Below are 72,089 nucleotides of genomic sequence, written 5' to 3'. Positions count from 1 at the left end.
GTGGCAATTATTCAAGTTTTCTGAGATAATGACTTTTGAGTTTTCATTGGCTGTAAGCCATAATCATCAACATTAACAGAAATAAACACGTGAAATAGATCACTCTGTTTGTAATGATTTTTATAATATATGTGATTCCATTTTTGTATTGAATTACTGAAATAAATTAAGTTTTTGATGACATTCTAATTTATTGAGATGCACTTGTAGATATGTACCTATGAGAAAGAGCACTAATGTCCGAAAATTGTCCTGGACCTCTTGAGTTTTTTCTTCCATGTATTTTTAAGAGTTTTTAAAAAGTTGGAATTTTACTAATTTTGATGCTGGATCACACAAACGTCTTTTATTCCTGTTTTTTTCATAGTATTGTTGTGAACTGAAGTTTTTTCCCCTAAGCATCAATCTAGTCAACCCTATGAATAATATAGCAGCACTGTCTCTATATGCATCACTCGAAGGAAACAGTATGGCACTACATGACGGGCACAAACAGGGAAACTATTACTGCTTGTCTACTAAACCGGAGGCTCCATGCATATGTCTCCTCCCGCGTGTGTGAGGCCTACAACTGCTTGTTCTGCTTCATTAGTACAAATTGATGAAACAATAAATTTTCATTATTTTTTAGCATGTTAAATAAAAGTGTTGACATTGCGTCCAACCTTATTATACAGATCTTTCATCAGTAATAAAAACAGCACAAATATGGTCATCTGTGAAGATTCTGGAATTTGTATAAAGCATTTTTCTTAAAAGCATTTTTTAGGTGGATTTTTATTGTGTATTATTTTTCTTGACTTTCAGCAAAATCACTGACAAGTTTATTTAGTCTTAAAAAAATGAGGCACATGATAATTTGTACATAAATTGCCATACAAAATATGTGAAGAAATTATTCCATGTAAAATCTCAAAAGAGAACAGAGCAATCCTCCCAGAGAAAAAAAAAGTCTTATTTATCAGAGATGACAAGGTAGAAGCTGTGAATACATGGAATCTATGGAATAAGAGTTGGTCCCATTGGGAATAGTTCTTACCTTCAGAAAGATTTACTAGAAAACGCCCATGGAAATGTATACAATTCTTCTGAATGTTGATCCAGTCTGATCGACACATGGGATCTTTAAGGTAATCAAAAAGAATAATGTAATCATAGCTCACCTAGACCTATATGTATCCCAAATGGTGGATGGTGCCATGCACATCAGTTTGGATCCTCGTGTACTAGCGATGAACAAGAGAAGTGGAAAAAGCCAGCAACCATCTTGGAAAAACTCTGAAGCTTTATAGCTTTATTGTGAAAAATCTATAAAAAACATTCAGTGGATAAAAAGCTCAGCATGTAGACAAGGGTCTACGCGTTTCAGGCCTAACATAGAACTGGCCCTTAATCATGATTGTCATGATTAAGGGCCAGTTCTATGTTAGGCCTGAAACGCGTAGACTCTTGTCTATACGCTGAGCTTTTTATCCACTGTATGTTTTTTATGGATTTTTCACAATAAAGCTTCAGAGTTTTTCCAAGATGGTTGCTGGATTTTTCCACTTCTCTTGTTCATCTTTAAGGTAATGTCTCCTTTTTAGGTCAGACAGGTACACTCATTTTTTTCCACCTTATATGCTTCAATATGGAAGGATTCAGGAAAATGGTCTGTACATGTGTGGAGGGGACAGGGAAGGCAGTCGTAGTCGTGAGTGCAGCGGTTGCCAGGCCGCAGCAGAGCCGCTCGGTAACCCTTTGCCTCCCGGTCACCTTCTCCATTGCAGGGATGCTTTCGCCACAGTCCATTCGTTCTCTGAGTCAATGAAGCAGACACCGCTATATTTCTTTCAAACAACTGATCTTTACTGAACTTCAACATAGGGACGTTTTCCATTCGCATAACACGGGCACCACTTTTGGTCCCAAAGGGGTTCCCTCCAAACTCCACTCCAACAAATAATTTGACTGCCGTCTGCTTACCTGGCACCTGGGCTCCATAGGACACCACTAGGTCTCTCATTCTCCCGTCACGCTGCACAAACCAATTGAAATAATCCTAAAGCCTATCTGCCCAACCCACAGGGATAAGCTTGTGCTTTGGAAAGGCTACGTGTGATGGCAGTCCTCCGTTCGTGCTTTTGGCCAGGACCTACTGTTAAGGGCCCACTAACCTTCAGTCCTGCAGAGGATTTCTTTGGGCTTTTCTTATCCAGGAAAGAACGGACGCCACCCCGACCGACTGGACTAAAACCCCTCTTCTTGGGGCGCAGTTCCACAGTCCTCTTAAGAGCAGGACGCCGCATGTCTAGGATCAGAGAGCTGACCCTTAGGATCTTCAGTTGATAATCTATTATGGCCTCTTGTCTCTATCTCCTCCTGGTGACTCTCCTACTCTCCTTCTATAGCCTGTCCCATATATATATATATTATATATATATATATATATATATATATATATATATATATATATATATACTGTATATATATATATATATATATATATACCCTATCCTCCTCCTCCTTTCTCTTAACCCTTTATCTGCCTATCCAGATGCCAGGATAGCCGTCACTACCACACTGCCACCTGGTGGCCATTTTACAAGATACACTATACATTAGATTATGTTACAACAATCCTTCTATATGCCGGATACTTCTGAAGAGGGGTGGTGTAGCCTTAACCCCCCCTACACGTGGACTGTGAAGCCTAAAGGGGGCTTTACACGCAACAACATCGTTAACGGGATGTTGTTGGGGTCACGGAATTCGTGATGCACATCCGGCCTCGTTAGGGACGTCGTTGTGTTTGAAATGTACGAACGACCGCTAACGATCAAAATTACTCACCTAATCGTTGATCGTTGACACGTCATTCTTATCCCAAATATCGTTGCTGTTGCAGGACGCAGGTTGTTCGTCGTTCCTAAGGCAGCACACATCGCTACGTGTGACACCCCGGGAACGAGAAACAACACCTTACCTGCGTCCTCCGGCAACGAGGTGGGCGTCACTTTCTTTCGGCTGCTCTCCGCCCCTCCACTTCTATTGGACGGCTGCTGTTTGATGTCGCTGTGACGCCGCACGAACTGCCCCCTTAGAAATGAGGCGGTTCGCCGGCCACAGCGACGTCCCTAGACAGGTAAGTCTGTGTGACGGGTCCCAGCGATGTTGTGCACCACGGGCAGTGATTTGCCCGTAACGCACAACCGAAGGGGGCGGGTGCTTTCACCAGTGACATCGCTAGAGATGTTGCTGCGTGTAAAGCAGCTTTTAATCTATGAGGCCAGCTTAAGGTGCTTCAAATAGTTTCAGCTAAGTCTTACCTATCAAATAAAACATTTTCTTTGATAGGTAAAGTGTATTGTATGCCACTGTTCAATTATTTTTTGTTCACCTTCCCTAATAGTATAACATTTTGTGACACACCTGTAGTGTCAATATGCTCACTGCACCCCTGGATGAATTCATTGAAGGGTGAAGTTTGTAAAATGGGGTCACTTGTTGGGAGTTTATACTGTTCTAGCACCTCAGGGGCTCTGCCAATGTGACATGGCATGCTCACACCATTCATCTAAATCTGCACTCTAAGATGGCCCTTCTTCATTTTGTACTGTAAAACATTTTTTAAAAACAGGCAGAGGAATGTTTTATCTCACAAAAATAATTAGTTTTGATCCTGTGCTGTAATGTTTGTATACCTCTTACTTTCTCCCTGGCCCAGGAGATGTGGTATGATCAGACCATGTTCCTGTACGGTCAGACACGGGCCATTACACAGTACATAGCAAGGACACATTTATAAAATGATCTCAGCACAGAAACATTTCTTTTATACAGTTCCAATTGTGGGACTTATTATTATTCCAAGATCTATTGATTAAAATAAATTGTAAAATTAACTTTGTAAGTGGGGGAAAACCCCTTTAATTATGGTACACAGCACTTGCTATTTTGATTTGTACCCTTTGAGTATCCATCCTCAATTCTGTGATTGCACCTACTATAACCCTGTATTGATTTGTATTCACAAGGGTGTTTTGATATCACTTACCTAACTTTAGTATTTTATATGTCTGACTTTTGTATGTCTATTTTTATATTTTTAATTATGTTATTTAATAAAGAATAGATTTTTTTATTGACTCAGAGGCTTGCTTATCTCTGAAAAGGTATTCTTATAGTCCAATACATTTGCATACTTTGGCCCAAAAAAACTTTACAATACAGTGCAATATTCAGGTGTCCAATTTTATTGAAAATCACACCCAACTGCCTTTTCAAACTGCCTTATTCTAAAATGACACTTGTTTGGTAATAGTTCGATTAAATTAAAGTCTGTGGTCAATTGGGCATATACTGTATGTCGGGGACAATTACTGCCCACACTTCCAAGTTGTTGTTTTTTTTTTTTAACCCTAGAACGCGCAAGCAATTCAATCTACCATAGAAAACAAATGACCTAGCAGGCCTGCGAGGCCCCAGGTATGCGTTCTAGGGTTAATTTTATGACATTTTCATTATGCATTTTTTACAAAAAGATATAATCAATACAAAATGATAGAATATACATATATTTAGCCTTTTTCTTACGTTGTATCCATTATCAATTAGATTAATTCCCTTTTAATGACATGTTTATCTTTTATTACTAAAAAAAATGAGACAGTCCTGTGGGAATCTAAACATTTGGGGACTCAATATAAACTACATGATGTTTTTTTGTTTGCTTTTTTAAAGTTTCTTATATCTAACATTACATTTTGTCCTAATAGTTTAAATAATTCAAAATGCGAAATATTTAATAATTGGCTCTGAAGGGGGTAAGTTCTATACAGAGCACGCTGTAGATTTGGTAAATAGATTTTATTTTATGTCATTTTATTATATTTGTAATTTGACTTTTATTTTTTTACTGAAGCAATACCATAAGGTATTTTCATTGCAAACTTAGTATACGAGAATAAAAACTTGAAAATGATGCATTAAGGAAGTTAAATGTGACTGATGAAGTCTGCCCAGGGCAAGGCTTGTTCTTTATGCAGAAGCTGGATTCAGCCATAGGAGTTGTTTATTTAATTGCTAGCACAAAAGCTGTAATTGCCATTATTCCTGTCATGATATAGGTATGTGTCTCCACCACAAGAGCTCAGACTACACTTGACTGCAAGTGCCCAAGGCTATAAAGTAAATTAACCCTTCTGACACTATGGACTTGCCTGGGTTGCATAGTGGGACATACAGTAGTAGTCAGAAAAAAAAATGTACAATTTTAATTTACAGCTAGCAGAAGCCTTATACAAACATCCAAATAATATCTAACGTAAAAGTTGAGTGTATGTATGTATGTGTGTGTGTATGTATGTCCGCTAAAGGAATCTGCACCGTCGCATTTACAATCACGAAATTTTACACAGACGAGTCTTGTGACTCAAGGAACATCATAGCCTATGTTTTGAAGGGGAAATTTAACCCTGCGTTTTACAGTTATTTGCCAAAAAACCTGCTTACATTAAAGTCAATGGAGCTGGGAGCTACAGGTCATTAATTGGAGCTGTGATTGGTTGCTATAGACAACGAAGGACATTCTTAGTATCAGAATCATGGAATGGTAGAGTTGGAATGGACCTCCTGGGTCATCTAGTCCAACCCCCTGCTCAAAGCAGGATTCACTAAATCATCCCAGACAGATGTCCGTCCAACCTCTTTTTAAAGACTTCCATTGAAGGCATTGAAGGAGAACTCACCGCCTCTTGTGGTAACCTGTTCAACTCGTTGATCACCCTCACTGTCAAAAAGTTTTCTCTAATATCTAATCTGTGTCTCCTCCCCATCAGTTTCATCCCATTGCTTGTAGTCTTTCTTTGTGAAAATGAGAATAAAACTGATCCCTCTACAGCAGACCTGGGCAAGGGGCGGCCCGCGGACCACATCCGGCCCGCCTGCTCTCTGTGACCGGCCCGCCCGTCTTCAGCCGGTGCAGTGGAGCCGGGCTGCAGCGTGCCGAGCAGGGAGAGATCCTGTGCAGGTCCGCACAGTCAGTGCAGGCAGCGGAACGCAGGAGTCTTTCCTCTGTTCCCTGCCGGCACTAATTGTCAGTGACACACGCGCGCACTCTGACGTTGTCAGTAATGCGCTGCGTGTGTCATTTCAAAAGTTCCCGCCCGCCCTGCAGGAGAAGGAGCAGCACAGCAGACGGAATAATTCATCTTGCAGGACCTGCGATGATGTCACGCCCATGTGACTGTGTGAGAGGAGACACATGATGCCGGGCAGAAGCAAAGATACTGAATCCTGAAGGAGATGTGGACACATGATGACTGGTAATGAGAAAAGAGGGGACATGAGGGGGAGGGGGGCTGCAGGGTGAGTGCATATGAGGGAAGATGGAGTTGCAGGGTGAGTGGCATATGTGGGAAGATGGAGTTGCAGGGTGAGTGGCATATGTGGAAAGATGGAGTTGCAGGGTGAGTGGCATATGTGGAAAGATGGAGTTGCAGGGTGAGTGGCATATGAGGGCTGCAGACTGACAGAAGGATGTGAAGGGGTGCAGAGTGTTTGAGAGGGGTAAGTTGGGGTACAGGCAGGGTGAGATATGTGGGCATGGTGTGTGACATATGGGGGTGTAGTGTGTGTGATATGGGGGTGCAGGCTGTATGGGGTGTAGTGTGTGTGATATGGGGGTGCAGGCTGTATGGGGAGCAGGGTGTGTGACATATGGGGGTGTAGTATATTACAGGTGTGCTATATGGAGGTGTATATAGTGGTGTAGTATATGGGGGTATAGTGATGTAGTATATTACAGGTGTGCTATATGGAGGTGTAGTATATTACAGGTGTGCTATATGGAGGTGTAGTATATTACAGGTGTACTATATGGAGTTGTAGTATATTACAGGTGTGCTATATGGGGGTGTACTATATTACAGGTGTAGTATATGGGGTGTAGTGATGTAGTATATTACAGGTGTACTATATGGAGGTGTAGTATATTACAGGTGTGCTATATGGAGGTGTAGTATATGGAGGTGTAGTATATTACAGGTGTACTATATGGAGGTGTAGTATATTACAGGTGTACGATATGGAGGCGTAGTATATTACAGGTGTGCTATATGGAGGTGTATATTACAGGTGTGCTCTATGGAGGTGTAGTATATTACAGGTGTGCTATATAGGGGTGTAGTGATGTAGTATATTACAGGTGTGCTATATGGAGGTGTAGTATATTACAGGTGTAGTATATGGGGTGTAGTGATGTTGTATATTACAGGTGTATATAGGGGTGTAGTGATGTAGTATATTACAGGTGTGCTATATGGAGGTGTAGTATATTACAGGTGTGCTATATAAGGGTGTAGTGATGTAGTATATTACAGGTGTGCTATATGGAGGTGTAGTATATTACAGGTGTGCTATATAGTGGTGTAGTGATGTAGTATATTACAGGTGTGCTATATGGAGGTGTAGTATATTACAGGTGTAGTATATGGGGTGTAGTGATGTTGTATATTACAGGTGTATATAGGGGTGTAGTGATGTAGTATATTACAGGTGTGCTATATGGAGGTGTAGTATATTACAGGTGTGCTATATAGGGGTGTAGTGATGTAGTATATTAAAGGTGTGCTATATGGAGGTGTAGTATATTACAGGTGTGCTATATAGTGGTGTAGTGATGTAGTATATTACAGGTGTGCTATATGGAGGTGTAGTATATTACAGGTGTAGTATATGGGGTGTAGTGATGTATATTACAGGTATATATAGGGGTGTAGTGATGTAGTATATTACAGGTGTACTATATGGAGTTGTAGTATATTACAGGTATGCTATATGGAGGTGTACTATATTACAGGTGTAGTATATGGGGTGTAGTGATGTAGTATTTTACAGGTGTAGTATATAGGGGTGTAATGATGTAGTATATCGGAGGTGTATTATATAGTGGTGTAGTATAATACAGGTGTATATGGGGGTGTAGTATATTACAGGTATATGGAGGGAGTGTAGTATAATACAGGTGTAGTATATAGGGGTGTAGTGGTGTAGTTTATTACAGGTGTAGTATATGGAGGGGGTGTAGTGATGTAGTATATTGGGTAGAACTGAGGTAATTATATTAGTCCGGCCCTCTAAACCAATCCCAATTTCTCATGCGGCCCCATGGGAAAATTAATTGCCCACCCCTGCTCTAAACCAATCCCAATTTCTCATGCGGCCCCATGGGAAAATTAATTGCCCACCCCTGCTCTACAGTGTGACAGCCTTTAAGATATTTATAGAAAGCTATTATGTCTCATCTCAGTCTTCTCTTTTACAAGCTAAATAATCCTACATTCTGTAACCGTCCCTCATAGGACATGGTTTTCAGACCAGTCACCATTCTGGTCACTCTTCTCTGAACTTGCTCCAGTTTGTTGATATCTTTTTTAAAATGTGGTGCCCAGAACTGGACACAATATTCCAGATGAGGTCTGACCAAAGAGGAGTAAAGGGGGATAATGACTTCACGTGATCTAGAATGTATGCTTCTGTTAATACATCCTAGAATGGTGTTTGCCTTTTTTGCTGCTGCATCACACTGTTGACTCATATTCAGTCTGTGGTCTATTAGTATACCTAAGTCTTTTTCACACATGCTGTTGGCTAGCTCTATTCCTCCCATGCTGTATTTGCTCTTTTCATTATTCATTATTTTTATTATTATTATTATTTATTATTATAGCGCCATTTATTCCATGGCGCTTTACAAGTGAAAGGGGGTATACGTACAACAATCATTAACAGTACAAAACAGACTGGTATAGGAGGAGAGAGGACCCTGCCCGCGAGGGCTCACAGTCTACAGGGAATGGGTGATAGTACAATAGGTGAGGAGAAAGCTGGTTGCGCAGTGGTCTACTGGACTAAGGGCTATTGTAGGTTGTAGGCTTGGTGGAAGAGGTAGGTCTTGACGTTCCTTATTTATGTGTGCCGTAATATTATTTCAGACAGACAGAGAGAAAAACGCAGACAAAGAGAGAAACCGAGAGTCAGACAGACCGACAGAGAGAGACAATCAGACATAGACAGACAGAGAAAAGACAGACAGAGAGACAAACGCAGACAGAGACAGACATACAGAGAAGAGACAGACAGACATAGACAGACAGAGAAAAGACAGACAGAGAGACAAAGACAGACAAAGACAGAGAGAGACAGACAGAGAGAGACAAATAGAGAGACAGAGAGAGACACACACAGATAGAGACAGACAGACATAGACAGACAGACAGAGAGATAGACAAACACAGACAGACAGACACAGAGAGAGAGACAGACATAGAGAGACAAACACAGACAGAAAGAGAGAGACAGAGATAGACAGAGAGACAGACAGACATAGAAAGAGAGAGAAACAGATAGACAGAGAGAGAGACAGACAGAGAGAGACAGGCAGACAGACAGACAGAGAGCGAGACAGACAGAGAGAGACAAATAGACAGAGACAGAGACAGACAGAGAAACAGACAAATGCAGACAGAGACAGACAGACAGACAGTCAGAGAGAGAAAGACATCAACAGAGAGAGACAGACAGACAGAGAAAGACAGAGAGAGATAGACAGAGAGAGACAGACCTACATTGACAGATAGAGACAGAGAGACAGACAAATGCAGACAGACAGATAGACAGGCAGTCAGAGAGAGACAGACAGAGAGAGAGAGAGACAGACAGAGACAGACAGACAGAGACAGACAAACACAGACAGACAGTAAAGGCCCCGTCACACTAAGCAACATCGCTAGCAACATCGCTGCTAACGAACAACTTTTGTGACGTTGCTAGCGATGTTGCTTAGTGTGACATCCAGCAACAACCTGGCCCCTGCTGTGAGGTCGTTGGTTGTTGCTGAATGTCCTGGGCCATTTTTTAGTTGTTGCTGTCCCGCTGTGAAGCACAGATCGCTGTGTGTGACAGCGAGACAGCAACAACTAAATGTGCAGGCAGCAGGAGCCGGCTTCTGCGGAGGCTGGTAACCAATGTAAACATCGGGTAACCAAGAAGCCCTGTCCTTGGTTACCCGATATTTACCTTTGTTACCAGCCTCCTCCGCTCTCACTGTCAGTGCCGGCTCCTGCTCTGTGCACATGTAGCTGCAGCACACATCGGGTTAATTAACCCGATGTGTGCTGTAACTAGGAGAGCAGGGAGCCAGCGCTAAGCATTGTGCGCTGCTCCCTGCTCTGTGCACATTTAGCTGCAGCACACATCGGGTTAATTAACCCAATGTGTGCTGTAACTAGGAGAGCAAGGAGCCAGCGCTAAGCATTGTGCCCTGCTCCCTGCTCTCTGCACATTTAGCTGCAGCACACATCGGGTTAATTAACCCAATGTGTGCTGTAACTAGGAGAGCAAGGAGCCAGCGCTAAGCATTGTGCGCTGCTCCCTGCTCTGTGCACATTTAGCTGCAGCACACATCGGGTTAATTAACCCGATGTGTGCTGTAACTAGGAGAGCAGGGAGCCAGCTCTCAGTGTGCGCTGCTCCCTGTTCTCTGCACGTGTAGCTTCGTGCAGTGGTAACCAAGGTAAATATCGGGTTGGTTACCCGATATTTACCTTAGTTACCAAGCGCAGCATCTTCCACGCGGTGCTGGGGGCTGGTCACTGGTTGCTGGTGAGCTCACCAGCAACTTGTGTAGCGACGCTCCAGCGATCCCTGCCAGGTCAGGTTGCTGGTGGGATCGCTGGAGCGTCGCAGTGTGACATCTCACCAGCAACCTCCTAGCAACTTACCAGCGATCCCTATCGTTGTTGGGATCGCTGGTAAGTTGCTTAGTGTGACTGGACCTTAAGAGATAGGCAGAATCTGACAGAGGCAGACAGAGAGGGAGACAGACAGTGAGAGTGAGAAAGTGGGAGAGAAATAGAAAGACACTTTGTTACTATCCCAGGCAATGCCGGGTAACACAGCAGTTAGTACTTAAATAAATAACAAATGATAATAGTATAGACTTGTCCACATAGAAGATAAATCATTAGAAGTAAAAACTGGACAAAAATGTATAATCTATTAACAAAATCAGTGTATATTTGACAAACTAAGTGGAAAAATTCAGGATTATGAAAAGCAGCAATTTCAATTTCAACTTTTATGTCCTAAGCCAACTTTGCTCCAAGGATGTGTCATATTTTTTAAATTTTATTTTTTATTTAAAAATCACAATTAGAATTTGTTAGCAACATGGTTATGTTCACAAGTGACAGCCATGCTGTAGCTTCATGTCAACTAAAAACAGTGACAGCATTGAACCACTGAGGTCCTTTAACAGCTCCTTAAACAATCACACAAAAGGGATGACCCACAAAGTATATTTTAAGCAATTGATCTTGAAATAATAATAAGATCCACACTTTGATGTATTTAAAAAGAATGTTCCTGTGGGAGATAATCTTATATATGTGCCGCTGCTATGTACTGTGTAATGGCCGTGTCTGACCGTACAGGGACATGGTCTGATTATACAACAGCACCAGGGTCGGGGAGGAAGCAAAAGAGAGTAAAAAAAACTGGACAGCGCGACATTGCAGCTGCTGTGAGGTAAAACATTGTTGAGATTATCTCAGCACAGGAACATTTTTTTAAAACATTCAATTGTGGAACTTATTATTATTCCAAGATCTGTTGATTAAAATGCACTTTGTTCATGGACAACCGCTCCGCTCACACAAGCATATAAAAAAATTGGTCCTATTTTCATCCAAAAAATTAGAACTATTTTATTCTCACTTGTCATCTCCGTGTTGTCCATATGAAAGCCGTTTTTTCACAGCAGCAATTATTAATATACGATAATTTACAGTGTCCAATTAGAATTCATATAAAAAATGTGCAAAAAACATATTGTAAATAAAGATAATGACTTTATATTAACATGATTAAAACTGGGTGAACATGATATTAGCAATAGAAAAAGTAAAGACAAAAAGACACACTTATATGCAGGCAAAGTTGGTAACAATTAGAATTATCTATTAAGAATAACTAAGAATCACAATGGAATCCTTACAAATTGAATAATGTCAATAATATAACAGAAAAAAAAACAAAATATAAAAAATAGATCACCAAGTGGGAATAACAATTGGGGAATACTGCAAAAAGACATATATTCATATACCCGCCTGAGCTGTACACGTGAAAACAATACTGAGAAAGATTAGTACTATTACCCAGCAAAGTAACATATGACAATAGTAGCTGAGAGCAAACAATTAATATGTCTCAAAATAAAGACAGCCACTAAATGCCCTTTTAAACAAAGTGTACAGCTACCATGGCAGCGTGGTTAATCACAAAGGGGAGCAGACATCAGCTTAGTAATTAAACACATTAAACATTTCCAGGTCAAACATGTGCTCAATACAAGGACCCATAAAGACAGCCACTCAGTGCCCATTTAACCAATATGTGCCACTGCCATGACTGTCTGGTCAGTCACAAGGGGGAACAGACGCCAAATTAGTAAAGAATAGTAAACATTACCTGGGAAACGTGTGCTCAGTCCAAGAACCCTACGCGCGTTTCGACGTGTAGTCTTTTTCCAAGTGAGAGAGTGAGAAAGGACCTTGTATTTGCCACTCTTAAGGGGGCTTTACACGCAGCACCCGCCCCCGTCGTTTGTGCGCCACAGGCAAATCGCTGCCCGTGGCGCACAATATCGGTAGGAGCCGTCACACATACTTACCAGCCTAGCGATGTCACTGTTGCCAGCGAACCGCCTCCTTTCTAAGGGGGCGGTTCATGCGGTGTCACAGCGGCGTCACTAAGCGGCCGCCCAATATAAGCGGAGGGGCGGAGATGAGCGGGCGTAACGTCCCGCCCACCTCCTTCCTTCCTCATTGTGGGCGGCCGCAGGTACGGTGATGTTCCTGCGGTGTCATACGTAGCGATGTGTGCTGCCGCAGGAACTACGAATAACCAGCATCCTGCAACAGCAACGATTTTATGAAAATGAACGACGTGTCAACGATCAACAATAAGGTGAGTATTTTTGATCGCTAACACTCATTCGGAGCTGTTACACACAATGACGTCGCTAACGACGCTGGATGTGCGTCACGGAATCCGTGACTCCGGTGATATATCCTTAGATACGTCATTGCGTGTAACGGGGCCTTTATATTCTATAGAATAGTGATATATGTATAAAAACAGATGCCACTCGGATGGTCCATGTGGCATCTGATTTTTTCGAATGGATGAGTCTTGTCTAATCTACTTGTCCAGTCGCTGTATGTTGTAATTTTTTTTCTTCAGGCCAAATACAGCTGAGACAAAAATCTTAGATCTGCACTGACTCATTGAATAAGATGGTTCTGAGTGCAATCTTTTTTTGAGCTATACCCTAGTGTGAGCGAGCCCTATTTCTGAGAAAAGCTGTTTCACCTGCAAAACTGCACAATCACAGTCTTAAGAAAGTTTTCACATCAACATAAATGGATGAAATTGTTAACTACAGTATGTGTAAAAGTAACTTTACAATTTTACTTTTTATTAAAAATGTTCTATATTTTAAAGAATAGAGATTTTTTTTATTATATCGTTTGGGACTTGTTATATATGTTTTCCACCACCACTGCAGTTTATCAACGTGGCCAGTCTCTAAAGCGGGCTTTACACGCTGCGATATCGGTACCGATATCGCTAGCGTGGGTACCCGCCCCCATCTGTTGTGCGACACGGGCAAATCTCTGCCTGTGCCGCACAACATCGCCCAGACCCGTCACACGTACTTACCTGCCCAGCGACGTCGCTGTGACCGGCGAACCGCCTCCTTTTTAAGGGGGCGGTTCGTTCAGCGTCACAGCGAACTCACAGCTGCGTCATTGAACCGCCGCCCAATAGAAGCGGAGGGGCGTAGATGAGCGGGACGTAACATTTCGCCCACCTCCTTCTTTCCGCATAGCGGCCGGGAGGCAGGTAAGGAGAGCTTCCTCGTTCCTGCGGTGTCACACGGAGCGATGTGTGCTGCCACAGGAACGAGGAACAACTTCGTTACTGCTGCAGTAACGATATTTGAGAATGGACCCCATGTCACCGATGAGCGATTTTGCATGTTTTTGCGACGATGCAAAATCGCTCATAGGTGTCACACGCAACGGCATCGCTAATGCGGCTGGATGTGCGTCACCAATTCCGTGACCCCAACGACTTCGCATTAGCGATGTCATAGCGTGTAAAGCTCCCTTTAGGCACAGAGCACAGTGCTCACAAGCGCTGTTTTATTGTACTTGTAATCACTACTCTGAAGCTGGAAAGATTAGTGGATCCAATCAGCTTCACTACTACTGTACTCCTCTGATGATGCATATGTACCACCCCTGCAGCAGTCGGATTGCTCGGATCCGGGGTTTGCCGTGGCTCGAGGGTCTCCGGACCCAGGGGCTCGCGGACACTCGAAAATAAAAAGGGGGCTATTTACAGGGAAGGTTATTGTTCGTGACGCCACCCGTGGTACACGGTAAATGGGAGTACCGCCGCTGCTAATGGGAGTACCCGGGGGAGATGGAGCGGGGCAGCCAGATGACATTTCCCTCCATGGATAGGGTAGGCCCCGGGACTCTAGATGGTGGTGGTGCAGGGATGCGGGGTGCAGGCCGTGCAGCAGGCCAGATGCAGTGGTGAAAATGCAGTGTACTCACTCAGGCCGTGTGGGTATTGGTGCGACCATCAAACAGACTCTGACACATAAGTAAACGAAGTCTCTGAGCACCGCTGCCTCTCTGGGGGGAGCTCGTCCGGGAATCCGCTCCCTTTGATGTTGCTGGTGGTCTTGACTTGCCTCCTTGCACTTAATTGTAGATGGTTTTGAGTGACCCCTCAAAGTCGAAGTCTCTGAGCACCGCTGCCTCTCTGGGGGGAGCTCGTCTGGGAATCCGCTCCCTTTGATGTTGCTGGTGGTCTTGACCTGCCTCCTTGCACTTAATTGTAGATGGTTTTGAGTGACTCCTCGGCTTGAAGCTTTCAGGGTCCCGCTCCCTATACTCGGATAGGGGAGCTGTGCTCTCGATGGCTGACACTTGGGATTTCAGGGAGCAGTATGGGTTGGAAAGCCCTATCCCCCTCGTTGTGTTGGTGTCTCCGATCTCTGAGATCTTGGGGACAGTTCATACAAAGACTATAATTCAGAGGTTAATTATCAGGTTGCGTGAAGCTACTCCCTGATCTAGGGTCCAGTACCCCGCCGTGCTCAGTACCAGTCTGGTTACTAGATATTCCGGTGCCGACCATGCGACTGGTTCTCCGACTCCCCCGGTCCCAGACCATCATCTGCGACCTAGCCAATGTCTCCCATGGAGCTCCAACTCCCCTAGCTCCTCACTCTCTGAGGGCTACTACTCAACTCTTCCTCCAGCTCCCCATGAGCTGCCACTTCAGCTCCTCTCTCACTGAAAGCTGACACTGAACTGACCTAAGTCCCTCCCACCAGTCTGTCTGAACCCCTAGGCGGGTGGCCCTATTCTAGCTAGACCACCCACTGGTGTGCCTGACAGGGTGTGGTGTAAGGTGACCAGGATTTGAACGCTGATAGAAGCAACACCAAAGGTTAGGATTCCAGAACCATGGAGGGTGGGTTCTGCACTATAAGGACAGGAGTGCAGTTCCCTGTGACACCCTGACTAGTGCAGGGGCATCATACATAGGCAATGCACCTCATAAAGCAGCATAATAGAATGCACAGTGCGAGTATGCGGCACAATGAGGCTGCTGGCCCAAACTGTCAATCAGAAACACATAACCCCCTTAGTAAGCAGGATGCCTTTAAGGTACCGTCACACTAAGCGACGCTCCAGCGATCCCACCAGCAACCTGACCTGGCAGGGATCGCTGGAGCGTCACTGCACAGGTTGCTGGTGAGCTTTCACACAGGCAGATCTCACCAGCAACCAGTGACCAGCCCCCAGCCAGCAGCGACGCGTGGAAGCGATGCTGCGCTTGGTAACTAAGGTAAATATCGGGTAACCAACCCGATATTTACCTTGGTTACCAGCGCACACCGTTTAGCGCTGGCTCCCTGCACTCCTAGCCAGAGTACACATCGGGTTAATTACCCGATGTGTAGTCTGGCTATGTTTGCAGGGAGCAGGGAGCCGGCACTGACAGCGTGAGAGCGGCGGACGCTGGTAACAAAGGTAAATATCGGGTACCAAAGGAAAGGGCTTCTTGGTTACCCGATATTTACATTGGTTACCAGCGTCCACAGAAGCCAGCTCCCTGCTCACTGCATATTCAGTTGTTGCTCTGTCGCTGTCACACACAGCGATGTGTGCTTCACAGCGGGAGAGCAACAACTAAAAAATGGTCCAGGACATTCAGCAACAACCAGCAACCTCACAGCAGGGGCCAGGTTGTTGCTGAATGTTGTGATGCCCTGGACTAGCCAGGTAGTCACAAACACATCATCACACACACCCCCTCCCCTGGATAGTCAACAACAGTCAAACAAAATCCTTGTTGCCGTCCTCCAAGCTTGATGTCCACACCAGGTGGGGCGGAGCCAGGTGGTTGGCCCCACCCACTGAGGCGTTCACAGGCCTGGAGGTGGGAAAAAGCAGTTAGTTGAGTTTTGGAGTTGAAAGTGACAGGAGAGAAACTGTGAGTGTCTGGGTCGGAGCCCAGGCACTGTCAGCAAGGTCAGCAGACGGTGGTGGCCATCTGCAGGAGGTGTCGCGGGCGGAGGAGGGGACGCTGCGCTCACCCACTGCTCGGGTCTGGCTGCTGCTGCTCGGTGGTGGCTCAAGCGGTGGGCCGGATCCCAGGGACTCGAGCGGCGTTCCTCGCCCGTGAGTGAAAGCGGGGTTGGTGTGTGGTTTGGGGATATTGTCCGTGACGCCACCCATGGTTGTGGTGAAGTTGTGACACCACCGCTGCTCTTGACGGGGATACCGGGAGCGATGACAGGGAGCAGCTTGGATGTTGGTTCTCCCCTCCGTGGGTAGGGGGTTGGTTGTCCCGGGGCCCGGTGAGGGGTAGGGATGCAGGCGGGTTACAGGGCCTGGTAAGGTGCAGGGTCGCGGGGGCAGCGCTGTGCCGCACGGCACGGTGGTACTCACTCAGCCAGTAATTTACACGGAGTCTCTAGTCAAACAAACGGCTGAATGGACGGGTCCCACAGACGGCTGCGGTTGTTCTCCTCCCGGTAGGTTGATGGTGACTGCCTTTCCCTGCACCTGTGTTGTGTTTACAGTTCCAATGGCTTCCCACCGGTAACCCGCTCCCCAGCTTGGATGGATGCTGAGGGAGCCCCTTTTGCCTGCAGGCTCTGGCCCTGGGAACTGTAGCCTTGGCGGTGACTGTGTTTCCCTTCACGGTTTGAGCTGTTGCCTTCAATCGGGTCTTGACTGCTGGGAAACCCCGGAGGTTCCCTTCGCTAATGGATTTGACCAGTTTTACGGCGACTCCTAGCCTGGTCGGGGTCCGTAGGCCCTGCCGAATGGTGCTGGCTTCTCTTCACTCCCCGATCTGGTACCAGCGGGCTACCGCCCGTCCCCGGTCCCTACGGTTCACTCCAATCAGCCTCTCCTGCAGACGGTCACCACCGTCTGCCAACCTTGCTGTATGTGCCCGGGCCACACACCCGGATACCATCAGGCTGCTCCTCTACCACTACACTCTCTAAACTCCAAAACTACTCTGCCTCCTTTTCCCGCCTCCAGGACTGTGTACTCCTCGGTGGGCGGGACCAACTGCCTGGCCCACCCCCTGGTGTGGACATCAGCCCCTGGAGGAAGGCAACAAGGATTTGTGTTTGACTTAGGTGTGCCTAGCCGGGGTGTGGGGTGTATTGGTGTAGTACTTTTGACGTCCTGGCTTGTCCAGGGCGCCACAGAGGTGGTGCAAGTCAGTGGAACCGTAGGACCGGGGACGGGCGGTGGCCCGCCGGTACCGAGCCGGGGAGCAGATCTGTACCAAGCACAAAGGCAGGGCCATCAGACCCCGACCAGGCTAGGAGCCACCGACAACGGTCAAATCCGATAGTGACCGGGACCCCAGGGGTTCCCTCACACCCAAGATCCGATAGAAGGCAACCGTCCACACAGTGAGGATAAAAAGCCATCGCCATAGGCTAGAGATCCAAGGGCCAGTGCCTGCGGGCAAAATGGGCTCTTTCGGTACATACACGCCGGGGAGCGGACTACCAGTGGGAAACCATCGGAGTCAATACATTCTATAATGGTGCAGGGAAAGACAGCCACCATCAACCTGTCCGGGGAAAGCAAAGACACTGCAGCCGGCTGCGGGACCCGTCCATCCAGTCGTTTGGTTTACCAGAGACTCTGTGAATCTGTGCCTGAGTGAGTACAACAGTGCCATCCGGCACCGCGCCGCGCTGCCCCGCAACCCTGCATCCCGGCCTTCCTGCCTCCCCGTACCACCACTGGGCCCCGGGATCACCAACCCCTACCCACGGAGGGGGAACCAACATCCTAGCTGCTCCCTGCCACCACTCCCGGGATCCCCATCACCAGCAGCGGTGGTGCCCATTATCACTACGACCCGTGGGTGGCGACACGAACTATCTCCCCAAACAATCCTTCCCTTTTCACTCGTGGGCGAGGAGCGCTGCTCTAGTCCCCGGGTCCGGCCCACCCCTCGAGCCACCGAGCAGCAGCAGCCCCGGACCCGAGAGTAGCGAGCACGGCCCCTCCGCCCACGACAATGTCACACACAGCAACATTGCTAGCAACATCGCTGTTGCGTCACAAAAGTCGTGCCTCAGCAGCGATGTTGCTAGCTATGTTGCATAGTGAGACGTGGCCTTTAGACTGGAGAGTGCTTCGCTCCTGATTGTGATCTTGAGATAACCCCTTTATGATACAATGCTCTCAAGGGAAAAAGCTTCTATTCAAGATAAGGCAATTTTTACAAGAGAATTGCTTTGAAGTTAACTAAACTTTTGGATAGTCAAAGAGGGTCATTTGTAGTACATTATGTACATAGATCCACTTTTTCACATGTGCCTCAAAAATAAGCGATAACAGGAGTTTTCAGCATTTTTGGAACAAGGCTTAAATATAAGCCCTACCCTGAAAATAAACCCTAGTCGTGGTTCAATAATATAGTGTACATGTAGTGGAAAAAGTTAAAGAATACTGCAATACACTTCATTATAGACAGCGGACACCCCCAAAAGAGAGAAGAAAGAAGACAGAAGAGAGAAGACCCCGCAATCATACTCACCAGACATCAATCAGGGGGACCTGCAGTGGAATATGCACACCTACACACATCATATCGCACACCCACACACATCAGATCGCTCACCCACACATCATATCGCACACCCACACACATCAGATCGCACACACACTCACCACATCCAGCAATACCGATTGCTTCTGCTTCTGCATTCCACCCGCATGTCCTCTATGTGTTCCACCCACAGGTCCTCACGCCCCAGTGCACTGCATCCCAGGATACTCGACCGGCCAGAAGCAATTGGTATTGCTGCATTTAGTGAGTGTGTGCGTGCAATTGTGTGTGCTATCTGATGTGTGTGTGAGTGTGCATAAGTGTGTCTGTATGAGTAAGTGTGTCTGTATGAGTAGTGTGTGCAATCTGATGTGTGTGAGTGTGTCAGCCGAAGATCACAGAAGGACCTGGGAGCGTCACAGACCCCCGGGGTCTGATAAGTATGACTCTCCTGGGAAGGGGGATCTGCATTTTTTGAGGGGCAAACTTTCCCCCAACCGTGTTTACCTGAGAGTAAGCCCTACCCTGAAAATAAGCCCTAACACATTTTCCAGGGCAAAGAAAAAAATATAAGGCTGTGTTTATTTTTGGGGAAATACGGTGTGTATTGTTCATTATCATAAAAATGATGAGGATGTAAAACATGAAACACTATAAATACATACAGAGTGCTTTTTAGGAATGACTTAGATGCAGGAAGCAATATCGTACATGTGTTAATGCAAGTTTCTATACTGTATTAGGACAAAAAGCTGACATTTAGAAGAGGACAGACTCATATAGGTCTAAAGTTGGGACTGTGCCTCCAAAAAGTGTATACATGATACATGCTTTATTTTAACATTTTTTTAACTTATATTTATAATATTAGTGTTTATAATACAGCTTATTTGGATACAATAACATCTCCTTCACCTTCCAGCAACCTGATTTAGTGCTTTATAAATGTTCCAAAGGGCCATTGGTAGTAACATTGACTCTGGGTGGTGGGGCACTGTTCTTCAAATGCCAATATTACCTGACCCTCATTCACAAATGTATCACTGTTTCTATATAATAGTCACCTGGGTAGTTTGTTAATTAAATTATTAGATGCTGCTTTTGTCTTTACATAGTGAAACGAGTTTATTGAGCCAACTAATGACCGTAAATGGTGTGGGGGCTCGTCTGCTCCTCTGTGTGCCAGTCCAAGCCTTCTAGCATTAATAATATAGGTATGCAAAATTTGGGTTTATGAAAATGTTTTCAAATCCAATTACTAATTCTTATGTTTTCTTATGCCCTGATTTGAAAAAACATTTCTATGTTTAACATTCACGTACGTGAGTGAAATTATGATAAAGCGAGAAAAACCTTTATTGCAGCCAAAAATGTGCAAAATATTATATATATATATATATATATATATGTATTGAACATTTATTCTGCAGCTTTATTGGAAATTAATTCTTATGCCTTTTTCTTTTCTCTTCAATGCTTCTCTTGATCCCTTTTCTCTTATAGAAGGTCTGTTGATCTTCTCTGTGAAGCATCCAGCAGTCCTCCCCCATCTTGTTCACGTTGCATCTACCTTGGTATCATTGCTCCATCTCCTTGATATACTGATGAATTCTTAGGCCGGCGTACCCGCCCCCCATCGTTTGTGCGTCACGGGCAATTAGTTGCCCGAGGCGCACAAAGTCGTCAACCCCCTGTCACACGCACATACCTCCCGTATGACGTCACACAGCGGCCGGCCAATAGAAGCGGAGGGGCGGAGATGACCGGGATGTAACATCCCGCCCACCTCCTTCCTTCCACATTGCCGGTGGAGGCAGGTAAAGAGATGTTCGTCGCTTCCTTCTGCATTGCCGGCGGGACGCAGGTAAGCTGTGTTCGTCGTTCCCGGGGTGTCACACGGAGCGATGTGTGCTGCCTCGGGAACGATGAACAACCGCACCACAGAAGGAGGACCGACATTTTGAAAATGAACGACGTGTCAACGAGCAACGATAAGGTGAGTATTTTTGCTCGTTCACAGTCATTCGTAGCTGTCACATGCTACGATATGTCTAACGATGCCGGATGTGCGTCACGGAATCTATCGCCCGATATATCGTAGCATGTGACGCCGCCCTAAAACGGGGTTTACATGCTGTGACATCGCTAGCATCGGCTAGCGATGTCGAGCGCGATAGCACCCACCCCCGTCGTACGTGCGATATTGTGTGATCGCTGCCGTAGCGAACATTATCGCTACAGCAGCGTCACACGCACATACCTGCTCTGCGACGTCGCTCTGGCCGGCAAACCACCTCCTTTCTAAGTGGGCGATTCGTGCGGCGTCACAGCGACGTCACACGGCAGGCGTCCAATAGAAGCGAAGGGGCGGAGATGAGTGGGACGTAACATCCCGCCCACCTCCTTCCTTACACATTGCCGGTGGAGGCAGATAAAGAGATGTTCATCGCTCCTGCGGTGTCACACATAGCGATGTGTGCTGCCGCAGGAACGAGGAACAACATTGCTAAAAAAAGAAAATTATTTTTTGTTAAAGGACGACCTCTATGCAACAAACGATTTTGACCGCTTTTGCGATCACTTAAGGTCGCTCATAAGTGTCACACACTGCAATATCGTTAATGACGCCGGATGTGCGTCACAAACAACGTGACCCCGACGATAATTCATTAACGATATCGTAACGTGTAAACCCCGCTTTACTCCTTGCTGGTCACTAACAGCACAAAGGTTTTCAGGAAAGTAATCCAAATGGGAATGTAAAAATTGTAACTTCAAATTCATCAGACAACCAAAAAATTTGTTGATATATATAGAAATTTTATCATGATTTCTTCAAAAGAATCCCAAGCTTTTTCTCATCAGCTTTCATTTTTATTTTGAAACATCATCTTTCATAAGTTTCTAAATATCCAGACCCACAAAAATGCCTTTCTTCAGTTTCGGATAGTTCCTGAAACTTGGTACACAGGTACTTTAAAGTCTCTCCTTCTTTCATAAAGCTTTCAAAAACTGCTTTATTAGTCGAAGCTTAATGTGCAGTGGAGCCAGGAGAATTTTAGAGGGATCAACTAAACTTTCCGCAACTAAATTCTTACAGGTTGCAAAGTTGTTCCCATTGTCCAACTTTTTTGGCAGTGATGAGTCCTATTCCGCCTGTCCCATTCACACAAAATCTTGGGTACTTTGTGTATCCTCCTTGCTGCCCAAGGAGCAAAGAGAGAACTTTCAGATCACCACATATTGACCATCCTTGATCCTCCTAGTTAAGTTTCTTAGGAATCAAGTCTAAATTCTCATAGTTTTCTTTCAAGTATACAGAATGCCCTACAGGCACTAAAGAATACTTGCTGTCATTGTGTAGTAGCAGTTTTCAGACATTTTTGGGAATGAATCAATAAAAAGTCTGGCTCACATTGTACTCAAAACTGATTTTTTTTCTCATAAATCTTGCTAATATGTGCCTCTCCACACATCTATTATGTTTTTTCAGCAATATTACCTTTTATTGTGCTCTAGCAGCACATCCTCATTGCTGTCTCCAGCTCTGATGGGGTTAATCTCTCTTCTGACTTCCTGGGTTCAGTTACTACAACTCCCATAATTCTTTGTGGCTCTAGGGCTGTATCTAACGTATCTAACACACCCACTCAGCTCTCCTCTCCACTCAAAGACTCCTCCCTGCCTCTTCCCTGTGGATGCATTGAGAGCAAACACAGCAGAGACAGCCGAAGCTCCCAGCTCTGCACAACCAGGGGAAGAAAGCTTCTATCTTCTGCTTGTTCTCATATAGTTCATAGTCTGTGTGTGTGTGTGCGTGTGTGTGTGTGTGTGTGTGTACAGAAATTATGATTATTAGCCGGTGAACATGTGAAAAAAATAATTGGGGAAAAAAAAAATGAAGGGGTCATGAGATTGCTTTTTTTCCCTCTTGCATAGTCTCTGTGTGTCGTCCGTATCATCCATGTGGCATGCATTTTGCAGGCTACTTTCAGATCAGCGTTTTATTGCCTGTAGGCAAAAAACCGCAAACCGCATATGACCGGATCCTGTGGATTAAATGTGCAATGCATGCAACCGTTATTTCACCGGATCCTTCTGCAGTGGGACACAGAATTTATCGGCTGGCACTGGAGTCAGCTGAACTCCTGATCTCACAGCCTGCACACGCTGCAATGGATGCAGGTTAACAGCAGTCACTGCCTGCTGCCGATAACATGTGACCGTGTGCGGGCTGTGTGGTCAGGAGTTTAGCTGAGTTCAAATCAGCAGACTCCAGTGTCGGCCAATCAGGCTGGGACACACAGGGATTACTGCGATCCCCTCGCATGACACTCGGCTCACACTGGCAGTAGAGCAGAGCCGAGTGTCATACGTGTGTCCCTGCGACTGAGGTCCGACTGTGCGAGCGGACCTCAGCTGCGGGGGGCGGTCCGGAACTCAGGAAGGGTGGGCCAGCGCTGCGGAGGGGCGGGCGGGCCGGCACTAAGGAGGGGTGGGAGGGATTTATCTCCCTCTCTCCTCCGTAGTCGGCTATTGCGATTCTCGCTCTGCACTCGCGGTACACCGATGTCCCATGAGTGCAGTGCGATTTTTCTCTCACCCCATACACTTGAATGGGTAAAAGAGAAAGAGTCTTGCATTACAATTGCAGCATGCTGCGATTGTTTTCTCGGTCTGATTAGGGCTGAGAAAATAATCGCTCATGTGCGCTACTGCGCTGATATACAGGATAATATTGGTCCGAATGGAATGCGATGTTTTATCGCACTCCACTCGCACCGATGATACTGGAGTCATCTGATTACTTGTTCTGCTGGCGCTGTGGTCAGGAGTAGGCATGAGTGAGCAGTAAAATGCTCTGGTGCTCGATGGGCGAAGCCCATGTCGATTTTTTTTTTTTTTAAAAAATTCATTAAAAATAAAAAAAAAACAAACACATAACCCTAACAGTGTGGGCTCCCGCTGCATTTTCAATTGCTAAGGGTAACCCAAGCAGCTACTGGCTGCTAACCCCCGCTGTTTGGTGTTACCTTCACTGGCAATGGAAAATCCAGGGAAGCCTTTTTTTTTTTTTTTAAAAAGGTTTTTGCCTAAAAACTTAAAAAAAAAAAAAATGACGTGGGCTTTGCCATATTTTTTGTACCCTAGCCAGGCACAGCAGGCAGGTACGAGCTGCCCCCAACCCCCAGCTGCCTATTTGTACCCGGCTGGGAACTAAAAATATAAGGAAGTCCTATTTTTTAAAATATTTCATGAATTTCATGAAATAATTAAAAAAAAATTACGTGGGCTTCGCTCATTTTTTTGTGTCCAACCAGATACAACTAGGCAGCTGGGGATTGGAATCCGCAGCGCAGGGTGGCCCAAGCTTTCTGCCTCCCCCCGCTGCGAATTGCAGCCCAAAATTGCGAATTGCAGCCGCCCCAAAAAATGGCGCTTTCATAGAAGCGCCATCTTCTGGCGCTGTATCCAACTCTTCCAGTAGCCCTGGTGCCAGGTGGCACGCTGGGTAGTAAGTGCTTAATACCAGCTATGTTTTACCAGCTGGTATAAAGCCCGAGATTCTTAATGTCAGGCCAAGTTTGACCCAGCCATTAAGAATCTCCAATACAGTTAAAAAAAAAAAAAAAGACATCATACAGAGAAAAATACTTTATTAGAAATAAATATACAGACACATTAGGGACTCCATGTTTATTACTCCCTCTCACCCCTCCACGATCAAGAGATTTCTGTACTGACCATGCCAGGAGAGAGTGAGAAAAAAGAGAGAGAGAGCGAGGGAAAAAAGAGAGAGCGAGGGAAAAGAGAGAGAGCAAGGGAAAGGAGAGAGAGGGAAGGAAAAGAGAGAAAGCGAGGGAAAAGAGAGAGAGCGAGGGAAAAGAGAGAGCGCGAGGGAAAAGAGAGAGAGCGAGGGAAAAGAGAGAGAGAGCAAGGGAAAAGAGAGAGAGTGAGGGAAAAGAGAGAGAGAGTGAGGTAAAAGAGAGAGAACAAGGGAAAAGAGAGCGCGAGGGAAAAGAGAGCAAGAGAGAGGAAGGGAAAAGAGAGAGAGAGCGAGGGAAAAGAGAGAGACAGGGCGAGGGAAAAGAGAGAGAGGGAAAAGAGAGAGAGCAAGGGAAAAGATAGAGAGAGAAAAGAGAAAGAGAGAGGGAAAAGAGAGAGAGGGAAAAGAGAGAGAGAGGGAAAAGAGAGAAAGAGAGGGAAAAGAGAGAAAGAGAGGGAAGAGAGAGAGAGGGAAAAGAGAGAGAGGGGAAAGAGAGAGAGGGAAACGAGAGAGTGTGCAAAGAGAGAGAGGGAAAAGAGAGAGAGGGGGAGTAAAGAGAGAGGGAGAAAAGAAAGAGAGAGGGAAAAGAGAGAGAGAGGGAGAAAAGAGAGAGAGAGGGAGAAAAGAGAAAGAGAGAGGGAGAAAAGAGACAGAGGGAAAAGAGAGAGAGAGGGAAAAGAGAGAAAGAGGGAAAAGAGAGAGAGAGGGCGGGAAGAGAGAAAGAGAAAGAGGGAAAAGAGAGAGCGGGAAAAGAGAGAGAGAGTGGGAAAAGAGACAGAGGCAAAAGAGAGGGAAAAGAGAGAGGGAAAAAAGAGAGAGAGGGAAAAGAGAGAGAGAGAAGAGAGAGAGGGAGGAGAGAGAGGGAAAAGAGAGAGAGGGAAGAGAGAGAGAGGGAAAAGAGAGAGGGAGGGAAAAGAGAGAGGGAGGGAAAAGAGAGGGGGGAAAGAGAGAGGGAAAAGGGAGAGGGAAAAGAGAGGGAGGGAAAAGAGAGGAAGGGAAAAGAGAGGGAGGGAAAAGATAGGGAGGAAAAAGAGAGAGAGGGAAAAGAGAGAGAGGGAAAAGAGTGAGAGGGAAAAGAGAGAGGGAAAAGAGAGAGAGAGGGAAAAGAGAGAGAGGGATCAGAGAGAGAAGAGAGAGAGGGAAGAGAGAGAGAGAGGGGAGAGAGAGAGGGGGGAGAGAGAGGGAAAAGAGAGAGAGAGGGAAAAGAGAGAAAGAGGGAAAAGAGAGAGGGAAAAGAGAGAGGGAAAAGCGAGAGAGGGAAAAGAGAGAGAGGGAAAAGAGAGAGGGGGAAAAGAGAGAGAGGGAAACGAGAGAGAAGAGAGAGAGGGAAGAGAGAGGGAAGAGAGAGAGGGAAAAGAGAGAGGGAAAAGAGAGAGAGAGGGAAAAGAGAGGGGGAAGAGGAGAGGTGGGGGCGAAAGAGGGGAGGGGGAGAAGGGGGGAGAAGAGAGGGGGAGAAGAGAGGGGGGAGAAGAGGGGGGAGAAGAGAGGGGGGATAGGGGGAGAGAGGTGCTCAGTCACCAACTTGCTCCACTCTGTGACTTGTGTTGCAGGTGACAGAGTGGAGACAGTTGGTCCCGTGCAGCAGACAGGTGAAAGAGCAGAGCAGTGACATATTGTGCTCTGACACATGCGGTGCTGCATGTCACCAGCTTGTCAGTGTCTTGCTGCGTCCTGTAGTGCTGGTGGGAGCACATGATCACACCGCCCGCTCTCCTGACATTGGAGCAGAGTGGGCGGGTGGAGAGTGAGATCAGATACTTATGTGACAGGGGGGGTTTCAGCTGAAGAACCCCCCCTGTACTCCACACTGATGCCCCGTGCCTCACGAATCTGCCGACGCTCAGCCCCCTTCACCGCTCCACACTGGTGCCCTCCGGATCCTCCCCTTGATGCTGGGCTGTGACGTGCGATAGTCACCACCCACAGCCCTGTCAATCACTGTGAGTGGCGCCAGCATCCTCTGACGTACCCGTCCAGTTTGAGAGCCCGGAACTTGACGGGACGTAAGAGGATATTAGCGCCCACAGCACCAGGGGGTCATGTGTCCGACACTGAGCATGCAGGATAGCGCCACTCAGTGTCAGAAGTGCAAATAGAGGCCAATGAAGAAAACACCTAAAATGGTTAAAGTTACACTCATATAGAAAATAAAAAAAATGGGTGAACTACCCCTTTAAATTTTTTCGTTAGCCCAGGAACATCACTGGAATACACTAGAGCACTGTCTAGAGAAAATAATCGAATTAATTCCTTTTGTCTGTTTCTGTACCATGAAAAACAGGTAATGTGGCGCCCCTGACCTGGTCAGGCACCACTGAGTACTGCACTCAGGCTGAGTGAGTACAAAACAGGTAATCCCAGAGGCTAACTAGGATGTGGACACACAGACACGAAGTAACCAGGACACACACACAGCTTAGAGGGGACCCCTGGGCAGTCCCAGGGAGGGGGCGTGGCCCTCACATCCCAGCTAGTGGTGGGTAGTGGGAATGGAGACAGAGAGTTGTGCAGTGGCAGCCAGAGGAGTAGGAGTGGAGGAGCTGCGCCTGAGGTGTGGAGTAGAAGATCAGGACACGCTCAGACCCTGCACCTATAGTGGCTGCTGGTGGGGGAGAGAGGCTACCCAGTGGTGCTGCCTGAAATCCTCCTAGTGCAGAGGTGGCTGAGTAAGGAGACTACCGGTTGACCAAGCCCGCATGGGGAAACAGGTCCCTAGAACAGGAACCCATTAACTTGGCCTGCTAAACCTGCTGCTGAGGGTACTGAATGTGTGCCGCCCCGTGCTCGGCAGCCGAGCCGCTTGGGTCCGGCCCTTCAGTGGGTGGCTCGAGGGTCTCTGTACTCGGGGGTCCTGCGGTCACTCTGATCTAAAAGGGGTTGGCGGTTTGGGGATATAAGTGTACGGCCGGAGCCGTGTTTAAGTTTGTGATGCCACCCACGGGTTGTGGTGAAGGTGGACACCACTGCTGCAGTTACGGGGCACCCGGGGGAGATGTTGCGCAGCAAGTTGTTAACCCCTTCGTGGGTACGGAGGGTGGCCCCGGGACTCGTTGGGGGAGTTGGGCGGTGCAGGGAGATGGGTGGCCGGAGGGCACTGATGTACTCACTATTAGTAAACACAGGAGTCTCTGGTAAACCAAGGTGATGATGGTCGTGCCCGCAGCCGGCTGCAGTCTGGTCCCCCACCCGGTTGGTGGTCTCTGTCATTCTCCCGCACCTGTTTTGTGATGGTGGACTACCTGCACCTCAATGTCAGAATCCTGCTGTTCATGTTCTAAATCTCCTGCACTATGCACCTTAATATTTTCTCAATAAATATTGATTATTATTCAGCATTTTGCTCACGTTTCTCTTCTTATATCATCTCCTGAATCAGGTGTATCTTTAAGTTTCTCTGGAGGTGAAGAGTCAGGTGTTCCTGGACCGGCAGAGGGCGAATCGCTGACTGGAGGTCTGGGTATTTAATTTTCTTATTTTTAGGGTTGAATCCCTCCACAATGCATGTACAATAGTAGCAGTAATCTCTGTAATTTTGCGGTTCCCTCCAGATCATAGGCACGCCTAAATGATAGCACTCTTTATTCCCTTTAGACCACTGTTGTAAGTCTTCTACACAAACAGAACAAACTACATGTGGAGGCCACGACATAGCTGTGCTATGATTGGATGCTCTGAGCATCACCACACTCTTTGAAATCTGGCTTAAGAAAAACCTTTCTGCCCACAGCAGCCAATCGCAGCACAGCATCCATTAATTTCTAATCAATCTAATGACACCAAAATCATCCACTAAAGGTCACACAAAGAGGTCAAAGTATGGTGCAAGAAAAAAGCCTATGGAGCCAGAGTTTGTGAAAAAACTCTACGTGATGGAATTTTTAAAATATTTTTACGGAGTTCAGTAATCAAAAGTATATAAAAATCACCTTTTACATTTCAAATAATTTTGCCCTTACAGACTTGTGTTTTTTAAAATAAATGGGTTAGGTAATAACGTTTTAAATAGTAGGACGAACAGCCGTCCCATATATGTGAATGCCACAAAAGTTAATTTTAGAGTGCCATTATCAGGATCTTGAGGGTCTCATTAGTCAGACCCCACCAATCAGCAAGTTATGTTATCCTCTTGATAAATAATAACTTGCAATGGTGGGACTAACCCCTTAGTAGAACTAGACTCGCTCTACCCTCACCTGCTGTATCCTCACCCATCCCCTGTAGACTGTGAGCCCTCACAGGCTGGGTCTTCTCTCCTCCTGTATGAATCTGTGCCTTGAAATGTTCACTATTATTGCACTTGTCTATGTACTGTATACCCCTTTGTCACAAGTAGAGTGGCATCAAATAAATTGTGTTATAATAATTATTAATAATAATAATCTAATATATAAAGTTGAATGTATGTACAGTATGTGTGTATGTATGTGTGTAAAGGAATCCGCACCGTCGCATTTACAATCACAAAATTTTGCACAGACACCCCATGACTCAGGGAACATCATAGACTATGTTTTGACAGGAAAATTTAACCCCGCACTTTACAGTTACTCTCCAAAAATTCTGTCTCCATTAAAGTCAATGGAGATAGGAGCTACAGCTTATTAATAGCAGCTGTGATTGGTTGCTATAGGAACAAAATAAAATGTTAGTATAAGAAGCTTACGTGTGAGATAAGATGTCAGTGGTGAGACAAAAAGAGACAGACAGAAAGAGACAGAGAGAGACAGACAGAGACTGACAGAAAGGGAAAGAGACAAAGAGAGAGACAGTCAAAGAGACAGAGAGACAGACATAGACAGACAGGGAAAGAGATAGACAGAGGGGGAAAGTGACAGAGGGGGAAAGAGACAGAGGGGGAAAAGAGACAGAGGGGGAAAAGAGACAGACCTGGAATGAGACAGACAGAGAGACTGATACAGAGACAGACAGAGAGATACACAAAGACAGACAGACAGACATGGATAGAGACTGACACACAGACAGACAGGGAAAGAGCCACACACACAGACAGAGACATACACACAGACAGAAAGAGACAGACAGACACAGACAGACAGACAGACTGTGAGAGAGACAAAGAGACAGTTACTATCCCAGGCAATGTCCAGGTACTACAGCTAGTCTAATATATAAAGCTGAGTGTATGTATGTGTGTGTATGTGTATGTCCGCTAAAGGAATCCGCACTGTCGCATTTACAATCATGAAATTTTGCACAGATATCTCATTTTACTCAGAGAACGTCATAGACTATGTTTTGAGGGGAAAATGTAAGCCTGCATTTTACAGTTATTTGCCAAAAAACCTGCTTACATTAAAATCAATGGAGCTGGGAGCTACAGGTTATTAATAGGAGCTCTGATTGGTTGTTATAAGATAGCTTAAAGGGTGCTTTACACCCTGCGACATTGCTACCGACACGTCGGGGTCACGTCGTTAGTGACTCACATCCGGCGCCGGTAGCGACATCGCAGCGTGTGACACCAAGGAGCGACGATCAGCAAAATCATTCAAAAACGGTGATCGTTGACACGTCGCTTCTTTCCTTAATATCGCTGCTGCCACAGGTACGATCGTTATGTGTGACACCGCAGGAACGACAAACATCTCCTTAGATGCGTCCACCAGCAATGAAAAAGGAAGGAGGTGGGCGGCATGTTCCGGCCGCTCATCTCCGCCTCTCCTCTGCTATTGGGCGGCCGCTTAGTGACGCCGCAGTGACGTCGCTATGACGCCGAACGCACCTCCCCCTTGAAGGAGGGATTGTTCGGCGGTCACAGCGACGTCGCTGACAACGTATGTGCGTGTGACGCTGCCGTAGCGATAATGTTTGCTACGGCAGCGATCACCAAATCTCACATGTACGACGGGGACGGGTGCTATCGCGGTCGACATCGCTAGCAATCGCTAGCGATGTCGCAGCGTGTAAAGCACCCTAAAATGTCAGTTAATATATCGGCAGAGACAGAGACACACAGAGACAAACAGAGACAGAAACACACCCAGTGACACACACAGAGAGACAGAGACACACAGAGAAACAGACACAGAGACAAAGACACACACAGACACACACAGAGACAGAGACACACAGAGGCAGGCAGAGACACACGCAGAGGCAGACAGAGACACACACAGAGGCAGACAGAGACACACACAGAGGCAGACAGAGACACACAAAGAGGCAGTGAGAAGGAGAGTGAGAGTGGGAGAGACACTAAGTTACTATCCTGGGCAACGTTGAGTACTATAGCTAGTAATAATAATAATAACTAGAAATGGAAAATAGTAGCAGGTAGATCATATTTCAGTCTCTGTGTTTCTGTCTGCGTGTGAGACTCATGCTGTTAGAAGATACTAGAAACACGCAAGGTCTATATTTATCAGATTTAATTTGATGATTCAGAAATTCAGAATACGTTCTTTCCTGCACATCTTGGCGTTACTAAGAATTGTAAAATCTCAGGTGATTCAAGTTGAACATGAATATAAGATAATAGTGCATGGATCACGTAGGGAAGACAGAACTGCGTGTTATTTGCTCATGATATACCCGTGTATATTTATTTTAATAGGACTTGGAACAATATCTATACTTGCCTAGCTAAGCAAATACTTATTTTCCCATCGTCTAAGCAAACAAAAGTACAATTCTTAGTAAGTTAGAAGAAGAGTGCAACTTGTACAATTTAGGTAATGCCATTATCAGTTAAAAATGTATAAATCTTTTCATTGAATTGATGGTTATATGATTAAGGGACCAAAAGGTAGTTTTAAATTAGAAAAAAAAAAATAATGTCACAATTTAAATCCGTTACAACAGTGCCCGGAAAAGTATTGTGCCCCAACTGGACTAAGTGGCAACATGAATGTGACTATTTCTGCAGAACATCGACCAAGGGTCACATAATTCATAAAACAGTATTAATCATTAATTCTATAGTTTACCTTGACCAGAATACAAAGATAATATGTAGTATATGATGTGTTAGGCTATAAAATTAAAAAGTTGTTTTTTTTATTTTGAATTCCAAAGGGTATATTTTCCATATATTTTGGAGAGTGTTGAACTCCCTTGAAGCCTTTGATGGGCAGGTCAAGGTATTTTGACCTATAAATACTCTACTGGATGTTGAACATTTTAGGAGTTTCCATTAAACGGGTTGTCCTACAATCACAACGTATCACTTATCATTTAATTATTATGCTTTGCTTATATAACACCATTATATTCCACAGAATTTTATAGGCTTCATCGTCAATCTAAGTTCCTTATCAGAGGAACCCAGAGGAAGCCAGAACATACAAAGTCTTTGCAGATGTTGCCGTTGGTGGGATTTGAAGCCAGGACCCCAGCGCTGCAAGACTGCAGTGCTAACCACTGAGCCATATTTTATTTATTTTACGTTTTTACATAGTGCTATTAATTCCACAGCACTTTACAGCCCCATCGGGGCGAAATTCCCTATTAGTATGTCTTTGGAGTGTGAGAGGAAACTGGAGAACCAGGAAGAAAACTACAAAAACACATGGAGAATATAAGACTGCAGTCACATATGGGGACTGCAGATTTGTCATTTTAGACCATACAATTCCTTTAACCCTTTCATGACATATGACTTACACCTCCGTGCCTGTGATTATGATTCTCCTGTGAAGGCCAGTGATCGACGTTCATAGGAGACTGAATTTGACTATACATAATAATGCTGTAACATTGCTAGGCACAGCCTGGGAGATTGGATGATCACAGTTTCAAATCACCTAAAGGGAACTAACAAATACAGTAAAAAGTTGTAAAAATGTTTTTAAAAATATGGAAAAAAATTAAAAAAGTTAAAATCTTCCCCCTGTTGCCTCAATAACAATATACATTAAAAAACACATATATTTGGTATCTCAGCATTTCTAACAGTCTGATCTATCAAAACATAAAAGAAATTAGTCCAATATGTAAATGTACAGAGAAAAAAAATAAAAAATCCAGAATCAAGTATTGTTTTGTAATCAAAGGCAATAAGAGGCAATCATGAAAATTGTATATACCCAAAAATATCAGTAAAACATCGGCTCAGGGCGTAGAAACAGGCCCTCAAACAGGCTAATATCCCTAAAATGTAAAACATTACGAGCCTCAAAAAATGTTGACATAACATTAAAACATTTTGTTATTACTAATTTCCATACTTTTTTTCACCACTTAAAAAAAAAAAAAAAAAAAAAAAAAAGGTGTTTGGTATTTGTGTACTTGAACTGACCTGGAGAATCATAATACCATGTCAGTTTTACTGTATAGTAAACACGGTGAATAAAATCCCCAAAAAACAATTGTGAAATTTCACTTTTTTTGCAATTTCAAAGCACTTGGAATTTTTTCTCACACTTTCCCATGCACCACATGATAAAATGAATTGTGTCACTCAAAAGTGCAACTTGTCCTATAAAAAACGAGCCCCAGTACATCTATGTGAATGGAAAAATAAAGTTATGGCTCTTGGAAGAAGGGAAGGAAAAAAATGGAAACTAGCCATTTCATGAAGGCGTTTACCCCCATTTCCCTATTGTCTGGCTGCAGTAGATTGGGAATACATACTATATAGCTGGCATCTGCCTCTTACAGAGGCCACTGGCTACTAGCACACACAGAAATTGAGCTGTGTGTGAACACATATGCGACCAATGTGCTTTGTGTTGTATATTCCTGCCATTGCAGGTTGTACATATTAATCTTCCCTGATGAACTCTCTGGTAACGCGGAGAGGGAAACGCGTTGGGAGGGGTATATCTCCATTGGGGTAGCTTGACCTGACTTGGGTGCTGCCCTTGTAAGGGCGGAAGCATTTTGCATGGGCATGACAGGGGTAGGAATTATTTAAATTGCTGGTCCCTCCCCTTTTGTCTGATTTTGCCCTCTTCCGCCTGTGGTTCGTTCCGGTGGTGTGTGATCTGCTCGGGAGAGACATTTCGGTGAGATCCATCCTTTTATTATCACTATTGTTTATGCACTGCACTTTATCTATTATTCTATTAAGGTCTATTGTTTTTAGACAGAAAACATTAAAAGTTACATTTTAATCCTTGCTATATTGTTGCTCATATCAGGATTTGGGTTGCACCTTGTTGCCTCTAGGCAATTTTGCTTTTCTATACATCTGCCTCTTACAGCAGTGATTGGTAGGATGCCCGCCAATCGCTGCTGTCAATCTCTTAAACAGAGCTGTCAATTGTTGACAGCGGCATTTAAGCATCATGATCTGGTCCGGACGTTAGATTGGGCGGCCATCAGCTTCCTTGTGATGCAGTTTCAGGGTGCCAAATGATTGCTATGTCAGCCGGAGTGGCGGCTGAACAACCCATGCCTGTCATGTTATCTCCTCTATGACATACAGCCTGTAGCTGGTGGAGTAGAAGACTGTGGTACTGCTGTATATAGTACCAGGGATCAGTGTTGTGAATGTCGTCTGTGTGGGTGTTGTTTTTAAGCTCCCTCTGGTGGCCAGGAATGGTAGTGGAGCTGAATCTGAGCCCGTGACTCAGACAGGTGTCGACGTTAATTGGGAATTAGGGAAGTCCTATTGCAGACAAGTCTGGTCTATATAGGAGAGCACTTTTTGCCTTGCTGGCACCGGTTATAGTTGTATATTCCTCAGTCTCTGTTCATGGCTTGGAGTTTTGTCCTTCCCTGTTTCCCTGAGTAAGACTTCTGCAGATAAGATTGCTAGCATTTCCCTTGCTTCCTGGTTCACACCTTATGGTGTTTTTTTTAATTTGTTTTGCTTTGTATCTGTTTTCTTGCATGTGGAGTTTGGTTTCTCTTGTGTGGTGAGCATGGGGGTTCTCCTTTGCTAGCTCTCCTGTAGGAAAAGGGATATTCTCCCTGTCTAATTTGATTATTTGCTCTTCTGTATTTTGTGTTGTTTTTTGTATTTTGTTCTCCCATTATCTACAGGAGTACCTGATATAGTGGGGGTGAGGTCGTTTGGCCTCCAGGGTCATTTTTACTATCAGGAGTTTGTTATTTTTCTACAGGAATTTTGTACTGACCACAATTAGTTTCCTTTCCTGTTCTTTGTATCAAGTTAGTTGGGCCTCGCCTTTGCTAAATCTATTTTTCCTATCTGTGTATTGTGTTTTCCTACATCACCGTAATCTTTGTATGTGGGGGGCTATCTACTCCTTTGGGGACTACTCTCTGAGGCAAGGTAGATTTCCTCATTTCTTTCTGTGAGGCTTAGCTAGTTTCTCAGGCTGTGACGAGGCATCTAGGTTTTTAGGAACACTCCACGGCTAATTCTAGTGTGGTCTGATAGTTAGGGGATTGTGGTCAGCCCAGGTTCCAACTACTCCTTTTTTCTTGGTGTTTTTTCACCAATGGGATTTTTTGTAATCTTCCACGGTTACCGGATCATAACAGATCAGACAATCTCACATTCAAGTCCCTTAAAGGGACTTACAAAGTAAAGAAAAAAGTTTTTAAAATATATAAAAATTCAAATCACCCCACATTTTCCCAGTTAACAATAAAGTTATGTAAAAGATACACATATTTGATATCAACATGTTCAGAAAAGTCCAATCTATGTACATATGAAATTAATAAACCCAAACTGTAAAAACTGTAACAAGAAAAAAAAATCGAAATGCCACAAAAAGTGCAGAGGTGAAAGCTACCTATCCCAAAATAGTATTGATAAAAATAATACTTTTGTATTTTATGTCAAATTAAGCTTTTTTTCAATGTTTGTGTTTATCTTTTTCACTTACAGATTAGTAATGGGGAGGGTCTCATAGACCCTCCCCATTTCTAATCTAGGGCTTTGTGGAAGCTATGACCTGCAATTAACCCCTTATTACTCTGGGCGGCTATAGGCTGCTATTTTTAGGCTGGGGGGCCAATAACTATGGCTCTACCCAGCCAGAGAATACCAGCCCCCAGCTGTCGGGCTTTATCTTGGCTGGGTATCAAAATTGTGGGAGACTGCACATTGTTTTTTTTAAATTATTTATTTAATTTATTAAAAAAAAAAAAAAAAAGCTGCATAGGTTCTTCTTATTTTGATAGCCAATACAAGCGCATGCCTGGGGACTGCAGCCTCTAGCCGTATCCTTTATCTGTACTGGAGATCATAATATGGGGGGACCTTACACCAATTTTTTTATTTTATTTATTTTTACTGTACAACAGTGACCCGCAGACAGGGCCTGTGATTAGAAGCATCAGATGCGCTGTCACTCAGCGTAGGGGCACTGTCTGACTGCAACCAATCACAGATGCCGGTGAGTGGGGGAAGCAGTGCATATACATGAAGGACAATGCGTGGCCCGGAAGTAGAATGAGCGGACCTGGAAGCAATTACAACCACGCCTGAGACTCAATAGTATAGTGCACTTGCTTTATTTTTTTTCTTTATTTTTTTCTTTATTATCCCTTTATTTTTTTTATTACCCGAGTGTTGGATCCGGATCAAAACCCACAGACCCGGTATTTCAATACCTTTAAACCCATGCAGGTCCGGACTTTTACAGTCCGGGTATGCCGATCATTAGTAACCATGCAAAAGAATACCCTCACACAGCCCCATTGATGTAAAAATTTAAATGTTATGGGTTTAAGAAAGTGCCGAGTAAAGCTAATTTTAGTTTTTATACGAATTTCTGAACTTTTTATTCACTACTTAAAGGGAATCTGACTGGCTCCCCATGGCCTCCAAACCACCAGCATTTATATACTCCTTTAAAAAATCCCTGGCCCTTTATACTGGATAACACATTAACAAATGGGTAACAAAAAGGATTTTTAAAATACATTTTTAATATACAAATAATCTTTTAACTAGTCAACAGGGCATTAGTTTCTGCAGACGAGTCGTCCCACTCAGCATCATCCCCTGTGGGCATGATAACATGATTTTCGCGCAGTGTCCTGCCAAGCTGACTGACAGCACACGCTATCAGTGATGTGAGGATTCACAAGTCTACAAAATTTCATGCAAACCTGGACAACCTCTTTAACTCCTTTACAACCAAAGACATACTGGTACGTCCTTGGTTGCCTGCTTTCAGTTACCGCGGGGCCCCGGCGGCGAGCCCGCCATATTCACCACACATGTCTGCCGATCTGATTAGCAGACATGTGTAGCTTACAGGCGCAGGTGGATTGGAGATCCACTCGTGCCTGTTAACCCCTTAGATCGCACTCTTAAATATTGACAGTGTGATTTAAATGTCCATAGGAATTGCGTCATTCCCCACCACCATTGGCAGCCCCGTAAGATAATCACAGGGCACCAATGTGTTGTCATGATAGTGTGGGGTAATGATGACTCCTGATGCTGCCATGACTCCCTTTGTGTGAGAGCTGACAGAGCACTGCAACTACAGGAGATGAGCATTTCTGCTGATCAGAGCAATGCTGCTCTGATTTGCAGAAATACACAGACGATCATACTGTGAAGGCATAAAATCCCCTAGCGGGACTAGTAAACTAAATAAAAAAATGTAAAAAAAATGTTTTAAAATATATTCAAAACAAAACAGTTAAAATATAAAAACTACACATATTTGGTATCGCCACATTCAGAAATCCCTGATCTATCAAAACAAAATCAATTAATCTGATTGGTAAATGGCATAGTGAGAAAAAAATTCCAAACGCCAAAATTACGTATTTTTTTAACTGCAACGTTTTTTTAAAATGCAATAACAGACCATCAAAACAGCGTATATACACAAAAATTGTATAATCAAAAAATCCAGCTCAAGACACAAAAATAAGCCATCACTGAGCCCCAGATCCCGAAAAATGAGAACACTACGAGTATCGTAAAATGGCAACAAAAACGCCATTCTTTTTTTGGACAAACTTGTGGGGTTTTTTTCACCCCTTATATAAAAGTAAAAGTATAGATGTTTTGTATCTACGAACTCGTACTGATGAGAGGTAACATACTGACACATTATTTGTACCATTTCTACCATATAGTGAACGTGATTCATAAAAGACCCTAAAATCTTTTTTGCAATTGCACTTTTTTTGCAATTTCATCACACTTGGAATATTTTTCCCATGTTCCAGTACACTATATGGTAAAACTAATGATATCATTCAAAAGTACAACTTGTCCCACGAAAAATAAGCCCTCAAATGGCAAAATTGACGGAAAACTAAAAAGCTTATGACTCTTGGGAGAAAAAAATGAAAATTAAAAAGAGAAAATCGCCTGGGGTTAAAGGAGTTAAAAACATAGTTCTACCACAGTAATGAACCAAGGCACCAAAGTACCATAAAACTGATTCAAATAAGGGTTTGCTTACATCTGCATATAAATCCAGAGTGTGCAATCGGATTGCACTCGGACCAATTTTATTCAATGAGGAAGTGCTGATCTGCGATTTTTTTCCTCAACTGAGGAATAAATTTCTGCATGCTGCACAAGGTCCCTTAAAATAGACGAGACTCGCCAACGCCAGTTTATGGGTGTGAGAAAAAAAAACGGATGGAGAATGGACAATCTGTATATTCATTTTTTACGGATACATTACAATTCTGTGGCATAGAAATGGTCCTTTAAAAGATTGTAGAATAATAGTTGCTGAGAATAAAAACACATCATACAGATCGCATACGCATGCCATATCAATGCTAGGAGAGAAAAAAGTCACGCACTCACATAGCACTCAAATGACAAATGTAATCAGATGGATTTCACTCAACCAATTTTTCTGGATGAAAATCGGACCAATTTTTTATATGCAGATGTGAGCGAACCCTGATAGAGAGAATACAGGTAATTAGAAATGTTAGGTGGGGTTAATGAGTCATAAGATATTTAGAATGTGTGGACATGAACCCAATGTTACAGCACATTCAAGTGATAATGTATAACACATTTTTGGCCTCCTACAAATTAGTAGTATAATTAAATGGGGAGTATATAAGTACGTGCTAAAATGTAAATTGCTATTCCAGTTTTTCATGGCAATTAAACAATCACTAATACGTGATGTAGGTTAAAGATAACTACTTTCACAAATAGGAAAATAATTTGTATGTACATAGAACAGTAGCAATTTTTACTCGTAAAGATAGCAATACATGATAGACAGGACAGGCAAGACATAGGTGTGAAACAGAAAGAAAAATAAGAGAAGATGAAAAATTCTAAAAACAGCAATATAAAGAAAATTAAAAGTCGAAACAAACTTTATATAGCCCATAAATATAGTGAGGTTTCTGTTCTTACAATGTGCCTTTCTCAAAATTGTAGGATTATAAAATATATCAAAAACTGTATAAATCGAGCAACACCCCAATATTTAAATATATTGCACTAATGGAAACGATATATGTAAGACTACTGTATAGATTTATTAAGTCCCCAAATATTCAATTACTATATAAATCCTACTCCACCTTTCCATAAATATTCACAAAAACATCCAATTACATGAATACAAATATAAATATATTTTCTAAAATATTCTAGTAATAATATATAAGGGAATAAATATTCAAACAAAAATGAATGACTATAAATTTATAGGAGACTCAGCCGGTTAATATATATAGTGACTATTTAAACAATTGGAATAAATACCCTATAGATGTAAAATAGGTAATATAAGTGTGTCGCCCAGGGATGGAGGGTACTCAGATCCGGGCCAAGATGTCACTTCTGAGGGTATCACCGTGGCGTGACCCGGTCTGTTATCCCAGGCATCACAACAAAATGGTGATTATATACAGGGGAGATTTTGGTAGTCTATGTTCCGTGACACCACCCACGGGTTGTGGTGAATAGATGGACACCACCGCTGCCGTTAACTAGGCCTCCCGGGGACAGTGTTGCGCAGCTTGGTGTTGACCCCTCTGTGGGTAGGGGAGTAATGGTCCCGGAGGCCCGAGGGAGGTGCTGAGGCGAGGGGACAGGCGCGGGCTGGATGCTGGTGTGGTGCGGCGCGGTGTGCGGCACGAAGGCACTGATGTACTCACTATGACACAATATACTGGAGTCTCTGGTAAACCAAACGGGATGATGAATGGGGCCCGCAGCCGGCTGCAGTTTCTCCCTCAACAGGTTGGTGGTTTCCGCCTTTCTCCTGCACCTCTTTGTGTGAATGTTTGACTCCTATGCCTAAGCAACGGTAGTCCGCTCCCCGGCTTGCTGGTTGCCGGTAGAGCCCTGTTTGCGCGCAGACGCTGGCCCTTTGGGTCTCTATGCCTTGGCGGTGGCTTTACCCTGTATCGTTGGGCTGTTGTCTAACGGGTCTTGTGTGGGAAAGGTCCTTAAGTCCAGTCCTCAATCAGTTGATTTGACTCGGCCCTGTCGGTTCTGGGTGTTCGTACTGGGTCTGAGTACCCCTCCTTGTGCTCCGGTTTCCAATCGGTTTCCCGGTTCGGTACCGGCGGTCCCTACGGTTCCACCGGCTGTAATCCCAGCTCCTGCAGGTGGCCACCACCATCTGCCTCCTTGCCGGAGGTGACTGGGCTCCAACCCAGGCACCTGAGTAGACTATTGGCAGGCCTGGTCACAGGTCTGCCTTTGAACTCGACCTCTCTCCTTCACTGTCAAGACTAGACTACTACACACTCTGAACTTGTGTCTTTTCCCGCCTCCAGGCCTGTGAACTCCTCGGTGGGTGGAGCCAACCACCTGGCTCCACCGCCCTGGTGTGGACATCAAACCTGGAGGGTGGTGACAAGGTTTTTTAAGTTTGGCTGCTGTCACCTTTTTAGGGAGGGTGTGTGTGTGCATGGGACTACCTGGGATGACCTGACTAGTCCAGGGCGTCACATAAGTATGTCTATTGAGGCTAGATATGCACTCAAACAGCGCCTATTTCATATGTGAACCGACTCCCTACAAACAGAGGCTCAAATCTCTCATGTATAAATCAATCCCATACTATGGCTAAGTATGGGAGCTTGCTCTCAGGGCTCACGCTTGGGATTTTCTGGACCGTTTTGGATTTGGAAAGTCCTATCCCCCTCGTTGCACTAGTGCCCCGATTCTGGAGCGGGTGGGAATAGATCATAAAGGCTCCGTTCTCCTCAGGTGAATTGTCGGGTTGCCTGAAGCTACTCCCCGACCTAGGGTCCGTGTACCCCATCGTGCCTTCGGTCCCGGACCGGTGATAGTGCTAGGCTGCTGGCTGTCCTCCTCAACAGTTCCAAGCCCCTTGCCACAATCCCCTGCGACCGGGGCTCCGACTCTTCTAGGCCCAGACCATCGTCTGCAACCTAGACAGTTCCTTCAGGAGTCACCACTCCCGACTTCCTCTCCTTCCACTCTCAGACTCCACTCTTCACAGATTGACTACACTCCTCATCTCCCCTCCTTGACTCCCCAGGTGAGTGACTTTATTCCACTCAAGCCGTCCACTGGTATGTCTGGTGGGTGTGGTGCAGGGTGTATCTAGGATTTGATTTGCTGTTGGAAGCAACACCATTTAGTTAGGGACCCAGAACCAAGAGGGAGGCAGAATACTGCACAGAAGGGCAGCTTGTGCAGTACCCTGTGATGACCTGATAGTCCAGGGGTGTCACACATACTCCACGATTCCACCTGCTTTAGACGTAGAAGAGGGGCCCCTTATGCTGGATTCACATCAGTGTTTTTCTGCGGTACTGCCGGATCCGGCACAATTACAGTACAGTTCAATACAGTTCACAGGCATCGCAGCACGCTCCGGTCACATGCTGTCAAATGCTCTGGTCACATGACCGCATGTGACCAGAGCTTGCCAGTGAATTGTATTGAAATGTACTGCACTTCTGCCGGATCCGGCAGTGCGGCAGAAAAACGCTGATGTGAAACCAGCCTTACCTTTTGAGCCCTTGTGCGGCTGCGCAGGTTGTACCAATGATATGTCCACCTCAGGTAATACAGATTTTTTTCAGTTTTTTTCAGCCTATGTTGCTTTATGTAAGTGAAAAATTACATTATTCTTATAGTTGAAACACATTTTTTTAAACCATATTGCAAAACCATGGCAATTTCTGCACCCAGCCTATACTGTAAAGCGGCAGTAAGTGGATCACGTATCACAGATTCTCCTCCTCTCTTTGCCAGCAGCTTCTCTCCCCCTCTCCATACTGGCTGAAGCGAGAGCTGACAGAAGAGGAGGATCATTACAACTGGCTGGATCTCATGCTCCATCACAACTAGAGTTGCAATCTTGATCTTGTTATAAAGCCAGGAATTTTAGCTTATGTGAATTCTCATGTTAATGTGTAATGATTACAGATGAGTGAATAAATTAGAGTGGAATTCAATTCAATTTGAATTTTACAAAACTCCACATTCACCAAAATTCAAACATTTTTTGTAATGTGGCTCTGGCCACATTTTTTTCTCAAATGTAAAAGGCCATCAAATTGTAAAATAAAATTCCTTACATTCACCACTTTGGCTGCTCTGCGTCACCCATCTGGTCATCACCGCATCATCAGATCGCCATCGCTTACTCTGACATCCCTTTACGTGTCACACACAGCTGGTACTTCTTGCTTTGATGAGGACCTGGGAAGGTTCTGCACAAGTGCAAGATAAGTCACAGTGAGCGTCATGACATCACAGCATGCATGTGTGCTGCTCCCGTGCCGTCAGCCTGCCGCTCCTCGGGTCTGGGCCTTCCGGTGGGTGGCTCAAGGGTCTCCGGACCCAGGGGATCCCGCGGACACTCCGAATGAATAGGGTTGGGGGGTGGTGGATGTAGGACGGATATGTCGGGCTGGGCCGTACTAGGTTCGTGACGCCACCCACGGTATGTGGTGAGTTTGGACACCACCGCAGCAGTTACGGGGCACTCGGGGGAGATGTTGTGCAGCAAGTTGTTAACCCCTCCGTGGGCAAGGATGGTGGCCCCAGGGAACCGTTGGGGATTTGTTGGTGCAGGGAGATGGGCGACCACAGGGTGCTGGTGTACTCACTATTGAAGGAAACACACAAGTCTCTGGTAAACCAAGGTGATGGTGGTCGGTGCCCGCAGCCGGCTGCATTCTGGTCCCCCACCCGGCTGGTGGTCTCTGTCTTTCTACTGCACTTTTTAGAACGGTGGACTGCCTGTGCTTGCAACTTCAGGAGTCCGCTCCTGGCTGGTTGTAGCCTTAGGAGCCCTTGCCTACAGACGCTGGCCCGTGGGATCTCTGAGCCCTGGCGGTGGCCTTTTATCCCCCTCGGTGGGCTGTTGCCTTCAGTCGGGACTTTGGGTGGGACAGGACCTCTAGTCCTGGCGTCAATTGGTTAATTAGCTGGTTCCAGTCGCTTCTGGTCCCGGCTTCAGGGTCCGAGTACCCCACTGTGTGCTCCGGTTTCTGAGTCGGTTCCCCGGGTCAGTACCGGTGGGCTACAACCCTGTCCTCGTCCACCTCGGTTCCACCGAGCTGTCTTCCTGGCTCCTGCAGATGGAGACCGCCGTCTGCCTCCTAGCCAAAGGTACCAGGGCTCCTACCCTGATACCTGTCAGTTTGCTTCAGGCCTGACACACAGGCCTGACCTCCACTCTCCTTCAACTCTAAAAGTGAACTCTCTACTTTCCCGCCCCGGGCTGTCTAGACTCCTCGGTGGGCGTCTTCCAACCGCCTGGTTCCGCCCCCTGGTGTGTCTATCTAGTCCTGAGGGGGTGACTAGGGTTTTGAAGGTCAGCTGATGTCACCTGAGAGGGAAGATGTTGTGTAGGGGCCTATTTGTGACTACCTGGCCCGGCCAGGGTGTCACACATGCAAGCACAGAACCCTCCCGAATTCCATCAAAGCCAGAAGTCCTGACCCAGCGTGAGAGGGTATTTCAGGATGTGTGGTGGCGAACTGAAGATGCAGTAAGGACCAGATGACTGACAGTGAAAAGAGGCCATACTGGGCTGCTGGCTTAAAAGGAAGGACATCATGACAGGGTTGGGGTGGGAATTTAATGAGAAAAGGGGTATGCAAGGCAGACAAAGTGTTAATATAGAGAGATGGAGCATTTTCTAAGTAGATAGCCACATAGGGCAGCAGCTGTTTTGTTAGCGAATGGTTTTAGAGAGGGTTTTAGAAACCTGTTCATTGATGAAAAAATAGGTTCTCCACAAAAGGATGGCTTTGAAAGAGCAGCTAAGAGGATGGAAAGTGATTAATAGGAGACGCCTGTTTTTTTATGAGTTATTACTACCGTTGGGTACTCAAGTCGACTTTTTGTGTAACTCCCTTTGTGAATTTCTCCTGCTTAAATTTGCTTTCTCTTTGGCTTTGTTTCTAGCATTATGAATGGGGGAACTGGTTAGCCCTTCCAGGTCAAGAAATGGTGGTTTAGTGAGAGAAGATGTGGATTTGTATGATGACAGAGTCAAAGTATTTATTTGCTCGTCTAAAGGCCCTGTCACACACAGAGATAAATCTTTGGCAGATCTGTGGTTGCAGTGAAATCATGGACATATTGTTCCATTTGTACACAGCCACAAACCTGGCACTGATTGTCCACAATTTCACTGCAACCACTGATCTGCCACAGATCTGCCACAGATCTGCCACAGATCTGCCACAGATCTGCCACAGATCTGCCACAGATCTGCCACAGATCTGCCACAGATCTATCTCTGTGTGTGACAGGGCCTTAAGACCAATCAGATGGGAAAGGGTTGAAAAGAGGTGATTTTAAGAAACCAGGCTCTGCAATGGGTCAAATACATTGTTTAAGACAGTTTGAGGCAGGCTGTGGTGGCCTAATGCTCCTTAGTTGGTACATTCAGATGGAGAGTTTCTGCTCTAAATCCAATTTGAGGTGCTGTTTGGAATTCGGGGGGGGGGTTCAGCAGATTATTGTGGCCATTCTTTAGTATCTGGGCAGCTACTGAGGCTACGAAATTGGGGTTGGACGAAGAAGTAGTCTTGCTTTGGTGTAAATGGTAAAACGTTTTCCTTAAGGGTTATGAGTTTAAGTAACTGTTTAATTTTCACAGATATTGGACCTCAACTAGTGTGTTTTATGGGCCATTCATTGATGTTCTGGGTGGCGTTGCGTGCCACGGTGAGGCCAATGGGGCATCAGTAATTCCAAAATTAGAATCTGTACACCGGTGGATTGGTAAATGGCACATCATGTGGAAGCAGTTTCTCCCGAAATTCCATTATTTTGTTAGGCTGAACTGGGCAACGGATGTACTGGTGCTACATATTGGGGGTAACAATTTGGGTAGGAGGCCATGTTGCAAATTGATAAAAGAAATCAAATTTGATTTGTTGAGGTTATGGGCAATGTTTCCCAGGGTAATCACAGCTTAGTTGGTTGTTAGCTAGTTGGATATTATTCTGAGGAAAGTGTGGCATGGGGTTCGGTCTTTGAAGGGAGTGTACAGAGCCAGAATAAAAGTGAACAGATCTGTCGTTCAGTTTATGGTTAGGAATGGAGAGGTGTCAGTGAGTCATGTGAATCTTTTTTCGGTTGAGGGTAAATTTTGGAAATGTGATGAGGTTCAACTAAATGTTGCTGGCTGGGATAGTTGGCCCTGGAAGCCCCAAAGTCACGATGTTTTCAATCCCTGGTGAGCCAGCGGAAGGGTGGGACTGTTGCTTGTACCATCTTGTGTTCTTGCTGGGAATGTACAATATCTTTTTGCATGTTGGTGAACCGATACAGTTTTACCAATGCGTGGTTCCCTCACCCTGTGTTGTTTGAGTAGTGTATTGTCCATGGGGAAGCAGTGCGGGTGTTCAGTGGGATGATCATGGTCCGTGATGGCTTTTTGAAGAGCCAGGCCAATGGATGAGAGCACCCATTAACCCTCATATCTTCACAACTGATGGCAGCAGTGGGATACTACTCAGTCACTCTGATTCAGGGGAGCTGCAGGGGACTGATGTTAGTAGACAACATCCAAGGCCTCACCAACCAGGGAGGCACACAGGTCTTGCTGGGATAGTTGGCCCTGGAAGCCCCAAAGTCACAAAGTTTTCAATCCCTGGTGAGCCAGCAGAAGGGTGGGACTGTTGCTTGTACCGTCTTGTATTCTTGTTGGAAATGTACAATCTGTTTTTGCTTGTTGGTGAACTAATAAAGTCTTACCAATGTGTGGTTCCCTCACCCTGTGTTGCCTGTGTAGTGTTTTGCCCATGGGGATGGAGTGCGGGTGTGGCGCCCTGGACTAGCCAGGTCGTCACAGGCAACACACACACACCCCCACCCCCACTAGACAGTTACATTAGCCAAACACAAAACCCGTGTTGCCTCCCTCCAGGGTCTGATGTCCACACCAAGTGGGGCGGAGCCAAGCGGTTGGCCCCACCCACCGAGGAGTTCACAGGCCTGGAGGTGGGAAAAGTGACAGAACAGTTCAGGAGGTTGAAGTGAGAGGAGTAGAGTGGAGAGTGTCGGGGTTTGTGGCCCAGGCACTGACAACAAGGTTGGCAGACGGTGGTGGCCGTCTGCAGGAGTGGTGGATCGACGCGGAACCGTAGGACCGGGGTCGGGCAGTGGCCCGCCGGTACCGACCAGGGAGCGAAGTGAAGCCAGCACACACAAGCAGGGCCATCGGACCCCGACTAGGCTTGGAGTCGCCGTCAACAGTCAAATCCGAGTGTGACAGGAACCCCAGGGGTTTCCTAACAGCCAAAGACCTGTTAGAAGGCAACCGTCCGCACCGTGAGGGTATACAGCTACCGCCTAAGGCTAGAGACCTAAGGGAAAGCACCTGCGGGCAAACGGGCTCCTCCAGCACCCATACACTGGGGAGCGGACTACCGTTGGGGACCCATCGTAGTCAAGACAGTACACAAAGGTGCAGGGAAAGACAGCGGCCATCACCTGTCCGGGTAGAGATACTGCAGCCGGCTGCGGAACCCGTCCATCCAGCCGTTTGGTTTACCGAGGACTTTGTGCATCTCTTGCTGAGTGAGTACACCCGTGCTATACGGCACCGCGCCGAGCTGTCCCCGCGACCCTGCACCTCACCTACCCTGCCTCCCCGTTACACCAGCCAGGCCCCGGGACCACCAACCCCTACCCACGGAGGGGGAAAACAACATCCCAGCTGCTCCCTACCATCGCTCTTGGGATCCCCATCACCAGCAGCGGTGGTGCCCATCTTCACTACAACCCGTGGGTGGCGTCACGGACTAAATTCCCACAAACAAACCAAAACCTCTTTTCACTCACGGGCAAGGAGCGCCGCTCGAGTCCCCGGATCCGGCCCACCGCTCAAGCCACCGAGCAGCAGCAGCGCCGTACCCAAGCGTTAGCGAGCGTAGCGCCCCGCCGCCCGCGACACGGGCATTTAGTGGAATGAGACTTGGTCCGTGCAGTCTTTCTGAAAACAGCCAGGCCAGCAGACAAGAGCACCCAGTGACCCTTGCGTCTCTACAGAGGTCACAAAATGGCGCTGTGGTACTGGCATCATAGCTAAAAAGTTAACACACCGGGAGGTGAGTATATTACTGGGGGTCGGGACCTGAGATTAAAAGCATCACTCCAGTACTAAAAATACCAAAATACCGGATTTCTGCTTTAACTCTTTCATGATCTTGGATATATACATATACATCCTAGGTCGTGTCCCCCCTGGATCTGATCAGCAAACATGTGCGGCTAACAGGCGCAGGTGGCTCAGAGATCTACTCGAGCCTGCTTATCACTTAGATCACCCTGTCAAATTCTGACAGCGCAATTTAAATGGCTGCAGCGGGGATTGTGCCATTCCCTGCCGCCATTGGCGGCCTGTGAAGCGATCTCGAGGCGCAATGTTGTTGCCATTGTAGCACGGGGTCAGTTCATAACCCCTGATGCTACCATGACGGATTTCCTGTGAGAGCCGACAGAGCGCTGTCACTCATAAAAACTCTGAATTTTCGCTGATCTGATCAGCACAAGGTATTGCAGTGTACAGAGATAAAGTCCCCTAGGGGAACTAATAAAATCAATAACAAAAGTAAAAAAAAAAGTGATGAAAAAAATAAAAATACCTAAACGTTCAAATCCTCCCCCTTTCACCCCATTTAAAATAAAACCATAAAAAAATAATATACACATATTTGGTATTGCTGCATTCAGAAATTCCCGATCTATCAAAACATAAAATCAATTATTCTGTTTGGCACACAGCGTAGCAATAAAAAAAAATTCCAAAGTCCAAAATTCCTTTTTTGGTTGTCACAAAATTGCATTAAAATACAATAACAGGCTTTCAAAATGTTGCATATACTCAGAAATGATATAATTAAAAACGCCAACTCAATACATAAAAAATTAGCTGTCACTGAGTCCAAGATCCCAAAAAATGAGAACGCTACGGGTCTCGGAAAGTAGGGACAAAAACGCTATACTTTTTTTGGGCAAACATCTGTATTTTTTTTCACCCCTTAGATAAAAGTACAAGTATACATGTTTGGTATCTACAAACTTGTACCGACATGAGGCATAATACTGACACATCAGTTTTACCATATAGTGAATGTGGTAAATAAAATACCCCCAGAACTATTGTTTAATTGCACTTTTTTTGCAATTTCACCTCACTTTTCCACTTTCAACCATTTTCCAGTACACTATTTGGTAAAACTAATGGCTTAATATAAAAAAGTACAACTCGTACCGCAAAAAAAAAAGCCCTCATATGACAATATTGAAGGAAAAAGAAAAAGTTATGGGTCTTGGAAGAAGGGGAGAAAAATAACGAAAATGAAAAATTGCCAAGGGGTGAAGGCTTTAAAATCTTGCTGGATACATCGCTCTTGCGCTATGTTTAGTTTAGTTTCCAGTCAAGGAAGGACACTTCTATATTGTCATGTTTATTTGTAGCCACAGTACCATACATTATTTTCTATAGATCACCTTAGCCTTAGATTCTTGAAATTGCATTAAGTTTTCCAAGTGACAAAAAGTAAAATTTGTTATGTAGACAAACTGGATTCCTTAAGAATGAGTTTTATTCACTCATTCATTTGGTATGTAAAAATTGTCAGATATTTCTTCCAAATACATTCCCTGTAGACATAACATATATTCTTCATCAGAATTATGCTAGAACCTCAGGTTAGGTTCACATGAAATTCCACCAACATATACGTGATATATTTCCCTAGACTATTATTGCTCTAACATATGCAAAAAGGGCGTCCTTTCAGTATGTATTTGGCCAGTATACACTACTTATAAAAATATAGGGATATTTGGCTATATATATATGATATTTGGATATATTTGATATTTCATGCAACAGTGATATTTTATCATAAAAGTCGGACATTTAATTAGACGCATGCAATGGTGATTTCTTCATCTCAAACAATTTATTGAAACAAAAGTCAACACTGGTAGGTATCAGGCCTGCTAACAGGAAATTCAGAGCCCCATACTGGAAAAGTTTTCAAGCCTTGAAACTCAGCCCAAGCTCCACCCTAGCTCTGCCTCCACCCCTCAAACCTTCCACAATCCCTAAAACACATTGTTCTACAATCCCCATCGCAGTCTCCCATAGAGATGAATGGGAGGCATGAAGGAAGCTGCCGTTGTGGGTATTCAGCAGAAGACGACAGGACAGTCCTTGCTAAACTTCTGCTTGAAGATCCGCCATGTAAACTGCCCCTAATAAGTATGCCATATGTTGTGTATTGGGGATAAATATTAGGTTACTAGAATATCCCCTTTAAGACAGGCAACTGTACTTTATTGTAGATAGGTAGGCAGCAGTCAGCAGGGTTGAACTTATAGTAGTAACTTAGTAATTTGCAGGCAGCAGACAAAGAAAGCCTCCAGCTTCACACTGCACAAGGAGGGAGAGGAGCACAAGAAGAGTAGTGGGTGGGTGGGCCAGCAGGTGGGCGAATGGGAAATCAGAAAGGGGAATGGGAGGTCAAATTTGATGGGCGAGTGGGCAGCGGGCACCCTCACCTCATCACTTTCATGCTCTCAACTCCTGCATTTACAGTATTTTTCAGATTATAAGACGCATCAGACGAACCTAGGATTTAGAGGAGGTAAATATTTAATGGGAACTTGTCAGGTCCAATATGCACCCAGAACCACGAGCAGTTAGTTCCCCTTGCCAGTTGGCTCCATTAGCATGTAAGTACGCCACTGTGGGCCCCAGTGGGCGTGCTAACATGCTAATGAATATGCAGCGTCAGAGGATGATCTCACTCACCTCTCCGCCACCATCGCGCCCGATGCTGGATTTTGGCTCAGTGCGCATGACCCCGGAGTTTGGGTTATGTGCACTACTTCAGTTTGAAGCCAGGATGCGTACACCCGGCTTCATAGTGCGCATGACTCAAACTCCGGGGTCGTGCGCACTGAGCCAAAATCCCCCGTCAGACATGATGGCGGCGGAGAGGTGCGTGAGATCATCCTCTGATGCTGCCCATTTAGTAGCCTGATAGCATGCCCACAGGGGCGTACTAATGTGTCACCCCAGGGCTATTGGGTATTCGATCCCGGGCCGTATATTTACGAAGATGTCACTGGGTGGCCGTTGCCAGGTTCCGTGACCCTGGGGTCATTCCAAAAAGGGGGTTATTTAAAGTGGAGATTAAATAAAAGTTTTTGTCGTGGCGCTACTTGCGGGTTGTGGCTATTTAAGTGGAGCCGCCGCTACACAGTTCTCACTACTGGCGCTGGTGTTGGTGACAGCCTGGATGTTGGGCCCTCCGCAAGTACGGACAGGTCCCAGGGGATAGATGATGTTGTTGGGCGCGGAAAGAAGGAAGGCCACACAAGGGATTGCAGTGTAACTGGTTGCTTTACTCACAGCGTTGTTATGGCTGCGAACCTGAGGAAGGCTGGTCCTCACCACTGGTTCCCTTAGTTCCAGTGCTGGTTTGGTAACCTGGTGGCTTCTTTCCCCTGCACCTGTCTCTGGTTGGTGGGTCCCCGTGGCTTGAAGAGTCTGAGGGTCCCCTCCTGGTTCTCCTTCAGTCTTAGTCCGTATAACAGGTAGATTGATCTCTGTGGGGATGGTATCTCTGATCCTGTTCCCCGGTTCTCCCGTTGCTACTGTGTCCTGAACTTAACGGTCAGTGAGGTCCTGGATATTCCCCTCACTGTGCAGATTTTATCAGGTCTGCTTGGAGCGTTTGCCTGACCTAGGATTCTGTACCCCATTGGTGCTATGGTTCTGGGAGTACTCCACTGTACTCCACCGGCAACCACACGCCTGGGCCCTCAGGTCACCGTTACACTCTCCTGTCACTGCGGTTACGTCGGTCTCCTCTCACTTAAGTTCCACTGATTGTCTGACCCCTCCTCCCTGGCTGTCATCTAGTGGACTAGATCGACTCCACCCCTAGGTGGCCATCTATTGGGTCCAACCCTAGTCTGTCACCAGTCTTTGGGAAGGGAAAAACAGGGATTAAAATGTGCTTTTATCAGCACTGGTCTTCTGGGTCCCTGGGGGTAGGACCTGCATCTTTGACAGGATGCAGTACCTTGTAGGTCCTGATGGCTTCAGGGGCGCTACACTAACATGCTAATGGGGCCGACTGGCAAGGGTGACTAACACCCAGGGGATTAGTGCCCTCGCTCATTAGCATAAGGTAAAAGATCTTTAGAAATACTTTTTTCTAAAGATCTCTTTATCTATGCTAGTGTATACAGGGACAGTTAGGCAGGGATTAGCAATATGCACCCAGAACTGCTTGTGGTTCTCGGTGCATATTGGACCTGACAGGTTCCCTTTAAAAATATTTTGAAGCAAATGTGGTCATGACACACTGCTATCGGTGGGATCTGCTGCTGACTCTGTTATGGGGTAATGTCCCCCAAATTGTGTACAAATGTTCCTCATCCTGGGCCCCTTTCAGATATACAGTATATCCTCCATCCTGGTATATATGTGGCAGATCCTCGTAAACATATTGCCTATCCTCATATATATGTGGCCATCCTGGTATATATGTCCTCAATCCTGGTATATAAGATCCCCATCATGAGCCCATCCAGGTATATACCGTATGTCCCCCATCCTTGTATATATGATCCCCATCCTAGGCTCATCTTGCTATATGTGTCCCTTGTCCTGGTATATATTTTTGCCAGCCTGGTATATAGGTCCCCCATCATGGGCCCATCTTGGTATATATACCTCCCGTTGTGCCGCTGTTTTTTAACACAAAAATATAAACTATTCTTCTTACCTTCCCTCCACTTCCAGTGTGTGCAGCGTTCTCTTCTTATGCTGGCACCTGACTTCGGCATCTAAGCGACAGGCAGCGCATTATGTTACTGCCACAAGCCCCCAGTCACACTCTGATGTCAGCTTCCTGGCTAATCCAAAATGAATATTCACTGCATCTCATGCTCATTTATGGGCATGGAGAGCAGTTAGTATTCATTTTCTTTAATAGCAGACACACATGTTAACCCCAGCTGCCAGCTTCCTGTAGTGACGACTCTGCTCCTGCCTCCCGTGACCCACTCCACTGCTACCACCACCTCCCCACAGGAAGCCAATACATTCAGACTATAAGATGCACCCTTCCATTTTCCTCCCAATTTTTAGGGATAGAAGTGTGTCTCATAGTCCGAAAAAATAGGTAATGTGCCACACGGGCCAGGGGGGCGCCAGCTGCTTAGGAACAGAGGGCGGGTTGGCAGCATCTGATGTCATTGATGTCAGACGCAGCCGACCCCTCTGCTGCGGCCATGTAATGTAAGTAGCTGTGGTTGTGACTAAGGCCTGAGCTTATTAAAGCAAAACAAAGTAATTACCCTGAGCCTTAGCATGCCACGCAGTCTGCCAGGCAGTTTATGCAGTGACTTGGCTGTGTAGCTCACCTGAAGGCTAGAATGCATTTTAGGATTACCCTTAAATTTCACCTGAAAGCCAAATATCCCTAACTTTTTGTGAGTAGCGTATGTTAAATGACAACTGTATGAAAAAGTGAACCAGGTTTTTCAAAACAACTATATATAAAAATGTTTACTACATGCTATAATTTTTAATAGGAGTTAATAGCACACATATTCAACTCTACAGGCATGCAGTTGTATTAGCATTCATTCCGCAGAATGTGTCAAATGGCCCCACTGAAAAGTGACTGTAAAGATTAGTCTAGAATTGATGAAAGGTAACTGTAGATGAGGGGTTGGTGACAAACAGAGGCTTAATATCCCTACTAAATACATACACATGTCTCATATATGGAAAAACACTGGCCATTGACCAGAATTTTTCCTGTTTGTTACATAAGGGCAAAGATATCCCTTAAAGCTCCGGAGCCTCACTGTAAAATATTTAGTAGATCATTGGACAATCCAGCAGCGGGTTCAACTGAGTTCATTAAGTGCAACAAGTAGCCCTCAGTGTGAACTTTGGTGAACTGACTCCCAGATTGTCGGATTGCAGATTATGGCGTCACAGTAGTCCGACAGTCTGGAGTAAGGTCATCGGAGTTCACGCTCGTGGGCTCCCCACTGGCCTCAGGGAACTCAGTTGGGAACATACAGCAGTGAACTCAGTTAAACTGCTGCTGGATTGCTGGACTGCTGTACTGTCCTGTCAGGCAATACGACAATCTGGCAATAGTTCAACTGAGTTCACAGCTGGAAGTTCCCACAGTCTGAATTCAGTTGAGTTCATTACCACCATGTCCCGCAATACAGCAATCTGGCAGCGGGTTCAACTGAGTTCACTGACAGCAGCAGGGAAACCCTCAGCTACGAACTTCGGTGAACTTGGTGACATCATCAATTCTCACAGCTGAAAGCTCCCCGCTGCCATCAGTGTGTCTCGGAGGCTGTAGTGACCAGTAAAATTTCCATCATTGCAGACTCTGGATGTAGCAGAGCCGGGATCGTCATGGAACATCGTGTGGTTTATGTCGGACCTACGGGGGTGTGAGGTAAATCCGGAGATATGACGATAAATCATGATATTCAAGTATGTCAGGAAGCCCTCTCCTGGTGTCACCCCCCCTTTCCTTCACACAACTGGTTTAGCAACAAATCCCATGGCCATCTCCTGTGATATGGAGATGAGGTGGTGTGGGAACAATGGACACAGGATGACTCCCTGCCGTCACCCTGTAACAAGAGTTGTATCTCATTAGCAAGGCTATGGAACTAGCTAGACAGAACGACTCCAGTAAAAAATGGTTCATATCTCGCAAGCCATATTTCCGATAAATACGGCAACCATAAAAATGGTGTCTCCGCATGCGGACGATGCCGGCACACCCTTTTTATGGGAGCAGGACATTGGGAAATGCCCCAGGCGTGATATCAGCCAATGGGGAACTGGCAGACAGGTCATGAGTCCTCTCATTCTGTAGCTAAATTCATAGCTGTCACAATGAGAGCGTTGGCGTCCGCCTACGACGCTCCCAGGCCAAGTTATGGCCATATTCCATGTTGTGGATTTTGTCCATAACTCAAGCCAGGGGTGGAGCAGTGCTCCCTCTGAGGTCACTAAGGTAGGAGGGGACCTGGATTGGCCCAGGTTGATAACCCTACTTCGGCCATTTTCCAGTGTTCTTTCGCTGGGGGTCACGTGTAGGAAACATCTGTGGGAAGGATCCTAGAAACCTGGCCTACAGCGCCCCCCTGTGGCCAGACGCAACAAGGTAACTGCTGGAACTGTGTATGCCTGTTTGTAACCCATGCTTTGACTGTAACTGTACTCTGACATATGTATATTCTGTAGATTCCCTATTGTATATATTGTAGTTTCTAGTGTGCTTTAGGCTGATTAAATTATATAATTAATCTTGGGCTGTTCTGTTATCTCGATCTTGAATCCCACGTCTGTGTGTTCGGCTAATAGTTACCGTAAATCGGTTGGTGGCAGCGAATTGTGCCAAGGATTATTGTGGGGAGGCCAGTGAGATTCGGGGAGATTTTATATATTCCGCCCGCGGAGGTCGGGGGAATATATACCTTACTCTCACCGGGGACCCTTCAATAATCGGCATAAGTAGTATAGCGGCCTCCTTGCTTATGGTCGGGCAATTCCATAATTGGCCTGACTATAAGAGGGGCGCTAGAGAGCGCGTCACGTGCTCTGTCTGTCGGTCGGGAGGTATAAAGGAGGGGTGACCCCCACTTGTTACCCCCCGATTGTGACGTACTGGTAGCCAGCGCGGGGGATTTCTGAGTGACCCCCCCGGTGGTTTGTGACATATTGGTGGCATAGCGGTGGGATCGAGATAATAGTGTGTGTGAGTGTGAGACCCATACTCCCAGACACTAAAGACTGCCTGCAGCAGCTGTGGCTGCTGGGGTCTTCAGACTAGCTCAACACTAGAGTGTCAGAGTGCAGATACTGTAAGGTGTGTGGAGGCATCAGGTGTCAGTTCTGTGTCAGTGACCAAAAGTCTGCAAGAATGGCTGATGGCACCAGGAGCAGAGCTATGCAACTGGCCAATGCTAAGGCAGGAGCCGAAGAGAGGGAGGACGGTGCTGTGGACAGCAATGAGGAGGTTGCCCACGAGTCCTCCAGGAGCTCGACGCCAGAAAACCGTTCTGCCGAGGACATTGCGCAACCTGGCACTGCTGGACAAGATGAGGAGGAGCTCACCCAAGGTTCCTCAACGAGCCAGATGCCAGCCCTCCGCTCTGAAAGGGACAGTGAATCGCCTAGCTCTGCAGCGTGCCGCAGATCACCACGTGCCATTCCACCGAGCCTGGGAGGCTCGGATAGCCTTCTTCAAATGGCTATGGCCCTTCTCCAGGCTGGAGACCAGAAGGGCTACAAGGAACTCCTGGCAGAGCGCAGGGCAGAGCGGCAGGCAGCGCGTGACGCTGAGGCTGCGGAGCGGCACGCAGAGCGTGAGGCTGCGGAGCGAGAGCGGCAGGCAGCGCGTGAAGAGCGAGAGCGACAGGCAGACCGTGACTACCAGCTGCAGCTAGCTCAGCTCCGGCCCTCATCAGCCACATGTGACCTTCGAGACACCAAACTTCCAAAGGTCCGTGTTGAGGACTTCCCAGTGCTGGAGAAGGATGGAGACTTGGACTCTTTCTTGACTGCTTTTGAACGGACTTGCTTGCAGCACCATCTGGACAAGGAGCAGTGGGCCAAATACCTGACCCCCCGTTTAAGGGGTAAGGCCCTGGATATCCTTGGGGACTTGCCTGCTGAGGCAGATCAGGGCTACGACACCATCAAGCGGGCCCTGATCCAACAGTACAACCTCACCCCAGAGTCCTACCGCAAGAAGTTCCGGAGCCTACAGAAGGGACCAAAGGACTCCTGGGCTGACCACCGGCGGGCACTTGCCCGAGCTGCCGACCACTGGACCCAAGGCCTGCAGCTTTCCACCGGACCGGAGATCCTGGACTTGTTCATCACGGAGCAACTCTTGTGGAACTGCCCTGAGGATCTCCGCCAGTTCATCCGAGACCAGAAGCCAAAGGGGTCCACGGCTACAGCTGCCCTTGCCGATGACTACACCAACAACCGGGCCCCTGAGGCCAGGAGAGCGGCCACCAGCAGCACCTGGAGAGGGGGTAAGATGAATTCTGCGACTGCCCCACCTGCCCCTAGACTGCAGGGGGTGTCCCCCTCAACTCCCCTCTCCAGGCCCGTGGCGGAACCAAGACGGTGCCACCAGTGCAACCTACCTGGACACTTCAAGGCCATGTGCCCTCAGCGTCCCAAGGCCCCGGCTCCGTCCCCGTCCCAAGGGCCGCCCAAGGTGTATTGTGTGGGTGGGGGTGGTGGTAGGTCCCTGGACAGCTTCCAACCTGTCACCGTCGGCCGGTCTGTGACCATAGGACTGCGAGACAGCGCCTCGGAGGTGACTCTGGTGCGGCCTGAGATGGTGTCCCCCCAAGACTTGATCCCTGGAAAAACCCTCGCTGTCTCCGGGATTGGAGGCACTGACCCGGCGCTGCCTGTTGCTGACATTTATGTGGACTGGGGCGCAGGGCGGGGGGTGAGGGAGGTGGGGGTAACTGATCGGATCCCTGCAAACGTGCTACTTGGGACAGATTTGGGGCAGATAACCTCCCAGTTTGGGCCCCCCCCAAGGGCTGAACCTTCAGCCCGTACTGACATGACTCCTAACAATGTTAATGTGTTATCTATGAATGATGTAAGGGAGGAGGGAGTGAACTCTGATATTTCTGCTTGCATAGACACCATAGACACACACTCAGCTGCAGCTGTGACAGGGGAGGGGGTCAGAGAAAGGTGTGACAATGCCTCTACAAGTAACCAGCCTGTGAGCTGGGATCTGTTGCCCTCTGCAGGGATAAGCAGAGAGCAGGGTGCTGCAGGGGGAGGACCAGTGTGTGGGGTGGGGGCTACCACAGCAAATGTGGGGTCCCCAGAGATTTCACAGCGGGGTTCTGTTGCTGCAGGAGGGGAACAGGCAGGTGAGATTGGGGCCGGTCCAGGAGCGGAAGTGCTCCCAGGTAAGATCTCGGTGCATGGTTCCCCCACAACCGGGGTGTCAGGAAGCCAGGTAGGTCTGCCTGAACCGGCGACTTGGTCAGGAACGGAGGAGGAGCAGGCACGACCCACGGTCGCAGCGGCTGTGGCCGCTGTCACCCGCAGTGGGAGTGCTGGAAGCCAAGGGGCCTCCCGGAGGTCCGATAGCTCTTCCCCTTCTGACCAAGTGGCAGCCGAGTCAGGTGGAGGCCAGGACACAGGTCCCGGGGTACTGACTGAAGATGTGACAGTCTCGTCGATTCTGGCCACATCTAGTCAGGGGTTTCAGGCAGCGTTAGAAGCTGACGACAGCCTGAAAGCTCTTAAGGAGCAGGCGGCACAGCCTCCCTCGGACTCGGACCCGGAGCGAGTGGTCTGGGACCAAGGACGGCTGTACCGGGCCACGGTCCAGCAGGGTTCACCGGAGGCGTGGCCCAGGGACCGACAGTTGGTGGTACCCTATCCGTTCCGGACGGAGTTGTTGCGGATCGCACATGAGATTCCGATGGCCGGACACCTAGGGATCGCTAAGACCAAGGCCAGGTTAAACCAGCATTTCTACTGGCCAAAAATGGGGGGCCGATGTGGCTGCCTACTGCCGTTCGTGTGAAACCTGTCAGAGAGTGGGGAAGGCGGGGCCACACCCCAAAGCCCCACTGGTATCTCTGCCCATCATCGATGAGCCTTTCAGGAGGGTGGCTGTGGATCTGGTCGGCCCGCTGGCCATCCCCAGCAGCTCCGGGAAACGCTTCATACTGACGGTAGTGGACTATGCCACCCGGTACCCAGAAGCAGTGGCCTTGTCGTCCATTCGGGCTGACAAGGTGGCCACCGCATTGCTGGAGATTTTCTCCCGAGTGGGTTTTCCCCAGGAAATGCTCACTGACCGGGGGACCCAATTCATGTCCCAGCTGATGGAGGCCCTCTGTAAGCAAGTCCAGGTGCGACATCTGGTGGCCAGCCCGTACCATCCACAGACTAATGGCCTGTGCGAGCGGTTCAATGGCACCTTAAAGCAGATGCTTAAGATGTTGGTCGACTCCCATGGGCGTGACTGGGAGCGGTATCTCCCACACCTGTTATTTGCTTACCGGGAGGTTCCACAGGCCTCAACAGGATTCTCACCGTTTGAGCTCCTGTACGGGCGACGTGTGCGGGGCCCCCTGGCTCTGGTGAAAGAGGCTTGGGAAGGGGATTTGGCCACCCCTGGAGTGTCGGTTATCGAGTATGTCATGCGCTTCCGGGACAAAATGCAGGCCTTGACGCAACTGGTACACGACAATATGGCTCAAGCCCAGGCCGATCAGAAGCGTTGGTACGACCAGAACGCTTGTGAGAGGACCTACCAAGTGGGTCAAAAGGTGTGGGTACTGGTCCCCGTACCACAGGACAAGCTTCAGGCAGCCTGGGAAGGCCCATACCTCGTGTACCAGCAGCTCAACCCTGTAACGTACCTGGTCACCCTGGACCCTGCCCGTGGAAGGCGGAAGCCCTTCCATGTGAACATGATGAAGGCACATCATGAGCGGGAGGCATGTGCGCTCCCCGTGTGCAACCTGCCCGAGGAGGGAGAAGCGGAAACCCTCTTGGATATGCTAGCCCAGGTTAGGGCAGGCGGATCCATTGAGGATGTGGAGGTTGGCCACCAGCTCTTGGAAGACCAACGGTCCCAGCTGTGGGCCACCCTCCTCCCCTTCCGGGGGTTGTTTACCAACCAGCCCGGAAGGACTGACTTGGCTGTCCATCACGTGGACACTGGGGATCATCCCCCGATCCGGCGTTCAGCATATCGGGTCTCCCTGGAGGTGCAGCAACACATGCGCCAGGAGATTGACGAGATGCTGAAGCTGGGGGTGATCCAGGCATCCAACAGCGCTTGGGCCTCGCCTGTAGTCCTCGTCCCTAAGAAGGACCGAACCACTCGGTTCTGCGTGGACTACAGGGGGCTCAATGCGGTCACGGTCGCCGATGCGTACCCAATGCCACGCATCGATGACCTGCTCGATCAGTTGGCCGGGGCTCAGTACCTGACCATCATGGATCTGAGCCGGGGATATTGGCAGATCCCCCTGACTCGCAAGGCCAGGGAACGCTCTGCCTTTATTACCCCATTTGGACTGTACGAGTCCACGGTGATGCCATTCGGGATGAGGAATGCCCCTGCCACTTTCCAGCGGATGGTCAACACCCTGCTCAAGGGACTTGAAGGGTACGCGGCCGCGTACCTGGATGACATTGCCGTCTTCAGTCCCACCTGGGAGGACCACCTAGAGCATCTAGCACAGGTGCTCAGGCGGATCCACCGGGCAGGTTTGACCATCAAGCCGGGAAAGTGTCAGCTGGCCATGAGCGAGGTCCAGTACCTCGGTCACCGGGTAGGTGGGAGAACACTGAAGCCCGAGCCTGAGAAAGTGGAAGCCATCGCATCCTGGCCCACCCCCAGGACCAAGAAGCAGGTGATGTCCTTCTTGGGGACCGCTGGGTACTATAGGAGGTTTGTTCCATGCTATAGTAGCCTGGCAAAGCCCTTGACGGACCTCACCAAGAAGAAGCTGCCCTCTGCAGTCGATTGGACAATGGACTGCGAGACAGCCTTCCGGGCCCTAAAGGACGCCCTGTCCAGCCCGCCCGTGCTACAGGCAGCCGACTTCACGCGGCCGTTTGTAGTACAGACCGACGCCAGTGACTTCGGCCTCGGTGCGGTGCTCAGCCAGGTGGACTCTGCGAGCCAAGAGCACCCAGTCTTGTACCTGAGCAGGAAGCTGTTACCAAGGGAAGTTGCCTATTCCACGATGGAGAAGGAGTGCCTGGCCATAGTGTGGGCCCTGCAGCGTCTGCAACCCTATCTATACGGGCGCCACTTCATCGTGGAGACGGACCACAATCCCCTCAGCTGGTTGCACACCGTCTCTGGGACGAATGGGCGATTGTTGCGATGGAGCCTTGCGCTCCAGCAATACAACTTCACCATTCGCCACAAAAGGGGCCGTGACCACGGTAACGCAGACGGGCTGTCCCGACAAGGAGAGGTCGCGGACGGGCGCACGGGGGAACACCGGAGTGTGCTGCCCCCTAGCGCCCTCAAAAGGGGGGAGGTGTGAGGTAAATCCGGAGATATGACGATAAATCATGATATTCAAGTATGTCAGGAAGCCCTCTCCTGGTGTCACCCCCCCTTTCCTTCACACAACTGGTTTAGCAACAAATCCCATGGCCATCTCCTGTGATATGGAGATGAGGTGGTGTGGGAACAATGGACACAGGATGACTCCCTGCCGTCACCCTGTAACAAGAGTTGTATCTCATTAGCAAGGCTATGGAACTAGCTAGACAGAACGACTCCAGTAAAAAATGGTTCATATCTCGCAAGCCATATTTCCGATAAATACGGCAACCATAAAAATGGTGTCTCCGCATGCGGACGATGCCGGCACACCCTTTTTATGGGAGCAGGACATTGGGAAATGCCCCAGGCGTGATATCAGCCAATGGGGAACTGGCAGACAGGTCATGAGTCCTCTCATTCTGTAGCTAAATTCATAGCTGTCACAATGAGAGCGTTGGCGTCCGCCTACGACGCTCCCAGGCCAAGTTATGGCCATATTCCATGTTGTGGATTTTGTCCATAACTCAAGCCAGGGGTGGAGCAGTGCTCCCTCTGAGGTCACTAAGGTAGGAGGGGACCTGGATTGGCCCAGGTTGATAACCCTACTTCGGCCATTTTCCAGTGTTCTTTCGCTGGGGGTCACGTGTAGGAAACATCTGTGGGAAGGATCCTAGAAACCTGGCCTACAGCGCCCCCCTGTGGCCAGACGCAACAAGGTAACTGCTGGAACTGTGTATGCCTGTTTGTAACCCATGCTTTGACTGTAACTGTACTCTGACATATGTATATTCTGTAGATTCCCTATTGTATATATTGTAGTTTCTAGTGTGCTTTAGGCTGATTAAATTATATAATTAATCTTGGGCTGTTCTGTTATCTCGATCTTGAATCCCACGTCTGTGTGTTCGGCTAATAGTTACCGTAAATCGGTTGGTGGCAGCGAATTGTGCCAAGGATTATTGTGGGGAGGCCAGTGAGATTCGGGGAGATTTTATATATTCCGCCCGCGGAGGTCGGGGGAATATATACCTTACTCTCACCGGGGACCCTTCAATAATCGGCATAAGTAGTATAGCGGCCTCCTTGCTTATGGTCGGGCAATTCCATAATTGGCCTGACTATAAGAGGGGCGCTAGAGAGCGCGTCACGTGCTCTGTCTGTCGGTCGGGAGGTATAAAGGAGGGGTGACCCCCACTTGTTACCCCCCGATTGTGACGTACTGGTAGCCAGCGCGGGGGATTTCTGAGTGACCCCCCCGGTGGTTTGTGACAAGGGGTGTTTTGGGGATTAATAAATGGGTGAAAGAGTGTGTGTGTGTGTATTTTTTATTTCAAATAAAGGATTTTCTGTGCATTTTTTTCCTTTGACTTACAGGTCATCCAAGTGCAGTGCGATACACGCACAGGCTGACAATGGAAGAGATGGGGGGATTAATCTTTCCCTCTCCTCCGCAGCTGTCATCCGATCGCATGACCAGGTCACAGTCGCATGACACTCGGATCAGCCTGAGCCGAAGGTCATTAGGATATTGCATCAGATGCTCTCGCATCATAAGCGATACACAAGTGTGACTCTGCCCTTAATGAATCTATGTAAACTTGGGCCTTGTGCTCACGTTGCGTATTTGGTGAGTATTTTCCCTCAGTATTTGTAAGTCAAAACCAGGAGTAGAACAATCAGAGGAAACGTATAAAAGCAACACGATCACCACTTCTGTATATATCACCCACTCCTGGTTTTGGATTACAGATACTGAGGTAAAAACTCATCAAATACTCAAAGTGTGCACTTGGCCATAGAATAACAGCATGAACATGTTGATAACTAAGTTTCGACTGACACAAACTTGATGCTCAGCCCACTTTTCCTGGCACAATCACAAATGTCTTAAGAAAAGCAGCTCAGAGATATCCAATTGATTTATCAATGTAAGTACTTTGGTAAAGTATCCCATCTGAATCCTAAATCTAACAGTGACCTGAATCCAGCTGCCCAGTTGATCCTCTGCCAGGTAATTTTTACCTCAGTCAGTGGTCTTTCAAGTAATTGGGAAAGCCGTGTCTCCTGATGAAAAATGGCACCCAGAGTGAGATTGAGAGACAGGCACACTATCATTATTCTAATTTTATAACACTAATTATATGTATTATCCTAACAATCGTTTTGTTGTTACACAAATAAAGCTGGCTCTGTCATTTGTCAGTGCCGTCGGCATCCTTCAGGCCTAGCTATGCAATGTGGAATATCTAGTTGGACTGACTGATGAGTTTTTTTAATCACATTTTTTTTTTTTATTCTGGGACTGTTGGAGACAGGCGGGACTCGTCTGGGTCTATGTTTCGATGGGGGTGGTGTTTCATTATATCTAAATTCACCCTATCCACGCCACATGCTAGGATCAGTCTGTGAAAACACCTGTATTGTCACTTGTCTGACATTTTCTGACATGCTTATCCAATGAAAACATAAATTATTAAATGACTAAACCCCCATAAATAAATGAAATACACAAACATATATGACATCATATACCTGGTTCTTCAAAAGGGATATTAGTATATTTATATGTTTAAAAAGTTTCATACTTACTCAGGTTATTTCTTTAGATATGAAGTTTCCTTAGTAGGAAACTTTTATTTTCAAACTTCCCTTAGAGATTAAAGAGGTATTCCCATCTCAAAGATCCTATCCCAACATGTAGTAGAAGTAATAATAATATTAGCAAATATCTTCAGTTAGAAAAGTAGTATAGCGCTTCTGATTCAATATGCTGCTTATCTGATGTTTAGGGCATTGCAGGACCTTAGGTATTCCTGGTTACAACCACAAGCAACTGTGACTATATGCTTGCTCATAGCCATGGATACTGCAGCGCCCGATCGCTCCGCCCCCGCATGCTCCCACTTTCATGCCTCGGTGGGGGCATCATTCTCCTCACCTGTCTGGCGGCCTCATGCACCCCATTCCTGCCCCGCAGCCTACTCCTGATTTCAAGCTACATTCCTTGGTGGCTGCCAGCTGCTATTTTTAGTCTGAGGGGGCCCAATTAAGCATGGGTTTTGCCAGCCTGAGAATACCTACCCCCATGTTGGGCTTTATCATGGCTGGGTATCAAAATTGTGGGGGACCGCACATGTTTTTAAAAAATTATTTATTTAAGTAATTTAAAAATAAGAGCCTCATGCAGGTCCTCTTATTTTCATACACAGCCAAGATAAGCGCATGGCTGGGGGTTGCAGCCTGTAGCCATACGCTTTATCTATTCTGGGTATCATTATACGGGGGGACCCTATGGCAAATATTTTATTTATTTTTCTACCATGATTGACGCGCACAGTGTCTGTAATTAGAAGCAGTCAGACAATGTCACTCAGGGTGGGGGCACGTCTGACTGCAACCAATCACAGACGCCGGACGCCGGTGGGCAGGGAAAACAGTGTATATGGATGAAAGCTAATGCATGGCCCCCGAAGTGAATGAGTGGTCGCAGGAGCAGTTACAGCCGTGGCGAAGACTCAATAAGTATGAAGCGCTTGCTCCTATCCAAATATCCCTTCTACCAGCATTTCTAATAGCCATATTCTGATCCTCATAGACTTATATTGGGGCCAGTGTCCAGAATCGGATATTGTTTTTAATCTGGTTAGGTCCAGCAGTCACGGTTATCTGCGAGTCCACCCATCACTAGTAAAGTCTGCTTCCACACTTTCTTCAGACAGATGATGTTGGGGGGAATGAAGGCTGGATATGTTGAATTTAAAGTGAACTTGACATCTAATCTTGGCACCATGTATCGGGCGCTGAATGTATGAACCCAGTTGCCTCTGATACACTGCATTATTTCAGAGAAAAATATATATACAATAGCCACCGAGAATGAAACCACTCTATAGGCTAGTCAGGCAGGCGGGTTCCCGGCAGATTCTCCTCACCTACTGCCCTGGATGGACAGGTCCCTGCCTATAGGCACATGTAGATTGGCCAGCATGTATCAGATGTCATGTTCACTTTAAATCCTCTCTGCTTATGTTCTTCCTGGAGATGTCTGGCAACAGCTTATATTTCTCCCCCATACTAAACACAGGCACACTCTATTAAAGTCATTGTACATGAGGATGGGGTGTACAGGAGAGATAGCCTTTGGTTGTACTAGTGTGGAGACATCTTTGGAGTTGAAAAGAGCAAATTATTTCAAAATGATTAAAGTTCACCACAATTTACACCCAAAAAATTGAATGTGCCAAAATCCAAACGTTTTGTGATTTGATTAACTCAAATCCAGCAGAATGGTGACTGAGCAGGCCACCATTTTTCTGAATTCTTGTGTAGCTGAGGAGTGGATAAACAATAAATAAATGTATTATACTCACCTCATCCCTCACCTGTCTTATTGCAGGTCTCTGCCCGGTCTTCCTCTGGATCCCATCCTCCCTCCCTTTGGTTCCAGTCTCCCTCTCTTCAATCTTTCGTGCTTCTGGATTCTGGCTAGGTCTAATGAGATGTGAATATGTTGAAGAGTGACTCATATGATGGCATCATGTAAGGCCTAGTGACTAGGCCTCATGTAACTTCATTATATTATATGCCTTCAGCATCGCTCCGTATTTACTCTTTGGCAACTCTGGCACTAACAAGAACGAGGCCTAGTAACTAATGATTCAGAAATAGGGAGAGGAATGGGTGCGAGTGCAAGGCTGTGGTGGTGATACAGGTGAGTGGCAAAGTGAGTGTAATTTTTTTCACTCTTTTACCATCAATCACGTAATACATTTAAATCAAATCTCCATGCTTAATTTTACTTTTTTGCAGATTTTCTCATTTCTACTTAAAGGGGTTGTCCCATGAACAAAGTACATTTTAATCAATAGATCTTGGAATAATAATAATAATAATAATAATAATAATAATAGTAATAATAATAATAATAATAATTTCCACAATTGGATGTGTTACAAAAATGTTCGTCTGCTGAGATAATCTTATATATGTGTCCCTGCTATGTGCTGTGTAATGGCCGTATCTGACCGTACAGGGACATGGTCTGATCATACCACATCTCCTGTTCCAGGGAAGAAGTAAAATATATATATATATATATATATATATATATATACGGAGAGGACTGCATGGGATCACAGTTGCTGCTTTCTGTGAGGTACAACATTTACCTCACTGTTTAAAAACTGTTTTACCTCATAGAAAGAATCAATAGCAGTACCATACTGTCATACTGTCACGCTCCCCGGGTCCTCACCCCCGCTCCCCGGCTCACCTGCCACGCTCCCCGCTCTCCAGCCACCGGATCCCGTCCGTCCCAGGGTCCCTGGACCCCGATCCCGGCGCCCGACAGCTTCCCTGGGCCTGGCCGGCTCCCCTGCGTCCTCCTCGCAGCCTCCTTCCCTGGCTTCTGGCACTCGGGCGGCGCGCATGCGCATTAGGGCGCGCGCGCGGTCACTGACCCTTTCTTAAAGGGCCAGCGTCCATTAACAGGAAATGAGGTTGCACAGGTACAGGGTATATAGGGGGTCATTGTCCAAGGGGGCGGGGCCTGATCTTCGTGTTCCCTGAGCTAGGAGTCAGGTCTCCTGGTGTTTATGTGCCTATACTCACCTATCTCTCTTTGTAGAGCCGTACCTGCCGCGCCATCCGGTCTGCCGTGTCCTGAACCCCGCACGCTGTCCGTCTGCCAGCTGACAGTCCGTACCATCTCGGATCCCTGCGGTGACCCGTCATCCCGCTCCAGAGGTTCCGGACCCCGCCTACTATCATCTCGGCTTCCGAACCTGAGCTACGTCACCAGTACCACCATCTGTGACTCCGTGGTCCCAGGGACTCCTCCGCTGCCCTCACTTGCACGGACTGTTCTGCCGCCCTTCAGTGCTTCAGCTGCCGGACTCCTTACCACCATCTTAGAGTCCGGTCCAGTGGATCCACCTCCTGGGTCTACCCGACCGCCCGGCCGTGACAGAAAGATCAGGCCATGGATCCCGCTGCAGCACTATTGGCCCTGCAAGAGGAACTCCAACGCCAGCGTGAAGTCCAGACCCGCATGCTGCAATTTATGACCTCCGTGGACACCCGCCTGTACACGTTACAAGCATCCATGACGCCTGCGGCACCCAGGTCCTCCAATGGACAATCCACGGCTCCCGCACCAGTGGCAGCCTCGTCGGGTGCTTCCCAACTCCGGTTGGCTTCACCACCTCGTTATGCTGGAGATCCCAAGACCTGCAGGGGCTTCATTAACCAGTGTTCCCTTCATTTCACGCAGCTGCCACATCTGTTCGCCTCTGACCAAGCCAAGGTCGCCTTTATAATGTCTCACCTGGAGGGCGAGGCGCTGGCGTGGATGAACCCCTTGTGGGAAAAGGAGGACCCTATGACCAAGGATCTTCAAGAGTTCCTGCAGGCCTTTCGCAGCACTTTTGACGAGCCGGGACGCGCCTCTGCGTCTGCTTCATCCCTTCTCCGCTTGCGTCAAGGAACACTGACGGTGGGCCAATACGCCATTCGTTTCCGCACGTTGGCTTCAGAACTCAGCTGGAATAATGAGGCCCTAACAGCCGCCTTCTGGGAGGGTCTCTCAAGCCGCATCAAAGACGAGTTGGCGGGCCGTGACGTGCCCTCCACCCTAGATGCCCTGATTGCCCTAGCAACTCGAGTAGACATCCGTTTTCAGGAGCGCTCCAAAGAGCTGTCTCGGGAGAGACGTCCAGTCCGGCATCCCTCTCCTCCACAGAAGACCTCCGTACCTCAGTCTTCTACCGCTGGGATTCCCGTCCACGAGCCCATGCAGATTGACCGGATACGGCAGTCCGAACAACGACGAGCAGAGCGGCTCGCTAAGGGCCTCTGCTTTTACTGCGGTAAGGACACACACCTCCTCCGTTCCTGCCCGGAAAGGCCGGGAAACTCCAAAGCCTAGGGTTGGTAGGAGAGGCCACCCTAGGTGCTGGGACTCTCTCTGATCCGGTCACATGGACCGTGCAAGTGACAACGGGAGAGACGCGGTTCACGGCTGAGGCCTACCTCGATTCCGGGGCAGCAGGCAATTTCATCCAGCAAGCCACCGTGGACAAATACCAAGTGCCTGTTATTCCACTCAACAAGCCCCTGGTGATTGCTTCTGTAGATGGGAGACCCCTTTCTGACACCATCTCCTGGACCACCAGGCCGGTTGAACTGCGGATCGGTGCTCTTCACACCGAGACCATCGCCTTCTACGTCCTTCCTCACATGTCCCATCAGATCCTGCTGGGTCTTCCATGGTTACGGGCCCACGAACCATCAGTCAGCTGGGGTACAGGCGACATCACCCGCTGGGGTTCTTCGTGTCATGAGAGATGTCTAAAATCCACACAACCCATCCGACAACCTCTGGTTCCTGAGAACCTACCGGGGCTGCCCTCGGCCTATTGGACCTTTGCGGATGTCTTTGATAAAAAGGAATCCGAGGTACTGCCGCCACATCGTCCATACGATTGTGCCATCGACCTGCTCCCTGGAACAACGCCACCACGAGGACGGATATATCCTTTATCTCCAGCCGAAACAAGGGCTATGTCTGCTTACATCTCAGAGAGCCTGGCAAGGGGATTCATTCGGAGGTCCTCCTCTCCTGCTGGAGCAGGTTTCTTCTTTGTCAAGAAAAAAGAGGGCGATTTACGCCCCTGCATCGACTACCGGGGTCTGAATCAGATCACAGTCAAAAACAAGTACCCTCTGCCGCTCATCCCCGAATTGTTTGACCGACTTAGGGGGGCTCGTGTGTTCACCAAGCTGGACCTTCGGGGTGCTTACAATCTGGTGCGCATCCGCTCTGGTGACGAATGGAAGACCGCGTTCAATACGCGCGATGGACATTATGAGTACTGCGTGATGCCCTTCGGCCTGTGTAATGCTCCTGCCGTCTTCCAAGAACTGGTGAACGACGTGTTCCGAGACCTCCTCTACACCTGTGTGGTAGTATATCTAGATGACATCCTTGTCTTCTCTCCGGACCTCTCAACCCACAGAGAGCACGTACAGCTGGTTCTACGAAGATTGAGAGAGAATCGCCTGTACGCAAAGTATGAGAAGTGTGTCTTTGAGCAGTCTACACTCCCCTTTTTGGGGTACGTCATCTCTGAGACTGGACTGCAGATGGATCCCAAGAAGGTCTCCGCCATTCTCAACTGGCCTCCCCCTTCTGGACTGAAAGCAATCCAACGCTTCCTGGGATTCGCCAACTACTACCGCCAATTCATCCCTCACTTCTCTGCTCTGACTGCTCCACTTTCCGCTTTGACTAAGAAAGAGGCAAATCCAAAGGACTGGTCTCCTGCGGCCGACGCCGCGTTTGGCTCATTGAAGCGGGCTTTTGCTTCCTCTCCTGTACTCCACCGTCCGGAGTTAAACCGCCAGTTCACCTTGGAGGTGGATGCCTCCTCCTCAGGAGCCGGAGCAGTGCTCATGCAGAAATCCTCCTCCGGGAAGATGGTGACTTGCGGATTCTTCTCCAAGGGCTTCTCAGCGTCTGAACGCAACTACACCATCGGGGACCGAGAGCTCTTGGCAGTCAAACTGGCACTGGAGGAATGGCGCTACCTCCTGGAAGGTGCAGTGTATCCCGTGATAATTTACACTGACCACAAGAACTTGGAATACCTGCGGTCCGCTCAGCGACTGAACCCACGGCAAGCCAGGTGGTCTTTATTCTTTGCCAGGTTTGACTTTCAGCTTCACTTCCGACCCGCGGACAAGAATGTACGCGCTGATGCCTTGTCCAGGTCTTTCATGCCCATGGAGCAGGAGGAAGAGACTACCCAACCCATCATCTGTCCTAGCAACATCATTCCGGTGGCCCCTGTCACTCTAGCCCAGATACCGCCCGGGAAGACCTATGTCTCTGAGACCGACAGGCAAAAAGTGTTACACTGGGGTCATGCCTCAAAAACAGCCGGCCATGCAGGCCAGAAGAGAACATGGGGTGCGATTGTACGCCATTACTGGTGGCCATCCCTTCGCACGGACGTCGCTGCTTTTGTCTCTGCCTGCTCCTCCTGTGCCAGGAACAAGACGCCCAACCACTTGCCCCATGGCCGTCTTCTGCCTCTGCCGATACCCTCAGTCCCGTGGCAACACATAGCTATGGACTTTATTACGGACTTGCCATTATCCTCCGGGCACACAGTCATATGGGTCGTGGTTGATCGATTCTCCAAAATGGCCCACTTCGTTCCTATGGCCGGACTGCCCTCTGCTCAGGAACTCGCGGAAGCCTATATACATCACATCTTTCGCTTGCATGGCTTTCCATCCCACATCGTGTCCGACAGAGGAACCCAGTTCACCTCCCGCTTCTGGAGGGCTCTATGCAAACATCTGGGAGTGACTCTGGACTTTTCCTCTGCTTACCATCCTCAGTCTAATGGCCAAGTGGAGAGGGTCAATCAAATCTTGACCTCATACCTACGTCACTATGTCAACGCCCATCACGACGACTGGTCCTCGCTTCTGCCTTGGGCTGAATTCGCCCATAACCACCACGTCAGTGAGTCATCCTCCAAATCACCCTTCCATGTTGTTTACGGACTTCAGCCCGCCGTCCCGCTGCCTATATCCCCTTCATCGGATGTCCCGGCTGCTGATACTGCTGTCCGTGACTTTGCTACCATTTGGGACTCTGTCAAGGCGTCCCTTGGGCGCGCTTCCCAGCGGATGAAGAAACACGCTGACAAGAGACGTCTGGATCCTCCGTGTTTCTCTCCTGGTGACCTGGTCTGGCTTGCTTCCCAGTACATCCGATTGAAGATACCGTCCTACAAGCTGGGTCCTCGCTACATCGGGCCGTTTAAGGTCCTCCGCAAGATCAATGAGGTATCCTACAAGCTACAGCTCCCGGCCACGATGAGGATACCCAACTCATTCCACGTCTCCCTGCTCAAGCCGGTTGTCCTTGGTCCTTTCTCCGCTGCTGCCAGTCCGGCTCCTCCACCTATTGCCGATGATGACATCTATGCGGTAAGGGATATCGTGGCCATGAAGACCGTACGAGGTCGGCAGTTCTTCCTGGTGGACTGGGAGGGGTATGGTCCTGAGGATAGGTCTTGGGAGCCCAGGGAAAACGTGGGCACTCCTCTTATCCGTGCCTTCATGTCCCGGTTGCGGGGAGGGGGGCGTGGGGGGGGGGGTACTGTCACGCTCCCCGGGTCCTCACCCCCGCTCCCCGGCTCACCTGCCACGCTCCCCGCTCTCCAGCCACCGGATCCCGTCCGTCCCAGGGTCCCTGGACCCCGATCCCGGCGCCCGACAGCTTCCCTGGGCCTGGCCGGCTCCCCTGCGTCCTCCTCGCAGCCTCCTTCCCTGGCTTCTGGCACTCGGGCGGCGCGCATGCGCATTAGGGCGCGCGCGCGGTCACTGACCCTTTCTTAAAGGGCCAGCGTCCATTAACAGGAAATGAGGTTGCACAGGTACAGGGTATATAGGGGGTCATTGTCCAAGGGGGCGGGGCCTGATCTTCGTGTTCCCTGAGCTAGGAGTCAGGTCTCCTGGTGTTTATGTGCCTATACTCACCTATCTCTCTTTGTAGAGCCGTACCTGCCGCGCCATCCGGTCTGCCGTGTCCTGAACCCCGCACGCTGTCCGTCTGCCAGCTGACAGTCCGTACCATCTCGGATCCCTGCGGTGACCCGTCATCCCGCTCCAGAGGTTCCGGACCCCGCCTACTATCATCTCGGCTTCCGAACCTGAGCTACGTCACCAGTACCACCATCTGTGACTCCGTGGTCCCAGGGACTCCTCCGCTGCCCTCACTTGCACGGACTGTTCTGCCGCCCTTCAGTGCTTCAGCTGCCGGACTCCTTACCACCATCTTAGAGTCCGGTCCAGTGGATCCACCTCCTGGGTCTACCCGACCGCCCGGCCGTGACACATATCTGTATACTCTTTGCAACGTCTCCTGCCCAGGAGATGTGGTATGATCAGACAATGTTCCTGTACGGTCAGACACAGCCATTAAACAGTACACAGCAGGGACACATACTGTATATAAGATTATCTCAGCACAGGAATATTTTTTTTTTTACATATCCAATTGTGAAACTTAATTTTATTCCAAGATCTATTGATTAAAATGTACTTTATTCTTGGGAAAACCCTATTAAGAGATGTTTGCATTAATTGGTTGCTCCCCCTCTTACTCTAAATTGCCGGCGTCTTAAAGTATATATATTTTTTAAACTAGACAGCCTCTTTAATAAATTTCTGGTTTAGGCAATTCCTTAGACTTGAAATTTATAACAGTGAAAGCTAATTTTTAGCTTTCCATATATATTGTTTCCATGATAAGTAATACTGACATTTGAAGATCTACGACAGTTCATCTTAAAAGAAGAAGAGATAAAATTACATAGGAAAATCCCTAATATTAGTGTACGTATCAGCACAAGAAAAAAGACGTTTTCTGTAAATAAGATGCTATTAACATTGGTAGTAATTCAGCTTGATATCCTATAGTTTAGCTGGTTTCCAGAACAGCCCTGAAGCGCACCTTTCAACACCACAAAATTTACTTAATTCACAGAAACGAAAATGTGAGAGGAAAGAGCGCTGACAGGAGAATCAACAAGACGGGGATCTGTCATTTATCCGGGTAATTTATCTGTGACAGTTGGTTCCA

Source organism: Anomaloglossus baeobatrachus, chromosome 2 (genome assembly GCF_048569485.1).
Source record: "Anomaloglossus baeobatrachus isolate aAnoBae1 chromosome 2, aAnoBae1.hap1, whole genome shotgun sequence".
Taxonomy (NCBI): Eukaryota; Metazoa; Chordata; class Amphibia; order Anura; family Aromobatidae; genus Anomaloglossus; species Anomaloglossus baeobatrachus.
This window is presented reverse-complemented; position numbering follows the sequence as displayed.